The 72,089-nt window shown below is 38.4% G+C and overlaps 1 pseudogene; it reads left to right on the top strand.

Annotated features, from left to right (window-relative positions):
- Positions 1 to 25,907: 25,907 nt before the first annotated feature.
- On the top strand, positions 25,908 to 45,665 carry LOC129413443 (taste receptor type 1 member 2-like; annotated as a pseudogene).
- Positions 45,666 to 72,089: the final 26,424 nt, after the last annotated feature.

The raw sequence follows: 72,089 nt of genomic DNA on the forward strand, positions 1-72,089 counted from the left end.
AAATAATTATCAAAAAAAAATTTAAATTTACATTCAATCACGCAAGGAGTGGCCAAAAACCGAACTGGGCGGAGCTTAAAACATTTAAACGGCCATAACTCGAGAGTCGTTTGAGATATCATCTCGGGGCTTGAATCATATTTGTAGGCCATCGGTCTTAGGCCGTGACATAAAAAGCTCGCCGACCGGACACTAGATGGTGCTATAACGGGGAAAATGGCACTAAATACTGTGCTTATGCAATGGTTACAACTTTCACGCCTATAATTTTATCTGTGGTCAAGAGATTTTCATGGGAGTTGTTTTTTTTATCATCCTGAATTGTTTCCAAGTCCTACGATACCAAACATACCAGGTTTTGCCTTACGGTTAGTTCTGCACTGCAAAAACTGTGCTTACAAAACATGCGTGAATAACTCCGCGAGGGTTATTCCAATCGACTCGAAAACACCATAGGAAGAAACTTACTTTACCTTCTGAACAAAAAACTCTATTGGCGTTATGTTAAAATTTCCATCAGAAATGGCCGAAAATTGCAAAAAACGAAAAATTACATTCATTTTTTGTGTTTTCTACACATAAATGGTTATAACTCCGCTATGAAATTACATTTTTTTACCAGATTTGTTATGCTGATGTCTGAGCAGAGTCTGAGGCAATACAAAAAAATTGTTTGCCTACACCACTAGTTGGCCTCATAATTGAACAAAACCTTTGACGGGGAGTAAGCCCAATGGTCATACAATTGTTTCTTCACTAAACTAAAGTGAATAGCCGTGATACTAGCTACATGTAACACAGTCATGACCCGAGGTTGCATGCACGAGTTTGACATAGCGCCACCTAGTGGTTATTTGTTATTTTCACTTAAAAATACTGCAACCTTACATCTAAAATCATGAGTCATCATAGATTGTGCCTTTCATGGCTTTGAGTATAATCATTGGTGAATTGCAGTTCACTCCCTAGCAACCAATGAGAATACCCTAGCAACCATTTAGCAAGAGCTGTATCTCTGTATCAGAACATCTTAGAGACATGGGGTTTGGCTATTTTGACTCATTAACACTATTTTAACATTTTGTGACCCAAGTTTTGCCATTGCAAGCACCACAAACATTTCCTTCAGTGTTCTGTTTGTCAATGTTCCGTGAGAAGAGAGGGAGACATTTCACTGAATGATAGCACCTTTTTTGCTGACAACTATGAACAAGTGTGTCTGGTAGCTTACTTTTCATCATTTATTTTGTACAATGCAGCAAATCTACTCAGGCATGCCCTTAAAGGTCATAAGGTCCCAAATCGCTTGAACCCAAGCAAATGACTTCACATTAAGCAAGTGACATGTTTGTCCTATAGGTGCACATGTGTTTAAGCATACATAGTCTGTATGAACTGTTTCTGACCATCTCTTTCGTTTTAGTGGATGCTGGATCAGCCTTGTCGACGATGTCTGACATCTTTAATGTGCTGTCCACTGTAGGTCTTTGCGGTCTCCTGCGCTGCTGTTTGTGTCGTATATGCACGCCCGCAGCCTGTTTGAACCATTGATGACCATACTACCACTCAATGGCCTTTTAGTTAGCCATTTCTGAATTGTATGTTTCCGTATAAATCTGAATAACTAATTCTCGTTAACAAATTATCCTCATAACTTCACATTAAGGACATTACGTGTTTGTCTTATATGTGCACATGTGTGTAAGCATAAATAGTCTGTATGATCCGTTTTTGACCATCTCTTTCGTTTTTCTGGAGCGAGGTGGTCTATCATTCATTGTGTCTGTATTCGGGTGCAACTCCTCAGCCTGGTAATCGACGTCTGACGTTTTTGACGTGCTTTAATGCTCGAAACCCGGCAATTGCTGCTTGCAGCTATATTTTTAACTTGTTTTTGTTTGTCTTTTTAAAATCTCTAGTCATCTTAGTTCTTGCCTAAGTAGTCGAGCTTAATTAGCTTTGTTTACAAAGTTGCCGCTGGTACTATTAACTTTCTGAAATAGTCACTTAGTTTCTTCCAGGCGTTGAGTTTTTTTTCTTCCAAGATATGTAAGTTATGTTTGTGTGTTTTCAGTTAGTTTCCTTTTTTTACACCATGAGTTCAAGCATGTTCTACATGCATCTAACTACAGTAGCCAAAGCTTTACTAAGTTTAACTTAAAAAATAAACAATATATGAAGAGTTTGGTTCCAAAACGCAATAAACGCCATTTTTGAAAAATTATATCAGGTCAGTATTAAAAAGTAAATTCTTAATTTTACGCGTTGTGTTATTCTGTCATCTTTTCTCCTTTTTTTCCCAAAATGCAATAAACGCCACTCCCCCTTTTCTACAGAATGCCATAAATCCACTCCACAGATTGCAGCGCACCATTCACGCAATGTAAACAAACAATGGCGGCGCGTTGAGTACACGGAATAGTTATCCTCATCTACTTTGTGATCAACAAACAAACAAAAACAAAATAATACTTTAATAGCATTTATAAACCTGTGATGGGAAAGAAACGTAAGCCATCAACATCTAATAATTTACGCAAGTGACACTCAGGAGACGGGTGCTTGTTTGCCCAGGCCGACAGCATCAAGTTTCTGTCATGATAACACATTGACCCCAGGGGATCTTATGAAAAACTTTTTATTATTTTACTCAGTCAACGAAAATCGAGCAGGACCAAAACATTTTACAGCGAATCGCTGTGAAAAATGTTAAGTGATGACGTCAAGTATAACCGCAGCAATGACAGTGTTCTTAATATGACAAAGTAAGTGTTTTTATTAATGACATTAATGTTTATTTTTTAATTAGTGTGTACAACTAGTCAACTAAATGAATATAACATGGCAAAGATGAATGCACATTTATATAGGCTATTGAATCAATAGATTTATAGCATTTTGAATTGGAATTTTTTATGTTTTTATAACCTAAAGATGCTATGTGAAAGTTTGTAACAGAAATTTGTGGTTTTCATCTTGTCACTTTCTTGGTATAGAAAACACGTTTTTACCAAAATTTGTCAAAATGGATTTATTGCCTTTTGGAACCAAACTCTTCATATACAGGTTGTTTAAATTATTTTGTTTGTCTGAACAAGTATGCTGCTAATCCACTAGCTAAAGTGGCTAGCAAGTGTTAGCGAACAAATGCTGTTTTGCCTTTGTTACAATACACACTGAGGTTAAGCAATGTTGTTAGTGAGACTAAAGTACTATTCGGACGGGATTAGTTTTACATAGGGAGGTGTGGTAAAGCAACTTTTATCCGAGCTTCTCAGTGATTTTAGTCCTGTCCGAATGCTCCATGTCAGTAATCATTACGGACAATGTCAGTAAAGATTACAGCGACTTTTACCTTCTGTAAAAAGGTACGGAGAAAGTACCTTAGCTAATACTAATCCAGTGCGAATAGACCAGCTGCAAATATACACGTAAATCACGTCATTTCCTTGTAATATGCGAGTTTCTTTTAAATATAAAAGCGCTTAAAGAAGCATTTACTTGTGTTCTAGGCGGAAAAACAAGTCAGTGGCAAGTCAGTTCCTGAATAACACGACACAAACTTTTTAAACAAAAAGTCAAATTTACTTCTCAGAGGCGCAGAACTGTTTCTGAAACTGACGTTCTCCCCAAGCTGAAATTAAACACAGTTTTCGAGTTTGCCTTGCCTGTTTCATGTTGTTTGCACATGTGATATCCGGAAGCAAGGTAACGTGTACGTGAAGACGAGAGGTGACGCGCTGCCCAAACGAGTGACCCCTCCCACTTCTGAATGTTTTACTGAGATTTCTAATCCCGTCCGAATTGACCATTAATATTACAGACGTCCTGTGGTAAAATTACATTACGCCATCCAGCCCTGTAAAACTAATCCCGTCCGAATAGGGCTTAAAGGGATACTTCACCGATTTAGCATTCAGCTTTGTATCTGTAGAAACCCGGCAGTATTACTGAATGACCATGTTTCCCTCCATCATTTCCCCCTGAGAGGAGAGATATCTGCATTTTGGTTCTGCAAAAAAGTCCTCCGATGATGCAAAAATCGTCATATTACATCATCGGAGGACTTTTTTGCAGAACCAAAATGCAGATATCTCTCCTCTCAGGGGGAAATGAGGGAGGGAAACATGGTCATTCAGTAATACTGCCGGGTTTCTACAGATACAAAGCTGAATGCTAAATCGGTGAAGTATCCCTTTAAGTTTGCTGTATGCTGCTAATCCAGTAGCTAAAGTGGCATCAACAATGTGGTTTTGTTCATATTTTCTTGCAGATAACTTGCCCAGAGCACATCATCTGGTGTACAGCATGAAGTTTCCTGCTTTGTACCTAACATAATCTTTCTTTCTTTCTTTTGGAGAAAAATCATTTTGGATGTGATTACATGCGCACAAATGGCAAGCTGTTCCTGAACCTCATTGTTTTGAAACCATTAACTGGTAGGAAAATTCCAATCTTTTTAATGGTTTCCCGCATGAAAGACTCTGGCCATACCAACAGTAAAATATGGTGGTGGTAGGGTGATGGTCTGGGGCTGTTTTGCTGCTTCATGACCTGGAAGATTTGCTGTGATAAATGGTTCCATAAATTCTACTGTCTACCAAAACATCCTGAAGTACAATGTCTGGCCATTTGTTCGTGACCTCAAGCTGAAGCAAACTTGGGTTGTGCAGAAAGACAATGATTCAAAACACACCAGCAAGTCCATCTCTTAATGGCTGAAGAAAAATAAAATTAAGACTTTGCAGTGGCCTAGTCAAAGTCCTGACCTCAATCCTATTGAGATGCAGTGGCATGACCTTAAAAAAACACAGTTAATGCTTGAAAACCCTCAAATGTGGCAGAATTACAACAATTCTGCAAAGATGAGTGGGCCAAAATCCCTCCACAGCACTGTAACAGACTCATTGCAAGTAATCACAAACGCTTGATTGCAGTTGTTGCTGCTAAGGGTGACCCAACCAGTTATTAGGTTTAGGGGGCAAGCAGTTTTTCACACAGGGCCATTTGGGTTTGGTTTGGTTTTTGTTTTCTCTTTATAATAAAAATCTATATTTAAAAACTGCATGTTGTATTTACTCGCGTTATCTTTGATTAATATTTACATTTGTTTTATGATCTGTAAACATTAAAGTGTGACAAACATGCATAAACATAAAAAATCTGGAAGGAGTCAATACTTTTTCACACGACTGTACGTGTTGCATACTTGATAAGCATGTCACTTTCATACTTCCTGCATCCTGTCAGCGACTTGCTTCGGCCTCGAAGCTAATGTTGTACTAACTGGATGCTTTTAATGCTTCCTGGTTCCTAACAAAGTAATCACAAATCAGCCAAAAAGTAGTTCATAAAACAAAAATAAATGATCATCTTCCATAAAGCACTTGCTATTTACATTTCATACATCTGTAAAATCTTGTGTTACCAAGGCAATGACTGACATGTTCGTAATACATTTTAAAATATTCTTTTATAAGCTCCAATGAAAGCATAACTGTACCGGCTCACAGGAGTGGGTAGTAACGAATGTTACTTCGCTACTTTTACTTGAGTAAAATTTTTGGGTAACTAGTACTTTCAGAGTAAACTTAAGGATGGGTACTTTTTACTCTTACTCCAACCTGAAACAACACTTAGCGGTTAGTGTCAGTGTCCGAGTAGTCTCAGCCTCAGACGTCACGCCCACAAACTGTTGGCTGAACGTCTGATGTTTTTCGTACGCTTTTCTGGAAACCCTGTGAGAATGTCTAAAGTCGTCTTTTGATTGGTTGAAATAAACCGGATTTCCAGGAGACGTGAGTGTCGCGATTAGTTTCTGTCCCTGGAAAACCAAGCTCTGACGTTCCATTGAGGAAGAGAATCAGTCGTGTTCACGTGGATAATAATGATCAGTTATCATGATCAGCTAAACATTGGATTCTAAAGAATATGCAAAGTTCGCAGCATAGACTCTCTAAAAGACGTCCAAGAGTTTTGCTTGAGGCAGTTAGTGGAGTCAATAAGTTCGGTTCTCCTGAATTGCTTGTATGTGTTAAAAAGTGGAGATATATGCTTCAAACAGACATTTAACGGGAACGTCTCATTGGTGTGACTGTTGATGAAGTGCACAAGTTGTTCTATGGTGAGTAATGTTGTTTATTTAGATGATATTCGATTGCGGCTGGTTATTTCAATAGCTGACTTGTTGCCAGCCGGCTCATTATTGTGAGGAGTCCGAAACGTGACGCTAGACGAAACAAACTGTGATTGGTTGTTTGACATGTCGGTCAAACAGCTTGTGGGCAGGCTTTGTCCAGAAAAAGCAGCGAAAAATACCAGACCTTCAGTATTGAAGGTCTGGCTACGCGAGACTAGTGTCCGAGTGTTTTTGTCATATGTGCAAGCAATGACAAATCCTGTAAAGCTTAAAAAACAACACACGTTCGCATCTGCACATTTCCATATCCTTTCCTCACAAAACTAAACAAACTGAACAGCTTAATGTGACATCTAGCATTAATACATAAATACACCAAAATACACCTCATTAAAGTGTAGAAAATACATACAAATAAAAACAGGATTGTATTTTATTTAAATACTTTCTAAATAATTTATATACTTATAAAAATAAAAGAATAAAGTATGGTATAAACATGTATTATATATTATAATAAATGTAGAGTTGATTTGCAAAAACAGATAAGTTCCATATGAAATTCTAAAAATAGCATTTTTATTTAGCTCCTGTTTATGTTCAGTAATTGCAGTTTAAAGACAATGAAAATAGCCCATTCATATAAGCGCATGTCAACTAGGGATGTGCATCGATGCATCGCTTTCCCATTAAAAAGACCTGTCTAAAATCGATTCTGAATCATAAGGCTCCGATTCAGTGTTTCATGCATAGCTTGTGCATGTACTACGGCTCCGTGATCAGTAGGAAGTCCTTTTCAATCTAAAATCACTACGAGTTTGACTCATTTATAACGTGCATTTAAAAAAGCAACACTCATCAAACACAATCATTTGAAATATTCTTTATTATCATGAAAATACCTGAAACAATCTGAAGAACAGCGATATAAATATGCCTCTAGATATTTCCTGGAATAGTGTTAGTTATGATACTTCTTCTGTGGCACAAATTGAATTTCTGGACGAAAGCACCATCTGGGTTTTGGATGCGGCAGCATTTCACCGTAATTCATTCAAATTCATTAATTGAGAAAACGCGCATTTGCCCGATTAATTGTCACAACCCTAATGACAACAAACAGACACACTTTAAACACACATTCTTTTTTGTTTACAGCTTGTTTAAAGGCAGATGCTTTTGTGTTGTGAACGTAAAAATAAAAGACACAGTTAACTGTCAGAAAACAGTCAGTGTGTGTTTGAGATTTTTCTCAAATGACACGTTATGTGATGTTAATGTACCCATTGCAGGACTGAGATAGGCTGCTTTACTTTAACCTAGGTTTTACGTGTATAAGCAGAACATTGAGACTTTGAGAGAGGTTTGTGAAAGTCCTCCAAGTAATCTGAAATTCAGTGTTTTTACGCTTCTCAGATTGGAAGTAACTAGTAATTAATTACTTGAGTAGTTTTTTCATCAAATACTTTTTTACTCTTACTTGTAATTTTTTGTATAAGTAATTGTATTTTTACCTGAGTACAGATTTTGGGTACTCTATCCACCTCTGCCATCTCATTCGTATTGGCATGGCATGGTTACACAACAAGAATGGTTTTGCAAAGATGTTGGAAAATGGATAAAAGACTTGTGGATACTCCACATGCATGAACTGAGGAGATGATTGGCAGGTGTATTGTATGTTTATTTAATGTTGAAAGCCTGAAACCACAAAAGCCTCCTACATAATAAAATCAAAGTTTAACCTCTTGTCTAACATCAGTGTCATTGTATGTTACAACCATAGACTGTAAAAAAAAGATGGACGACGCCCGTTCCCTTTCTTCCATTGGTGAAAAGTGAAGCCGTCAGTGTCCCGATACGGCGCTGACATCTTGGGTCTTGAGTCCTGCGCAGTAGCGATTTCGGGACCAGTCCTGCGCAGTAGTGAGCAGGAAGTAAAGCTGCGAAAGCAAGGCTCCGCCCTTTCTCTCGCAGAATGCGCATAGCACAGCTGTCAATCATGACGTGACACCACCGTTTTTATATCATTAAATAACTAACTAAAAACAAACTCATTTTAAAAACAAACACTTGAATTTACATCAGCCTGACAAAAACTACAGTTTCCAGCTTCAGAGAAAAGATAATTGAAGTGTTAATTGTTTAGTTGGTCTCAAGTCCCATTGAACAACATTGGGAGGCGGTGTTTATGACCTATACTAGGTCCAGTCACTGGGGGGCGATCGAGACGTTTTGGCTTCACTTTTCAGGGCTTGTGCGGCACACTTGGTTACAACTCATAATGTTGTTACATTGTTGTTGGCATTTTGAATATTGTGGCACAGTAAAAAACCACAAAGTTTGTAAGTGAAACATAGTTTATGAAAACTAATATTTATTACAATAATAACATTACTGTGATATGAGTGAAGTCCAGGGGCCTGTTTCACCAGCTGGATGTATAAAAGTTGGGCGCAAGTGCTATGTTGGGCTTAGCCACGTCTGGCTGTGTGAAAAATATTTACACCTGTTGCACCACTAGGTGCAGCTATGCTCCGTGCTAGACCATGCGCATCCCTGTGTATTGGCGCTTAACCGCAGTATTAGCTGAGACTCCTATCATGTTTCAAACTATTATTTCTATTTATTCTATAGAAACTTTATAAAAGACTTAATACTTTACCTCTAGTTTTGATTAGATGTAAGATTTAGTCTCAGATAAGTGATACGCCTAGATGGTGCAACAGGTTCTATGTAGAACTGAAAGTGCAATTTACATTACAACCATGTGTATGCCCAGCTGGTGCAACCAACCCTTGAAATGTAAATAAACAAAGTGGTTTAAGCAAATTGAATATTGAATGTTAAATGACACCTCATTTGAAAGTCACTTTGGATAAAATATTCAGTTTTACCCCAAAAAAGCATCTACTAAACCATGAGGAAAAACTCAACAGCCATTAGTTGTAAGTCACTGTTTTAACAGGACCATATGGAAAATACAAAACTATTATTGTTGTTCAGTTTATGACAATGTACCTCATAGGAATGGTAAATCATATTTTTTAGATTGATTCAGAAACAATAACATATACATTTCATAACCTTAATTAAGGACTACCAAATTCCACGATTTTGACCCAGAGACACATTAAGGTACTTTCTTGCTTAAACTCTCAAAGTATGTTGTATCTAATATATGAAGCATCTGACATGTTTTCTGACCACAAATCAACAGGCTAAAATCATGCTCATTAAAGGTAATTTTAAATATTTTTAGTAGAACAAATCTGAACATTGGTGCATCACTAATAGGCAGTGGTTAAATTGGCTTTTGTAGGGAGGGGAAGCCCTTATTTGCGGTAAATGGTCATCATTCAAAATCGCGCTGTAAAATTACATAATGTGTTTTACACCAAAGGGGCTCTTTTTCCAGTATTAATGTATAAGGTAAGGTTGAGTAGTATTCAAACAAAGATAAATACTTTACAATTCACTTACACGTTTCAGCTTTAAAGCTGTGCCAGAGGTTGACCCAAACTTTTAAACCTGAACTTTAAATTATGCAAATCTAGAGTCTGACACCCTATATGCATTTGTTGCACATGTCATTATGCACAATTGATCAAACTTTGAAGGAAGTTTTAAGACTCAACTTCCTTGACTAATTCTAAGCATAAGATACCCCAAAAGATTCAATTAACAAGAAAAACGACATTCTGAATCAGCATCAATATGTCTTATAAATTAGCCATAGAGATTCCCTAAGCTGGTCAGCAGTTAGTAAAATAATCACTATAGTTAGGTTGTAATTTATTTGTATAATCAAAATACATTATTTTATTAATAACTTTTTACAGAGGTTGCAGAGAAAAAAAACACAGACATGGCCGATTCGGACGGAGCTGAGCTCCAGCAGGGTCTGTTTGCATGTTTGCATTTGTGAACGTAGAAACAACAAACAAGCACTAATCTGCACTTCTCAAATCTCGCGTTTGGATCATCATTTGGAAATGCATTAAAATACAGGCTCTGCTCAAAACTCGTCTTTGAATCGTCAGTGAGGAAATGTATTAAATATGAAAACATCGGCTACTTACAGGATGTCAGTGTTGTTGCAAAGTTACAATTGCTCCGCTTTTTAGACGAAGCCTTTGTGTACATCCAGCGGTTGTACTCCGCGATGTTTAGAAATTAATCCTTAAGAAATTAAGGTGTTTTTAATTGCAGGAAGCTGGTGTCTTGTACCATATTAACACTCTGGGGTCGGCTGTGGCGCGGGCTCCGCAAACTCTTCATTTTTCCATCACTCCGCAAACTCTGCTGATTTTTGACATACGGATATGATTTATACATCATTTAAAACGTTAAAGTGTCTAGTTTTTTTTCTGTCCACTCCCAATAAAAACAGAATGTTGTGCTTTTCGCAAAAGTAAGAAAATAAACATGATGTGCGTTTTGTTCTCTCTCCCTCAGGGAAGTCCTTTCTCAAACGCGTCAGAAAAAATAACTGTAACTTAACGAATACATGTCATAGAAACAAAAAATAAATGTCTACATAATGCTTGGAATGTCCGCTTTTTAATGATGTAAGTGAGATGGAAAACATATATTGCCATTCGGTGTAAACTGTATGAGAAGTAGGAGAGAGACCGTCTCTCTAATGTTACCTGATTATCTATAATGAGATGAGATCGCCACACCCCCGCGCCATTGAAGTGAATGAGCAGAGACATCCATATGCATAACTTGTGCCTCCTGCAGTCAATGGATACGCAATCCACAATCCAGTCTCTCCATTCGTTGTTGTTTCATCCGAATGCACCAAAACATGACATCTAAATCCTTATTTACTTGCGTATGTGTGTCAATATCTCCAGACGCGAGTGTTTCTTTGTTGTTCTGTCAAACATTTCACGCGAGGGGAAACGCACATACACAAACACACGAGTCAGGAAACTCGACGCGCTTTTTGGTATTCGTATAAAATACGCGATTGCAAACAGTACAATCCTTATTTACTTGCGTCTAAGGATATATCTCCGCACAGCAAGTTTATAAAACACAGGATCACTCGCATTACTGCTTTCATGATCAACACGTGAGGGAGTAATGGCGGCGGCACGCTTGTCCCTTGTTGTGTTTCTACTATAATGATAACTAAAACACAAATAAGAGTCCAGACAACCATAGGCAGTTCTTCTTTAGAGTTGTTTACTGCACAAAAGTAAACCTCTCGCTGGCCAACCAAATACTAACCTTGTGTTAATTTTTACGATGGACAAACAGTACCTTTACTCTGATTACTATGGTTTTTAAATGTATACTTGTGAAATTAATAGAAAATATTTCTATATATTTTTATATATACTCACATTATATATATATGATTTTTTGGTTATAAATTCCCAAGTAAACCTTATCATGGTAACAGTACCTTTACTATGATTACTATGGTTTTTCAAGGTATACTTGTGAAATTAATAGAAAATATTTCTATATATACACACATTATATATATATATATATATATATATATATATATATATATATATATATATATATATAATTTTTTTGTTATAAATTCCCAAGTAAACCTTATCATGGTTTTACTACAGAGAAAGTTACATTCCTGTTGAACATTCCTACAAGGCTCATTATGTGGCTCATTTTGCGACTGTTTTGTTCCTCAGCTGTCAATCACTCATTATTTAGGAGCTTTCACACCTCCACGCATACAGCCTTTCCCAAGCAAATGTGTCTTAGAAATTGTAAATCAATATATAATAGGCCAGATGATTTTCACATCATTTTGAAGAAAAAACTCTAGACTACTAGATCCTGTTTTGGAAAGTCTTGGGAAAACATGTTTAGAATGAGTTTTGTGGACTTGTATCAGTGACTTAAAATTTAGCTTTTTCAAAAACCACGCATAAACATTTTTCTCTCAAAAATACAAACATGTACATACATGTTGATCATATAATATTGTAGCCCAGTTTGTGCTGAACGCAGTGTTATGAGACTTTTGCCATTTATATGTTTTTAAGCAACTGAAAAAAGCACAAATGTCAGTGCATGTCAAAACTTCCCCAGGGCCCTAAAAACCCCTTAGACCCCAGAGGGTTAACAGTGATGGACAGAAATCATTTAAGTCATGTACTTTAATGAAAGTAAAGACAGGCTACTACACATGTAAGATGTTGCTCCACTAAAAGTCCACCTTACAAGAGGAAGAGTATTTTCCTTCAAGTGTACATCAAATAACAAATGTAAAGTAATAAATGACTAACATAGTCAGATGCATAGACACAACCTTTTATTGTCTTCATGTTAAACAAATGTAGTAAGTAGAGTAAAAATTAAGATAATTGATCATGTGTAACTATATTAGCCTATCACGACTAACAACAATGTTATTTTTGTGTATTTTGTTTAAAAGATTCCATTCTTATGACCACCTGATGGCATTCTGGAGGCTCATCGAACCAGCATCATCAAGGATGATCCGTGTGACAAGTGTGGCTAGAGAAGCATTAGCCTCTGTGGCAGAGAAGACATCAGCAAACAGATCAACTAAGTTTCTGCCCATAGATGAGTTATTTCTTTTTCTAAATTATCTATCAACCGGATGCACACAGAGAGAGCTTGGGCACAGATTTAACATCCATCGGACAACAGCCAGCAGGATCATCACAACCTGGGCCAACTTTCTTTAATGTGTACTGGGAGCTGTGTGTATCTGGATGACACCTACAGCAATCACAGCTAACCTACCTCCTGAGTTCAAGGACTATGCAGACAGGCTTGTGCACAATTCAGAATTGAATTGAGAATGAATCTTTAATTCCAATTCAATTCCTGAATTTGAATTGAATTTGAATTGATGTCAAAAACAGGATCTAGAATTACAATTTGAATTTGAATTAAAGGAAGCAGAATTGGAATTCAATAGAAATTCAAAGAAATTCATATACATATTATACAGTAAATGAAGTGTTAAAAAATAAGCTTTCAGTATATGTCAGATATGATTGCATTACATATTCTATAAATTATGTTAGTTTGAACTACTTGTACAGATTACATTAACAGGAGATGTTATCCCCCAGCAATTAATGTTAAAAACTCTAGTCACATAACAAATAATTAAGTTTGATTTTTTAGTATTTGTAATTTTGTGGAACAAGATGGAACATGACTTCATTTCCCAGAATGCTTTACTTTTAACAAGTATTGAAAATGGTTGCCAAACAATTTTCCAAAGTAACTTTCCTAACACTGAATGTATGTGAGATTCTTTCTGTTGTGTAACTGTGGAATTTCTTTGAATTGCCACGAATTTAATTCCACTTCCTGTCATTCGATTTCCAATTCAAATTCAACTTCCTGTAGGGCGGAGTCAATTCAATTCAAATTCTAATTCATGAATTGAATGGAGGCCAATTCTGAAATTCTGAATTGTGCACAAGCCTGTATGCAGACACTCAGGTAATTGTTGACTGCACAGAACTGTGGTGCCAAACTCCATCCTCACTTGTGCTACAGAGTGAGGTGTACTCGCACTACAAATCACACTGTACCTTCAGGGCCATGATTGGAATGGCACCATATGGTCCTCTGACATTTGTTTCTGCACTCTATGGGGGCTCTATTAGTGACCGTGATTGTCGGTCAGATTGTCGGGCATCATACCTCTCCTGTCCCCTGACATGGCTGTGATGGTGGACAAGGGCTTTAGGGTGGAAAACCTAGTGCCAGGACAACTTCACAGGCCTGCCTTCCGCTCCAACAACGATCAAATGGCAGCACAGGACGTCCTGGAGACCCAATCAATTGCACAGCTGCGAGTTCATGTTGAAAGACTAATCAGGCATGTTAAGGAGAACAAACTTTTTGACACCTTTGTCTATTTCGGGGAGCATAAGCCAGCTTTTCACTGTAGCTTGCATCTTGTCCAACTACCAAAATGGACCTCTGGTCAAAGACCGGAGAGAACGTAAGAGCCAGGTAGATATCTGACTGTTTGCTTCATAACTGGCTGCTCCTCTTCCTCATTTTCCTTTTTTTACAAACAATATACTGATTCACAACACAAATTAGTTTTGCCTTCTATTTACTGACTTTTTAAATTAATAAATTATTTATTTGAAATCTATATTACCTTGGTCTCCTTTTGTGTTCTTTAATTTCCCCTCAAGTCGGCCTGACTTATTGAATATTAGTTTAAAGGGATAGTCCACAAATGGTTTGGTTACAAACATTACAACAAACACAGAGAGTGTGTATATGATGACAGAATTTTCATTATTGGATGAACTAATCTTTTAACATCTAGCAATACATTGGTGTGTGTTCACCTTTGCTGTGTACACTTTAAGTCAAGTGGTCAATCCTTAAAGTATTACAACTCTGTTTAGCACATACTTTCTAATCAGTTACATGACAAATTTAAATAACTTGAAACAACTCACTTGAAGGCCTCACATTATAATGAGATATCAACAAGAACAAGACAGTTCTACTGATAATTCATTTTATTACAGCAAATATTTATATAGGTATGTGTAGAAAAAGAAGTCTGCTCTCTCTCTTATTTTTTGCATCACATCACTGTCCCGGTATATTCTTTGAATCAGGGTGTCTTCCTCCGCAAACACCACACAATCGCACCACTCCATCCCTGATTGGAGCAGCTGACCCTGCACCTGTCAGTAGTAGCCATGACCCTGCTTCAATTCAAGGTCGGCGTCTTTCATTTTCAGTTGAGGATAATCCACATAGCTCTTAATATTTGGACATTTTATTTCCACAAGGCCGAAGTCAGTACTTTCTGTAGGGTCAAAGACAACCCCATCTGGGGATATACCAGAGTCGGGGTGTATAATGAAGCCACAAGGGTAGTAGTTCGCCCTCTTGAGCTTACAGTACTCTTCAATGGCATCAGCTTCCATTTTGAGACCCATCTTCATTGCTGCTGTCTGACAGTGGTTGCTAGTCTTCCTGGAGTCCACTAAAATCACAATACAAAAATACAAAATTCAATTAATCAATAGGGCTGGGTAAAAATATCGATTCATCAATGCATTGCAATTATTTGTTTCTCAATTCAATATCGATTCATCAAATCCTATGAATCGATTCAGCCCCCCGGCCAGTGGCGGCGCTGTGGGCAACACTCTAGTGAGAGCGTTCAGCGTTGTACAAGACGTGCTATATACAGAAAGATCAAAGAAGGCAAACAGCAGCACTTCTTTCAAGCCTGTACCATCAACGTGATCAAACATTAGCAGAGGTGGAAAGTAACGATTTACATTTACTCATGTTACTGTAAATGAGTAGTTTTTTGTGTACTTTTACTTTTTTGAGTAGTTTTTAAAAAATTTACTTTTACTTAAGTATGTTTTGTTTGAAGTATTGTACTTCGCTACATTTTAAATCATATCCATTACTGAGTAAACATTTTTTTTAAAAAGCAAGGTGATAAAGACGCGCAATGGATGATTGATGGGCGGGGGAACACGCAAAAAGAACCATGGAGAGAGAGAGAGAGAATAAAGGTCTGACATCAGGTACACAGGTCAGGGAAGCTAGAAGACAATAAACATGTCAAAAGTATGACATGGCACTCATCTCATTATATGCTCATTTAAACTAGATATATAGTTTAATAAAATAATGTATGTTACCAGCAATACATCAATTACAACCTTACTATAGTGATTGTATTTACAAGCTGCTGACCACCTTCAAAAGTGCATAACTCACATGTAAAATCATTAAATGATTCCATAAATGTTTCTTAGTTTAAAAAAGCTTTTTATTTTATTAACTTTTTGTTATTGAACTTTAATTGTAAAGATGTTCCTACAATTAAAAATAACTAGTTTGAGATTTATATTCCCTTGTCATTTTTGAACTATACTAAAATCCTCCACCTCTCCCCGCTTTAAAAAAAAAGTAACTTTTACTCTGAGTAAAGTTAAAATGATTTACTTTTTACTTTTACTTGAGTAGATTTTTAGACCAGTAACTTTACTTTTACTTAAGTAAAATATTAAAGTAACTTTACTTTTACTTGAGTACAATATTTTAGTACTTTTCCCACCTCTGAACATTAGTAATACTACACACATTATTTAAAAATATACTCAGGTACTTAATTGCTTGTGTATTTACTTATTATCGAATCGATATCAAAGGAAGTAAATCAATATTTAATTGAATCAAAGCCGCAAGAATCGAAATCGAATTGTGAAATTCCTAACAATACCCAGCCCTATTAATCAATATATCAATAAGATCTATAAAAACTTTACAATATATTAGCTATCATGACACACATTTAAGGATTACAAATTATGCAGTTATGCAAAAGACAACATCTATTCAACATACAATTCAAAACAATTTAAAACAAACATACAAAAATAAGATAGGTAGTACATTCACACCTGTAATCTCTGTTTTATTGTTTTCTTAAAAGAAAATTTACTTTTGAGTTCCCTGATGCTGGATGGATCTTGGACTAGGAGTAATCATTATCTTGTTACTGACTGAACGTGTCACATGCTCATGACCATATCCACTAAGCAATATTTTTTCTTTTATAAAGTTGTATGCTTCATTAGTTATGACCTTGTGCATGAGCAACAAAAGATTATATTTTACTTTTGCCTCTACAATTAACCAAGATAATTTAATATGCATCTCACGCACGCTAGTGCGAAAAGAGCAGTGCAGAGCTACTCTGGCTGCTCTATTCTGTGCAATTTGAAGTTTTCTTAGATGTTTTTGAGCCGCACTACTCCAAACTACTGGACAGTAATATAAGTGAGACAGAACAAGACTTTGGACGACGTTTTTCAATGTAGAATTTGGACAATATACAGAGCATTTTCTGGACATAGCAATGCCCCTGCCCATCTTACTGACAATGTGGTCAATCTGGTCTGACCAGCAGTGTAAATCTGGTAGCCTGTTCAACCACATTGCTCCCTATATGCAGATTAAGTGAGGTGATTCTTGGTAACATGTATCTATTGCAAAATATCATACATTTAGTTTTGGAAATATGCAATACCAATTTATTCTTTTTCACCCAGTCCACTACTGTTTTTAACTCATGCTGAAGATTCTCATTAAGTTCAGGTAATGTCGATGCTGCATTGAACAAAGTAGCATCATCAGCATACATAACAACACTAGCCTTTCTAAAAACGTATGGAAAATCGTTTATAAATATTGAAAATAAAAGTGGACCCAGGCAGCTTCCTTGTGCTATGCCGCATGATGTTGTAAAGCAATTGGAAAGACTACCGTTAAAATAAACCTGTTGCGTCCTATTGGAAAGATAACTATGCACCCAAGTTAATGCTGAGTGAGAAAAACCATATGCTTTGAGTTTGGCTATGAGAAGACTATGATCTATTACATCAAAAGCTGCTGTAAAGTCCAAAAACACAGCTCCTACTAGTTTCCCTTCATCCAAACATGCTAGCCACTCTTCTGTCATTTGTGCTAAAGCAGTGTTTGTGGAAAATCCTTGTGTATATGCCTGCTGGAACTTTGTCATCAATTTATTTGTACTGAAATAATCCATTATTTGATTAAAGATTATCTTCTCCAAAACTTTGCTTAACACTGGAAGTAAACTGATTGGTCTACTATTCGATCCAGTAAGCCCATTTTTGCATCTTTAAAAAGAGGTATAATGTTTGAGTGTTTCCAAAGCTTAGGAAAAGTACCAATCAAAATGGACCTATTAAAAATGTGACTTATAGGTTTTGAAAGCTGAGTCGCAGCTACTTTAAGTATTCTTCCTTCCAAATTATCTATACCTGCAGATGTTTCAGTAGATAGACCCTGTAGCATCTTCTCTACGGCATTCTGTGTTACAGTATTGAATTGGAAATTGCAATTTTTGCCCTGCATTATGTTATCAACCAATTTCCGGCATGCATCACTATCAGTTTCATTCATGTCAGATCTTAAATTATCTACTTTTCTTGTAAAAAAAAATATTAAAATGATTTGCAATATCATGTGGCTTCGTAATGAACTGCCCCTCACATTCAACAAATTTTGGGGATGACTTTAATACACATTAATACATTTAGTATTTTCCACCGTTTTTTCCCATCATTCACAGAGTTATAAATTGTCTGTTTAAAATAACCTTTCTTTTTACTATGATTTAGTTTTGTAACTTTATTTCTTAATGTGCAGAATGTCTTTCTATCTTCAGGTTTCCCTGTTTTTTGAGCAACTGCTTTAGCTTTATCCCTTTGAAGCATCAATGATCTCAATTCATTGTCCAGCCATGGAGCACTGTTACTTCTTATTGACTTTTTCCTAAGTGAAGCATGCATATTAACCAATTTCATTAATTTATCCATAAACTTATTTAAAGCAGTATTGACATTTTGTTCTTCAAGAACATATGACCATTGCATATTGTTTATGTCTAATATAAATGAATCAGGGTTAAACCTTTTAAAAGAGATACAAGATACAAGATGGCGCCGCTGGTGGCATGCCGTCTGATGCTCCTGTGTTTGGTTTGTTTACTTGGTATACTCCGGCTTTCGCCCTGTCTTGCGTTACTTACCTACGATCGCCAATCATTGTTGGACTTTCGTACTACGCTTTCTGATGCCTACAATGCTGTGTATGCTAAATTTACTTTTGAGTCGTGTGGGTCATTGCCTCCAGAGATACGGAACTGTACCTGTTGCTGGCACTTGGATCCAAATTGAAGGAAACGGAAAGGACGGCGGGGCAAACGTGCTGGACTTTCAGTCAGATGGAAACTTTACGCTAGGGCCAGCTGCGCTTCTGATGCGCTCTCCTCTGTCTGGACGCCGGCCCATCGGACTATCTACGCGGGGTCCTCGCTGGTTTCGCGTCCCCGCTGGCTCCTTCCCATCCTCCCCGACCATCTACGAGATCTGCGTCCCGTGCCGTCTTCGATCGGCATTGGCAGACGACAAACCGGGGTTAACCGCGGCAATCTCCGCTCTGTTCGCCGGGTCCCGGCGACTCTCGGTGATATGATCCCTCCCCCGATGATGGCTGTGATAAACGCCCGTTCAGTGACTAATAAGACCTTTCTGCTGAACGACTTTTTCCTCACTCACAAACTGGATTTTCTAATTTATTACCGAATTGGGGACTCAGGTAGGAGATCTTACTCCTTTCTCAGAACTGGTGCCTAGTGAGTGCTCGTTTTTTAATTCCCCCCGAGTACATGGAAGAGGGGGTGGCTTAGTGACTATTTTTAAAAAATCATTTCTCTCTCGCTGCCATAAAATTGCTATAAGAGAGTTTCATAGCTTCGAAGCTCAGTTATTTTGCCTTGAGTGGAATGGCCCTATTATGTTAGCAGTGATTTACCGCCCTCCTCATATGTATAAAAATTGTATTCTAGAACAAACAGACCTATTAGGGTACCTCTCAACAAACTGTCACCGTTTTATTTTATTAGGTGATTTCAACGTCCACGTTTGTTGCCCCCAAGGCTCCCTTTCCAAGGAGTTTTTAACATTGATTGACTCTTTTAACCTCCAACAATGGACTAACGAGCCCACCCACCTCCAGGGCACACACTGGACCTCGTGCTCACCTATGGGCTAGCGGTCTCTGAGCTTGCTGTTGTGGACACCTTGATCTCCGATCATAAGCCAATAACTTTCTCTCCCTCCTTACAAAATTTAACTCTGGCTTGTGAAGGCGTCAAACTTTCACGTGTGTACTCCTCTCGCTTCCATCTGGCTTTTAATGCTCTCTTTAATGAATTGTCATCTCACTGGCATCTGGATAAGTTTGACTCTGACCTAAATGCAGACCAACAATATGAATTGTTAACAAATTCCTGGGTTACTATTTTAAACAAAACTGCACCTTTAAAGGTTTTTAACCTAAACAAACTTCAGTGAAGTGGATAACATCTGAAACCCGTGCGCTTAGGCAAGCATGCAGAATAAAGGAAAGAAAATGGAAAAAGGACAAATTGCAGTATTCATTTGAGTTGTATAAATATGCTCTGCTTGAATATCAGTCTGCATCAAAATCCACTAAAGCGGAGTACTTCTCAAATTTAATTCTGGGCAATAACAATAAGCCCAAAACCCTTTTTTCTGTGATAAACTCTATGTTAAATCCACCTGTCAACTGCATTCCAAACCCTTCTGATAAACTTTGTGAACACTTTTTGAGATTATTTTCTGATAAAATCTTAAATTTAAGGTCTCAGGTAACAATTAAAAATTCTGTGTTTGTGTCGGAAGAAATTCCACAACCTTCATCTGTTTGGGACTCTTTTGAACCTGTGTCATTAAAACAACTTTCTGAAGTTATCAGCCTGTATGATGAAATACACCCTCGTTACCTTAAATTGATCACAGAGTCAGTTTGTCCCACACTTCTTATTTTCATCAATAAGTGCTTAGCTACTGGGATGGTACCTGCGGCTCTAAAACAGGCAGTTGTCACCCCTCTGCTCAAAAAACCCTCCCTAGATACATCGGTGCTGAATAACTTTCAACCTATTTCAGTGCTCCAATTCATTTCTAAGGTACTTGAGAAGTTGGTCCTATTTCAATTACAGTCATTTCTTTGTACAAATCACATCTCCGAGCACTTTCAGTCTGGCTTTAAACCTCTCCACAGTACTGAGTCTGCCCTATTAAGAGTGTCTAACGATATTTTAGTCACCACAGACTCTGGGAATTCCATGATTCTAGTTCTAGATTTAACTGCTGCTTTCGACACCATTGACCACCAGGTGCTTCTCTCCAGACTAAAATCTCTAGTTGGGTTAAATGGTAATGTTCTGGAGTGGTTTAAATCTTATCTAACAGATCGTTTTTATTCAGTAAAAATTGGAAATTACTCCTCCTCTGCGGCTCGTCTTGATTTTGGCCTTCCTCAGGGTTCCATCCTCTCTCCCCTGCTTTTCTCTCGTTATATGTTGCCACTAGGCTCAATTATAAGAAAGCATGGGGTTCAGTACCATATTTATGCAGATGACAGCCAGATCTATCTGCCTATAAAAAGAGGTAATTCTCCCTCTGTCACATCACTGTTTACCTGCCTGGATGAGATTAAAAACTGGCTGGCAAAAAATTTCTTATTCCTAAATAATTCAAAGACCGAGGTTATCGTGTTTAATTCTTCAAACACTTGTAAGACTGAAAACTCTATTCTAGGTGATCTGGCAGTCCATCAAACAAAATATGTGAAAAACCTCGGCGTTTGGCTGGACAGCCAGCTCACTCTTGACAAACACATTTCCTCTGTAGTTTCTTCTAGTTTTTTCCAGCTCCGTCTGTTGTCTAAAATCAAAAATATATTGCCTGTAAAATCTCTCAAGACAGTAGTCCACGCCTTCATTGTTTCACGGTTGAACTACTGGAATTCTTTATATAGCGGCATTTCAAAATCCCAACTAGCTCGGCTACAACTAAAAAATGCTGCAGCAAAATTTCTAAAAAATGGCCGCAAATATGACCACTCCACTCCGTTACTTCGTGCCCTCCACTGGCTACCGATCCAGTACCGCGTACATTTTAAAATAATCTTATTTGTGTATAAATGTCTACACTGTCTTGCGCCCAGCTATTTATCTGAACTCATTTCTCCTCACAACCCCACCCGAGTACTCCGATCTGGAAGCCAAAACTTACTAATGATTCCCTCATCCAGATTAAAACGTAGAGGTGACAGAGCTTTTTCCATCACGGGCCCAAGGCTGTGGAACAGCCTACCTTTACATATTAGAACTGCTCCCTCTTTAGGGATTTTTAAATCGCTCTTAAAAACCCATCTTTTTTCCCTCGCCTTTCCTGATGATCAGGTTTAGTTTTTAAGTTTTGTTTACTGCCTTGCTTGTTGTAGTTATCCTGTGTGCATAGGAATTGTACCTATTATTGTTGGAAGCCACGCACTATAATTGTGTGTTTCCACTGTTGTTTTACTTAAATAACTTTATTCCTTTTTATTTTAATAGTGTTTATTTTTACTATGATCTACTCTGCATTGTACAGCACTTTGGGCAGTCGTCTGACTGTGTGAAATTGTGCTCTATAAATAAACAAACCTGAACTTGAACTAAAAGACCTACGGTGAACAATTCTGACTCCAGATTTAGGCAATTTAGTTTTTCTTGATAAAGCAATCAAATTGTGGTCACTACATCCCACAGCTTTGGAAACTGTTTGTGAACAAAGCTCTGGTATAGCTGGTTTAAGGTGGTTTACGCTGATCCTCCCAGCCTGACAAAGCTGGTCATGCTGGTGGGCCAGCTGGTATTCCAGCCTGACCAGCTAAGTCCAGCTTAAAATGTGACCAAAACACAGCTACACCAGCTTGCTCTACCATCAAAACCAGCTTCCTACATCAGCAAAACCAGCTAAAACCAAGCTGGAGACCAGCTAAAACCAGCTCACCAGCTTATGCTGGTCTTAGCTGGATTTTTCAGTAGGGATGAGCGCTTGGGGGACGATAACAGCATCCAACTAATAAAGGCTTAGAGTGAGGGATGTGGATCTGTATCCATAATATTTCAACATCAACACACATTATATCATTTCTTGGCAGGACTACAGTACTATCTTTAATATACAGTGCTACACATCCACCATGTTTATCCCGGTCTCTTCTGTACAGATTATAGCCATCAACTGCAACAACAGAGTTATCAAAACTGTCATCCAAATGGGTTTCTGTCAATGCTAAGATATGAATATTCTCCGATTGACAAAGTGTTATTATTTCTTCAACTTTGTTTCCGAGGCTACATATGTTTAAGTGGGCCAGGACTAGACCCTTTTTAGAAAACTTTAACAAAGATGATTGTATTTTCTTTCTACCTAAATTCATAGCTAAAGATGTAAAAATGTACAGATCATTTGAAATACCATACTTCAAGTTCTAAAATGCACTTTGAATTATACATTTTCTGTATGTCCATCTTTTGGCCCAACGACTAACTTCATACCTCAGCCATGCTCTCTCACCCCTTTCCCTCGCAGCCTTCAGCTTTGGCCAGAGTTCTTTTCTTTTCTGTTGCACTGCCCCAGAGAAATCATTTTTATAGATGTTGGTCCCTTTCAGCTTTTTGACAGAAGAGAGGATATGCTGTTTGTCTTTTAGCCGCAGTAAATTCACCATAATTTTTCTTGGCCTTCCCCCTTCTTGGTACTGACCAATCCTCTGTACCCGCTCCATCTCAATCTTAGTACAATCGAGCTCTAAATTACTAGAGAACATATGTTGAACTTTAAGCTGCAATTCATTCCATTTTTCTCCTCCAACATCAGGTATCCCATCAATAATGATATTTTTCCTTTTGTGTTGATTATCAATGTAATCCAACTTTGTAAGCACTTCATCAATGTCCTTTTTGACTTCATAATATTGCTTTCAAAGGATTTTATTTTAGTAACAATTTCCTTATGCCCTGACATCTCCTCCTCCATTTTGATTTGTGTGAACTCCAAACCTGTCTTCAGCTCCTGGATGTCTTTTATAACGCCGTCCAGCCTCTTATTAGTTCCATCTATCATCACTTGAATGAATACTTTGAAGTTCTCTTGCTGCAGGTTTAGCATTTCCTTGTAAAATTATTTTTGATGCTCCAACAATTGTGTGACCATGGTGACAGCAGATTCATCCTCACATGATGTATTTTTCTTGGGAGGCATGATATTCTTACCATGATGTATCCCAATGATGGTCTAACACTAATATTGTCTTTACCTCAATTTCCCAATAGTAGATGATGCAGGACGGCAATGCTAAAATGTATTAATGCTCTCAATCCTGTTGAGGCCTGGTGGGAACTTTGTTTGCAGCAAAAAAGTCCTATCAATTGTAATATAATCCACAAATTAACAAAGGAGAATCTGCCAAAGTATAGTTTGATTTGAAAAGTAGTTCACTTTCAAATTTAACTGAGAGATTACAAAGATATTTATTGGATTCTGAAAAGGGTGGCCATTCGTGCCTTTTCCGCCGGACACGTCCCGAACATGTTTTCGGGTTCGTTCACCGGATGTCGCGTTGGTCGACCGCATACGTCATCAAGGTTTAATATTTGGGGTTTAATTTCAAAAAAGCAACCGTTACATTTCAAGGTAAGAATGAAACTACAATGATTGTATGTCTTAAAATAAATAAATCTTAATTTTCTAATGTATTTTAACTGAAATGTGAGAACCTCGATGACGTATATGCGGTCGAGCACGTGACTTCCGGAGAACAAACCCGAAAACATGTTCGGGACGTGTCCGGCGGAACTGGCACGAATGGCCACCCTAATTCCGAACAAGAGTATGCCCCAGTCTCTGATTGCTGGATGGTGGAGCATCATTGTGAGCAAAAGGGCGACTTCTTGCCTTGGGTTGTTGGTATGACTGCCTGCTTGTACCAAACCGAGTGCAGAGTCCACTAGTGGGACCTCACAGGTGATACCCATTGTACAGACGGTTGGTGCAGAAACAGCGGTGAACTCTTTGTTGGTCTCTGACATACTGAGAATGGACAAGTCCAGCAACTGTCCACTGATGGCTTTGTACAATGTGGACCTATTTGAAACAAATTGAGAAACACAAATAAATATTAGATATTTTAAAGAATGTCGGTAACTAGACAGTTGAAAGTCGCCATTGACTTCCATAGTATTTTTTTTCAACTATAGCCTATAAAATTCCCACAAAAACCTCAAACCAACAAAATGTTTATTATTTAATTATATGTTGGTATATTTTTGTACACCTACAAAAAGTACACCTGTTTTGACCTGACGTCCATTGAAATGGACAAAAAAATACAATTAAAGCCAAACATTTTATTTTTATTTGGTCTGATTTATAGAAAGATTAAATCACATCCAAAATAAAAGTTTGTGTTTACATAACGTGTCTGTACTGTGTGTAACTATTATGTATATATAGACACACACAATCATGTATATATTTAAGAAAAATTGGTTATATTTATATATAAAATATTTAGATAAAATATAAATTATATAAATGTATAAACAGTATATAAATGCAAATATTTCTTAAATATATACATGAATGTATGTGTATTTATATATACATAATATTTACACAACGTACACACACATGTTATAGTGATATTTCACCCAGAAATGAAAATTCTGTCATCATTTACTCACTGTCATGTTGTTACAAACCCGCATACATTTCTTTGTTCTGGTGAACACAAAGGAAGATATTTTGAGGAATGTTTATAAATAAACCGTTCCTGGACCCCATTTACTTCTATCGTATTATTTTTTCTACTATGGAAGTGAATGGGGTCCACAAACATTTCTCAAAATATCTTCCCTTTAGTGTGTGTTTCATCAGAACAAAGAGATTTATACAGATTTGTAACAACATGAGAGTGAGTAAATGATGACAGAATTTCATTTTTGGGTGAACTATCTGTCACGGAGTGACTTTATACCAGCGGAACCAAAATGGCGGAACTAGTTTCGCCCGGACCAATTTCACTGAAACACCTGGGCAAACAAATCAGGGATTATCGGGCTCAGGTGTGCCAAGCAAGCGTGGCGATGAGTGATTGGGCTCAGGTGTGCCAAGCAAGCGTGGCGATGAGTGATTGGACACTGAAGGTAAGGAGAGGCCCATAAATACGGTGCCCAGAATACCAGAGGAGGAAGTGGAGAGCCCGGGGTCAGATTTCTTGGCTGTGGAAGGCGACACCGACAGCTTTGCTGGGAGAGACAGTGGTTCCGCACGGTCGCGGCGGTATGGCTGAGTTTGGAGGATTGAGGTGTGATCCGGGAGGTGCAGGAAGTGAGGTGGACGAAGGAAGTGAGATTGAGGTAGACACGGGTAACGAGGGAAATTCAAACAACGAAGAATGGAGGTTAGTGAATCGAAAGAAAATGAAAAGAAAGCAGAGAGAATCTGATGGAGAAAAGGGAGAGGAAGAACAAAGGTCTGAAGTTAAGGTTATTTAAATCCCTTGAAGGTTAGTGAAGGTATTCACAAGTTGGTGGGTGAAGTACGGTTGGTTAAAACCTTACGAGATGGGAATCTACTAATTATATGTAGAGATAAAGTACAGCAGCAAGCATTGATGAAATGTAAATCATTGCTTGGGAAAGAGGTTAAGCCACAAGTATGGGAAGATAAAGGCAAGGTTATGGGTGTAATATCTGGAGTGTTTACTGAGATAACTGAAGAAGAAATCAAAGTTAATGTCAGAGGAGTGCGAGTAACGAGAGTTAAACGTTTACCTTTCACAAGAGATGGAGTTAAGGGGCCTAGCCTATCTGTATTGTTGACTTTAGAGGAAGATAAAATCCCTGAAAGAATCAGAATTGGGTATGTCAGCTATATTATAAGACCATACATCCCTCCCCCAATGAGATGCTTTAAATGCCAGTGGTTTGGACATATTGCAGCAGCCTGTAAGAGTAAACTTCGTTGCGCTAAATGCGGAGGGGAACATGAATACGGGAAGTGTGAGAGGGGAGTTAAAACCAAATGCTGTAATTGTGGAGGAGAGCATAGTGCGGCCTACAAAGGATGTGATGCACATAAAAAAGCGGTCCAAATTCAGAATGTAAAGGTTAAAGAAAAGCTTACTTACGTTGAGGCAATCAAAAAGGTAAAAACTTATGATAATAATAGTAGTAGAATAGCACCTGTGATTCAACACCCAGTTCAAAGCACTTATAGATGCTGCAATGTTACCAAGGATACACTTATAGTGGAAAAGAAAAGGTTTGTAGCATTTATGGTAGAAATCATTAACTGTTCTGCTCAAGCATGTAGCCGAACAGAGAGAACTAAGATAATTGCAAAAGCGGCAGAAAAGTATTTGGATATGGAAGAGATGTCTGTAGAGATCATTAATGCAACAGTTTTAACGGGGATATCAGATTCACAATCAACATGTGGTGGTGGAGATTAATGATGCTAACCATTTTACAATGGAATGCGAGGAGTCTAATAGCAAACGGACAAGAATTAAAACAGCATATTCAGGAGCAATCAGGTAAACCTAACATTATTTGCATTCAGGAATCCTGGCTAAAACCTTCACTGGAATTTACATTGTATGGCTATACAGCAGTGCGTAAGGATAGAATTCATGCTATAGGGGGCGGTGTAGTCACTTTTATACAACATGGTGTTAACTATAGAGTTGTCAACGGTTGTGAAGAATTTGAGATAATCATAATAGAGGCATGGGTTAACAAAACAAAAATCAGAATAATAAACTTTTATAATCCTTGTCAGAAAATAACTAGGGAAATGTTGGAGAGTGTATGTGATAGGGAAAACTCCAAAGTTATAGTATGTGGTGATTTTAATGCATATAATACCTTGTGGGGATGTGCCAGAACAGACAGAGATGGGTATACCATTGAGGAGTTTATGGATGATAATTTGTTAGTATGTCTGAATGATGGAAGAGGTACTAGGTATGACATAGTTCATGGCGTAGAATCTGCAATTGATCTTACTATTGTGTCGCAACAATTAGCAGGTACCTGTACATGGGATGTGAGCAGTGAAATGCAATGGGTAGTGATCATTATCCTATCTGGATTAAAATAAGGAATCAAAATATTAGTTTTGAAGAAAATTGGAGTTCAAGATGGAGAATGAAAAATGCCAACTGAGGGCTGTATAATTTTATAACAAGTAGCAAACTAATTGAAGTCAGGTCAAATTTGAGTGACGACGTTGAGGAGTTGAATGATATGATTATTAAAATAATACATGAGTCAGCAGAAGAAACAATAGGGAAAACATCTGGTTTAAAGAAGAAGAAAATGGTACCATGGTGGTCTGATGAGTGTAGAGAGGCTGTTAAAAACAGGAATAAAGCCTTTAAAATTGTTAAATCTAATCATACATTTTTTAATTCTAGTGAAGTATAAAAGAGCACAGGCTAAAGCTAAAAGAATCATAAGAGAAGCTAAAAGGAAATATTGGAGAGACTTCTGTAGGTATATTGGGACAGGAATCAAAATTAATGACATATGGGGAATGATCAGAAAGATGGGTGGCATAAGAAGGGATTTTTCATTACCAGTATTAAGAGATGGTGATACTGAGGCAGTAACCAGTAAAGAAAAAGCTGAGATGCTTGCAAAATCGTTCGTAAGGATACATAGTTCACAGAATCTCTCCAGTGAAGAGCTAGATATAAGAAAGAGGATGTTAAAGAAAATAAAAACAAGCTAGGGATTAAAGAGGTGGGGGAGAGCTCACTAGATGCAAAGTTCACACTGTTTGAACTAAAAAGAGCATTGATAGGTGTTAAAAATACCTCACCAGGAAGAGATGGGATATGCTATAAAATGATTGAAGAAATATCTGATGTGGCAAAAAATGTGATACTGGTTTTGTATAATAAAATTTGGGAGCAAGGAAAATTGCCTACTGGGTGGAAACACTCCATAATAGTTCCTATAGGGAAACCAGGAAAGGATAAAATGAATGTCAAAAGCTACAGACCAATAGCATTAACATCTAATCTATGTAAACTCATGGAGAAGATGATAACTAAAAGGTGTATAATTTAGAAAGCAGAGGGCTGATCTCACCATATCAGAGTGGATTCCGTTGTGGAAGAACAACTATGGATCCTGTAGTCTGCCTGGAGAATGAGATACGTAAAGCGCAAGTTAACAAAGAATCTGTTTTGGCAACCTTTTTTGATATAGAGAAGGCCTACTACATGCTGTGGAAGGAGGGACTTTTAATTAAGTTGAATAAATTGGAAATAGGAGGAAAGATGTTCAACTGGATCAAAGATTTTTTAAAGGATAGAACTATAGAGGTCAGGATAGGGTCAGAGTCATCAAGTACATACACAATAGAATATGGCACCCCACAGGGTAGTGTATGCAGTCCAATTTTGTTTAATATAATGATTAATGATGTGTTTGATGGAGTGAACCAAAGGATAAACAGGGCATTATATGCAGATGATGGAGCGTTGTGGGTAAGGGGTCGTAATATTGACAATTTACAGCAAAGGATGCAAATAGCAATTAGTCAGGTTGGGAGATGGTCACTTGACTAGGGGTTCCACCTCTCAGTGGAAAAAACGCAAGTCATCTGTTTTTCTAAGAAAAGGGTAAAACCCACAATAGATCTTAAGATAAATGGACAATCTCTCAAACAAGTAAATGAATTAAGATATCTTGGTGTGTGGTTTGACAGTAAACTTACTTTTAAAAATCATGTTCAGAAAATGGTGGACAAATGTAAGAAAGCAATTAATCTTTTGAAGTGTCTTTCAGGGTACAGCTGGGGGGCATCAGGTTCTTCTTTGAAAAGAATCTATATTGCAATAATCCGATCAGTGTTTGATTATGGATGTACAGTATACAAAACAGCAGCAAAATCTACATTAGCTGAGCTGGACAAGGTGCAGGCCAAAGCTCTCCGGTTGTGTAGTGGAGCCTTCCGAACATCACCTATCCCAGCACTGCAAGTAGTAGTAGGGGAGATGCCTTTAAATCTTAGGAGATTACAACTTTCGCTAGCATATTGGGTAAACTTACAAGGGCATGAAATTACACATCCTACAAAACTGGTGTTAGAAGAATGCTGGGAATATGGTCGCACTCTGAATAGCAGTTTTGGATGGAATAGCAATAAAGAAGCAGATGATATGGGAATCAGTACTATACCGTGCAGCAAATATATTAACTTGAGTCCAATTCCACCGTGGTTTTTCTACTATCCTGTAGTTGATCTGGAAGCTAAGAATAGAGTCAAGATGGGATTGTATCAAAGTGTAGAGCAGTATATAGAAGTAATGTATAATGACACAGTACAAATATATACAGATGCATCTAAAGAAACAGCAGGTAAAACGGGGGGTGGCGGTATACATTCCTAAATATAATGTTATAGTACAAAAAAGAACATCAAACCACTTATCAATATTTTCTGCAGAGATGATAGCCATAATAATGGCACTTCAGTGGGTGGAAGAAGTGAAACCATATAAATCTGTTATTTTCTCAGACTCTATGTCTTCTCTAACTAGCATCCAGAGTGGGAAATCTGCATGCAGACAGGATCTTTTAGATGAAGTTCATCAGATGATTTTCAGGATAAATCAACAGAAACTAATGTTACAGTTCACTTGGGTTCCAGCACACACAGGTATTGAGGGTAATGGGAGGGCAGACAAGTTGGCAAAAGAAGCACTTAAAGCAAAACAAGTAGAAGTACAGGTTCGACTTGGCAAATCAGAACTGAAAATAATAATTAAAGATGGTGTTCATAAACTTTGGCAAGATAAATGGGATAAAGGGAAAAAAGGTAGGCATTTATATAGGTTTCAACCAAATGTAACTGTTAAAATGAACAGTTCACTTTCACGACAGGAAGAAACCTGGCTAACAAGGCTAAGGTTAAGACATACAGGACTGAACAGTGGGTTTCATATAATAGGGAAACATGAGACAGGAATGTGCCCATATTGTACAGAAATAGAAACAGTGAAGCATGTACTTCTGATATGTAGGCAGTATTCTGACGAGAGAGAAAAACTGAAGAGAGTATCAAAGAACTCTTTGACTTTGAGCAACCTGTTGAGTCTATCTGGAACACAGTTTATAAGCAAAGCAGTGATAGAATATCTGAAAGAAACACAACTAGCAAGAAGACTTTAGCCCAATTTTTTTTTTTTATTATATACATTTATTTTTGACTTCCCAATGTGATCACACCTCAATCCAGTAGATGGCGGTAATGCACAAAGATTGCAAACTGCCAATAAAATTCACTGAAGAAGAAGAACAGAGGAGGATTATTAGAATGCTGGGAGTATGGGCGCCCATCAGGCAGTTTTGGGTGGCATGGGAATAGGCAGGCAAAGAATATGGAAATTGACAAAATTGCATGTAGTAAACTATTAACATACCAACAATCCCACCCTGGATGTTTTGTTTTCCTAGGGTGGATTTGGAGGCTAATAACATTATTAAATCAGGGATGTATCAAAACGTTCAGCAATATATTGATATAATGTATGATGATGATACAGTTCAGATTTTCACAGATGCATCAAAAAATCAGACCGGGAAAACAGGGGTTGCAGTACACATTCCAAAGTATAATGTTAATATTAAAAAAAGGGCAACTGATCATCTGGCCATTTTTACAGCAGAAATGTTAGCAATAATTCTGGCTCTACAATGGGTGGAAGAAGTAAAACCCAATAAGGTGATTATCTGTTCAGATTCAATGTCCTCACTAGCATGCATTCAGAGCGGAAAGTCTACATGTAGACAGGATCTATTAGATGAAATTAATCAACTCATTTTCAAAATAAATCAACAGAGCACAAGAGTAGAATATGGGTTCCTGCACATAGGGGAGTGGAGGGGAACGAGAAGGCAGACATGCTGGCCAAGGAAGCTGTTACATCAGAACTGGTTGAAATAAATATCACGTTAAGCAGATCAGAAATTAAAAGTATTATTAAGGACAAAATTAACAGAATATGGCAGGAGAGATGGGATAAGGAGGGAAAAGGTAGACACTTGTATAACATACACAAAGAGGTTACAACTAGTAAAATAAGTGGATTGGAAAGACAGGAAGAAACATGGTTTACAAGACATAGGACATACAAGTTTAAATAGTGGATTACATATTATAGGAAAACATCAGACTGGAATATGCACAAACTGTGGAGTAACAGAAAATGTAAAACACATACTTCTAGAATGCACACAATACACCAGGGAAAGGGAAAACATGAAGAAAGCGGTAAATAAAGAATTAACAATGGAAAACTTATTGAGTGTAACCAGCACACAGTCCTCAGTTAGGGCGGTTATAGCTTTCCTTAAAGAAACCCAACTAGCAAGTAGAATTTTCTTTTTTTTTTATATATATAATTATTATTATTCCATCCCAATGTGATCACACCTCAGTCCAGTAGATGGCGGTAATGCACATTGATTGCAAACTGCCAATAAAACTCATCGAAGAAGAAGAAGAAGAACAGAGGAGGAAGTTGTTATTCCGGCGATTGCTGTGAGTGAGGCGGAGGTTGACGGTGTGTTTGGAGAGACGCCTTCGTGTGAATTTACAGGCTGGGCGAAGTTAGGACGGAGGATTGGGCTGAAACAGAGGCGGAGATAAGTGTTGAAACCATTTATACACTGCAAAAAATGACTTTCTCACTTAGTATTTTTGTCTTGTTTTCAGTAGAAATATCTAAAAATTCTTAAAATAAGATGTTTTTTCTTGATGAGCAAAATTATCTAAGTAAATAAGTCTAGTTTTAAGACAAATAATATACAATTTAAGTGAAATTGTCCTTAAAACAAGCAAAATTAATAAGATTTCTTTTTTCTTAAACACTTAAAGGTAGGGTAACACATTTTGAAAAATGCTAACGGTAGCCGCCTAGCAATGAAATCCCGATCCCACCCTCAAGTCAAATCGCCATCCAAAGTCACGCCTCTTTCAAAACACATGAACACGCACAGATCAGACGGTCACATCTCATGTCTCACTCTCATTCAGCAGTGAGAAAACTTTGCAGTACAAAGTCGAATAACACTTCCAAAATAACCAAACAACTGGTTTACATCAGAATTAGTTTAAGCACACGTTCGGTTGTGTAGACGTAGTAACTAACTTCGTTACGCTAATCCGTAATTGAACACAAATTTCATAAGCAACACAATGTTTCATCAAAGTAGAATATCTGAATCCATCTCAATACAAACATATCGCGTACCTACCTTACCAAAATAAACAGTGCAACGACTCTTTCAGACCCTTTGCAGCTCCTGCAGCTGTTTCATCTCGTGGTAAAGCAGTAAAGTTACCGATGTTCATTTGGGGTTTTGCTCTTGCTGATCCAGGCAGTTTTTGCTGTTGTTGTTATAAAATATGCCTTTAGTTTTGTGCCTCCTGTGTAGGTTGTCAATTTAGCAGAAAAGTTTGCTGTTCTCACTGTTTACAGGCAGGAGGTGAGCGCACGTGAACGCGCCGATGACGTATGGTGTCTGCGTGGACTTGCTGCGCGGTTGGCATTCAAATTACGCTTACGTATGAGGGACAAAAATGGAAACGTCCGTTCGGACCGAAATCTATGATTTGTTGAACATTTTTTGGTCCTACGCCTTTCACAGATAACATAAATTTCTACAAATACATTTAAACAACTTAACACAGTGATTGCTATCAGGATGTAAGGAGACTTTTAACCAGCATAACAAAAAATGTTTCAGGATCAAATTTGTTACCCTACCTTTAATTCAAGTAAAATTTTCTCACCCCATTGGCAGATAATTTTGCTTGTTTTAAGCACGAATTCACTTAAATTGTATATTTTTTTGTCTTAAAACTAGTATTATTTTCTTAGGTCATTTTGCTCATTAAGAAAATACATCTTGATTTAAGAATTTTTATATATTTCTACTGAAAACAAGACAAAAATACTAAGTAAAGTCATTTTTTGCAGTGTAATAATGGTGCCCACGTCGAGGAAACTTAATAGAAGACTAGAAACGTGTTAAGGACTAAAGTATGTATGTCACTCATCTAATTACAGTATGTTTACTGGATAACACTGGATATAACTCATTGTATAGTTTAATACATTTATGTATGTTGATTACACAAATGAAAACTTACTATATGATTGTTTTACGTAGCTGCTAACCAGCATAGGGAATCTCTTTTGCTAATTTCTAAGACATGTTGATGATACAGTACTGTGTGTTGTACCTTTTCTTGTTAATTGAGTCTTTTTGGGTAGCCTATCTTATGCATATAGAATTATTCAAGGAGGTTGATTCTTTTTATTTCATTTAAAGTTTGATCAATTGTGCATAATGACATGTGCAACAAATGGATATAGGGTGTCAAACTCATAGATTTGCATCAATTAAAATTCAGACGCTCTTTATAAAATATTTGGGGTCAACCTCTGGCACAGATTTAAAGTTGAAACTTATCAAATCCTATCAGAGGTCCAGAATGTCATTGAAACACACCAGTGGCTTTGCTGTCATCAGTATTAAACATGTTACCCCTCAAAGTACCCTCCCCGCAGAGCCCCCCCACATAACAAATCCCAATTTAACCCCTGGGTACACTCAGAATCCCCACTTAAAAAGTACCAAGATTGCAGTAAACCTTCTTAGACTTAGCAGGTTTGCATAAACTTCTATACCTATCTTATGTGTTTCACCTTTCCCCTGGGATGTTCAGTATACCTGGAAAAACAAACTATACTACACCACTGATTGCTGTTAGTGACAACATAACATAGTAATGTAGGACTAAGCATACACTGTCTGTTTTTAACGTGTATAGGGAACATGGTCAACCAAATAAACGTGGTTAACCTAGAGCAAAGAACAAAAGAACACGATAAGCCCAGGAGCATGGGTAACGCAAAGAAACAAAAGAACAGAATTAGCCCAGGAACATGGGTAACCATCTTAACACTACACTCATCCCACTCTTAAACTGTGAGGTGGTTTAGATCTGTCCATTGACAGATGACATAATGCCCTCACACACACCCCTCCTGTCACTGGATCTTTCTTGGACACTGAGAGGAAATACAAATCCCAAATAGAAAATACGCACAACCAGTTGATAATCTGATAAACGTAAGGTATTTCATAACACTAATAAAGTATGTCGTAATATTGAAATGATTTAATAAGAGTTAAAATACTTGGCTGCTAGCTAGTCAATGTGTAACGTAACAGCTGAGGTATTGCTACTCACCTTCAAAGTTGTGGATGTAACTTGATATGTACAATCGAAATCCTTTTTCAAGCTTGCAACCGGGTGCAGGTGAACAGTGGTCGACAATCCTGTAGACGTCGTTCATGTCAATTTTCGGGAGACCTTGTAGACAACGGGGGAAATATGCCATCTTTCGCAATCAAAATCTGCCATCTTGCTGCTATAGAAGTCGCAAACTCGAAATGGTCGACCTCACCCTCAAGGTGGTGGAAGTATGACTCCTTAGTTACGTGCACAGAGCCTATTGTATCCTTAAGTCAGTACTGTTATTAAAATATTGTTTAGTTTTGATTTTATGCTATTATTTAAGCACTACCTATTGCAATACAATATATTCACATTAGCAATGCTCTCCCACATATTTTGCTATTATATCTGCTTATTTCCATCATCAGTATAAGTGGCAGAAGAATAGAAATTGACAAGAAATACTGTACACAGTTTTACACAATCTTACTGTTGTCATTTCGGCAGCTTGAACCACTGTAGTGAATAAACTCTCATATCAGAAATATTGGTGTTTGTAAAGAGTTTAACATTTATGTCATCATGATTTTCACTATGTCACAATATGCAAAAAATCATACAGCAGCCAAAGCAAACAACATAAAGTTTGGATTGCAAGTCAAATATGGTCCATAATTCAGCAGCTTCTAAAAATGCCAGGAAGTGAAAACTGGAACAATTATCATTTACCCAGTTTTAATAAATTAATCTATAAAACCCAAAGAACAAAACATTTAACATAAACACATTTAAAACAATAACATTAAGACTGATGTACAGACCTGTGAAAAAACAATGTGGTTTAGGCAAATTAAATGTGTGTTAAGCAAATTAAACTATAGCATAAGAAACACCACACATCCCTGTTTCAGGAGAAACAATACATTTTAGATCATGTTTCTAAGTCGCATTTACACTTTCCTTGTGGCCTTTACTAACTGCATCTTTTTTAAAGTTTCTAGTTCATCATCTGAGTTCAGTTTAGATGCAGATTACTTATTGGGTGGACTTTTTCCAGTACATGAAGCTGATCATGCAGCACCCCTGTTCTCCCCGGAGGCCATTGAATGTTCCAGGTGAGCAAGAATATTTATTTCATTTATTAGGTTATAAGCTTATTATCTGGACGAATGTTACACCTTCAAAGCCACATTACCCAAGTATTTGTTTAAAACTAATGCTTCTGAGTCAACATTTAACTGCAGTTATCTACCTTACAAATATTTTCTGCTATAGGCATACTTTCTCAGACCCAGGCTATCAGATGTTTCAAGTAATGAGGTTTGCTGTTGAGGAGATTAATAACTCAAGCACCCTGCTGCCCAATGTCTCTCTGGGTTATGAAGTTTTTGATTATTGTTCAGACACTAAGAATTTCCCTTCAGTCTTCAGTTTTATCTCACAGAACGGATCAATAAATCTTCAAGAAAAACTCAACAGCCATCAGACTAAATTCATTGCTTTAACAGGACCTTCAACTGTTTAACAATTATATCAGAAATACTGGCATTTGTTTGGCTTATCAAGAGATTCTCAGTCAAAGTGCAAACTACAGTCTAACTCTTCAAAAGATTGATAGGCTCAACATTAATGTCATTGTGGTTTTCACTGTGTCACAATATGCAAAAAATATAATCAAAGCAGCCATAACAAAGAACATCCGAGACAAAGTTTGGATTGCAAGTGAAACATGGTCCATGAATCAGCAGCTTCTAAAAGAGCCAGGAATTGAGAAAATTGGAACAATTATTGGTATTACAGAGAGATTTTTGTCATTGCCGGGATTTAATGACTTCATTTATAAAACCAAAGAGACAACTGAGGTTTATGATAACGCTGGGAGTGAAATCCACACAAAGACATGTAATCAAGATTGTGACAGAGGAAATTATAAATAAAGATCCCACATTTTCATTTGCCATCTACGCTGCCATATACACCATAGCTCATGCATTACATAAAGTTCTGCACTGCAACATGAACCAATGTATCAAAAATACAACAGTCAAACCATATGTGGTGGGTAAATGCATTGACATATGTATTGGAATATGCAACTTTTTTGTTGTTTATTTTAGTTATAATTTAATATTAACATTGTGTTGTTTTTATCTTTATCTGCATCATCCAACTCAGAACTCTTTATTCACACTAAAGCCTTTTCAGAACTCTGCATTACCCTCTTAGAAAAGCATCACTTTGGACAGAGTCTTTACAATAGCCCCAGAGATCAGATCTCTCATCCTGCAGTCAGGTTTTTCTTGTTGAAAATTTTATTCACAGACCTGTTTAGACTGCATCCTCTCACATCCTCACATGCAAGTTCTGATATTAACTAGTCCTGTTTGAGTCGTGACTCACTCGGATCTTTCACCCGGATCTTTAAATTAACTCACGAGTCGCGAGTCTCTAGTATTATTAACCCGGATCAGTTGAGTCCTACTACAATTCAATGTTAAACCATAAACAACGCCACCACACACACAAACCTCTTGCAACATTATTGATGAGACTTCACTCGCTCTACAGATCCACTCGTAACCGGCCAATATGCGCGAGAACTGACCCGAGATTCTCACTCAGAGCTGGAAACCTTGCAAACTCGAGAGACCTGCTGATCCGCGTGAGCCGCGAACTGACCCAAGATTCTCACATTGCGGACTCGAGAGACATGCGAATCTGCAATGTTTCCGGCTCTGACTCGAGAATCTCTCAAGTCTCAGCTCGTAACCGGCTGATCCACGCGAACCGTCTCTCGAGTCAGAGCCGGAAACACTGCAGATTCGCAGATCTGCAGAAACATTGCAGACTCGAGACTCTCCGGCTCTGACCCATTGTCTTGAACCATAACATAGTAGGAAGACTCACCATTTTAGATGTGGTATCTGTCATAGGCTTGCCAGATCTTTTGTGCTAGATCCATGTCTGAGTACATCTGGCAAGACCATGACAGTACTATGTTCTGTGTGGGGACATGTGGAGTCATATAGTATGTGTGGGTTCCACGTGTTCCCAGTGTTTGGTGGCTGTCTTGTTGTTGCCTGACTTGGTTATTATCCAGGTTGTATGTTAGAGGGCAAGGCCATGGCAGCATTGTGTTTACGTGGGAACACGTGTGTTTCACATCATGTATGTGTGACACGTGTTCCCAGTGTCTTGTCACTTTCACCCTACTCCCTTATGTACTCGTGTCTTACGTGATTAATTATGTTCACCTGTTCCCCATTGATGTGCTGTCTTTAAAATGCCCTCGCGTTCTCTGTGTTGTGCGCGTGCGTTGTTGAATGTTCAGAGTTCCATGTCCTCCGTGTGCTCTGTTTCCAGTTCCTGTTTTGTTCCCGTGTTTTGGTTTGTGTTTTATCACAGTGTTTTGGTTATTCTCTGTTTTACCCCCTCGTGGGTTTTTCTGTTATAAATAAATTCATAGTTATATTTTTGTATCCTTGCGTTTGGGTTCTTCCTTTAGTTTTCCTTATTCGGTGTTTCCCACCGTGACAGTATCGAAGTTTATGAAAAATAAACCCCTTTTCAATGTTTTTAAACTTGACTTAAACATTTTTATAGATTGTATTTCTGGATTAAGGGTAAATCAGCATCAAAATGTATGCAATACTTAACTGATTTAACGTAATTAATTTAACTGATAAATAAAAATAAGAAATATATTTCGGATGTGTTATTTTTTAGCCTGCCATGTTACCGGCTTTACTATGACAGCAGTTTTCTGCAGTATTTCAGTTCCGTGGTCTGCGAGTGTGCAATGTTTCCGTCTCTGAAAATCTTGAGTCGAGAATCTGAGAATCTGAGTTTCCTTGGCGATTTAGCAATACTGACTCAAGTGACTTACACCAGTGGTTCTCAATCCTGTTCCTGGGGACCCCCTGCTCTGCACATTTTGTATGTCTCTCTAACCTGCCACACTTTGCTTAGTTCATGGAGCTCTTATCTAATGAGCTGATGATTAGAGTCAGGTGTGTTAGATAAGGAATACATACAAAATATGCAGAGCAGGGGGTCCCCAGGAACAGGATTGAGAACCACTGACTTACACAACCCGGATCACTTTAGTGAGTGACTCACAATAACCCGGATCCTTAAAAGGAGTCGAGTTTGCCAGGCCTAATATTAACTAAATCTAGAGTCACACTCACATTTGGCAATCCTCTGTGATTATCTGAATTCACCACGACTTATTTAATTTTCATCATGTCCATTCATTCATTGTAGCACATCCTATTAAAATTATTATCTGAGAATGTCCATTTTGTTGTTAAAAGACTAGACATAAGCAAGCATATAACTGGGCAGATTAGATAAAGCATTACATGAAAAAAAGTGAGTTTTAAGTGACTATTTAAGTGTCACACTGTCATACGTGATCAATATAAATGTTATCTGTGCAAAAGAAGAAATTATTTGGTAAATAAAATCACACTGTGAGGGGCGCGACCAAAGCATCATCTGAACACAGCAGCGCCTTCTTGGAACTGCATATAATAATTTAATTAATATAAGGGGTTTGCCCAAAGCCATATGTGTTATTTGGAAAGGCAAATAACACATTTAATATTTAATATTATAAAATAATAGGAAAAAGACAGGCACTCCTTGATTTTGACCTTATACTTCTCTGTATGTTTTTTGCACAAGTAAGCTTTTAAGAGACAGCTGTACTGACAATGTTGATACAATAACACCAATGGACCAGAGAAGTTGATACAACTCGCCATCAACTTGGCTTACTGTGTAAAGAACTGTATGGAATACGTATTGATTACATATGTAACCTCCATTCCCTGAGGAGGGAACACGATGTTATGTCGATGACATGACACTAGGGGTTCGACCTTGGGAAACCAATCACTCTGATACTATCTGAAAATGGCCAATAAATTACCAATGACATTGAAGAATGAAATTTGCATACTTGACTCATTTCCAGAGATCTGTGTGTAAAAGGAAGCCAGTGTGCTGAGGAGCCGAAATAGGGATGGCCGAGCAGCGGTCAGTCAGTAATGTGTCAGAAGGACACAACTCAATGTTGTGTCAATGACATGACACTAGGGGTCTCTCTGAAAAACTCCACAGATACTGATTGTGTTAAAAACCTTTATCTAGGTGAGACCCTATAAGCAGGTGTACAGTGGAACCTACCAAGGTCAGCAACATTCCAGCGCACCAGAGAAGTCACCATATTACTAGCCAGGCACTGGAAAGTCTCTAAGAGACAGGCGGAGACCACAACCTACCAAGAAGAGGTATTAGTGGAATGTCCATATGAACAGAGAAAACTATATCCCAAGAGCAGGAAACTTTGAAACAGAGCTTGACTGGACTCAAGGGAAAAGCGAAAAAGGCCCTTCCGGGGAAGACCCATGGTTTACCTAAGGGAAACGTAGAGGAAATAAAAAACAAACAACCCAAAGGGTTATTCAACTCGTATGGACACAGCAGTGACAGGGCTGGATCGCCATCATCAGGTAGGGCCCAAAATAGTTGCCACATAGACCTTTAGGGTCGAGGGGGTAAATGTCTGACAAATGTCTTTCTAACCTTTTCTGTAGAAAGATAAACACTGTCAACCGAACATATTTGCGGGTCCTTGCTCATGTGGAATCCATCAAAGGGAAAAGGATGCGGGAAGCACCAGTTCCGAGAAACAAGTATGGTTGGCCCAATAAGGCACAACCAGGAGGACTCTCCTGCATCTCTCCCTGGTCTCTGGCTCTGCCCTGGTCTCTGGCTCTGCCCAGCTGCTCCCTGGCCCTGCCTGCTCCTCCATGGTGGTCTTCGGTTTTGCCTGCCCCACCCATGCCACCCCATGGTCCTGGCCCTCTGTCCTGCCCCCTTTTCGCCTCCGCTCCACCACCCATCTGGTCTTTTTTGTCCCCTGGAAAGCCACTACTTAAGCTTTTATTCCTAACCCCCAATCATGAAAATGACATGCCCACACTAAAACGTTTGCAGCCCCTAAACAGCTGACCTACAGATTTTGATATATTTTGAAAGAAGACAGTTGAAACTTTCTTTTCAGAATTTAGGAGATTAAAGAATAAATTAAAAAGAAAACAAGTTATAAATGTTTAAGTATAGTGGAATAGTTGTGCACAAAACATTTTTCTATTTCATAAAAAATATATGATATATATATCTTGATTAGCCTGTTCAGGTGTGTTTGATTAGAGCTGGAGCTAAACTCTGCTGGACTGTGGCTCTCCAGGACCGACGTTCGCCACCCCTGATATATATGATAGATGTCCCATAGCAGCCTTGAAAAACAATGGTCCTAAATCCACAAGTCTAACAAAGTTATTTTTAAAATTTGAGATATAATATAAAATGTGGCTTTTGTAAGCTTTTATCTTGATCATGGCACATTTCCAAAAATGGCCAATGGGCTGCTCCAAATCGTCACCTGCTATAATGATGTAGAATAAAGTAGAAAAAGTTTTAGAAATTATTTATTTACATGTGGTTATTACCTAGAATATGTATCTACAAAACTTTATTAATTTAATTGTATACACCTTTGACAAAAATGCGTTTTTACTTCAATATTGAAATAAACTACAGTAGTAACCGTAAACTACATATTGCATAGTCATTATGAAGCCTTATAATTGTTGTAAAGTGATGAAAGCAAGTACTCATATTAATGGCGGTGACATATGTCTATCGCAAGTAAATGGCATCACCATTCATTCAGTGATGGGTGATACACGTATCCATTGCCTGCAGGAGGCACGAGTTATGCATATGGATGTCTCCGCTCGTTCACTTCAATGGCGCGGGGGCGTGGCGATCTCATCTCAATACAGTTAAACAGGTAACAGGAGAAATACGGTCCCTCTCCTCATTCTCATACAGTTTACACCGAAGGACAATATCTGTTTTCGATTTCACTTACATCATTTAAAAGCAGACATTCCAAGCATTATGTAGACATTTATCTTTTGTTTCTATGAGAAGTATTCGTTAAGTTACAGTTAATTTTTCTGATGCGTTTCTGAAAGGACTTAGGGAGACAGAACAAAATGCGCATCATGTTTATTTTCTTAATTTTGCGAAAAGCACAACATTCTGTTTTTATTGGGAGTGGACAGAACAAAACAAGACACTTTAACGTTTTAAATGATGTATTAATCATATCTGCATGTCCAAAATCAGCAGAGTTATCTAGGTCTCTTTACGGAGTGATTGAAAAATAAAGAGTTTGCTGCGCCCTGAGTGTTTACTGACAAAAACACGTCGGGACCAATCAGGGGGACTGGTTCGCTTTAACAGGTTAAGGGGGGGTCTATGTCAAACCTAGCAGATAGGGTGTCCCCACCCCCTTCGCTATTTAAATTTATGTCAACTTTCACTTTTACTTCACTACATTTTCTAGATAAAATGTATACTTTTACTCCGATATATTTCCACTAAGCATATTCTTTACTCGTTACTACAAAATAAAATCAGAAGAAATGTGTGCGACCTCAATAAAGGAGGTTTTGGCGAATCAGTGCTTCTAGATTGCATTACGCTCCGCACACTCTATTTTAGCGTAGTGTTGCCAAAGGATGAGGAAGCACAACTGAAACTGCAATGACCTACTGGAGGACCTCCCGTTATCGTAATCGACCACCCCGACGCTGAACAGGGTGAGAAAGCTAACGTTATACATCCGTGGCCGTATTTGGAAGTAATGTTTTTGTACATTGGAATTAAAGATTCCCGATTACCGAATAAAGTGCCTCTTATGCCTACCGAAAATCACTTACATTTTGTCATTTAAAAACTCCCCGTCCAACCTGAAGAATCACATCAAGGTGCGTTAAAATAATAGTAATTAAGTAAAGCCACAATGTCAATGTGATTAAACATTAGTTATCATAAGCCATATTAGATAATTATCTGTCTAATGTGATAACATCTAAACGTCAACGTTAACGTTACACCGATGATTTTCCCATGGATTTATTTAATTCACAGAGAACTCTCAACTGAAACACGCTTAACCGTTTATGGTAAGATTATAGCATAACTTCCGGCCGAATATTCCCTCTGGTAGGCTAATGTTAGATTGAAAAATATTTTTTAAAAACTGCTATGTTAATCAGTGGCAGGTTATAAAGAAAGTGTTAAGGACTGTATTCACGTCTTCAAAAGCATTATACGTTTTGTCAAACTTCAGATTTCCTTTTATGTTAATTAACTCAAAACTCAGTGATTATAGGATAATGTTGTGCTAATGTTATACATTGTGAATGTACGCAAAGTCACAGTGCTTTCATTGCCACACAACGAGTTGGCATTTTTTTCTTAGTAGAGCAGCTAACTTAAAGGGATACTCCACTTTTTTCAAAAATATGCTCATGTTTTGAAAGAAATAAGTTATTATGTATTTTTCATTTTTACCTGAAGTTCATACAAAAGTGAAATTTCTGCTTTTTTATTTGATGTCAGCTCTAAAAATATGCTGTTTGCTCTTTGAACTTAAGAGAATTGTGCCTGAAAAGTCCTGGAAAAGTAGGATTTTTATTTTGATGATTGAGATTAAGAAGATAATGGGAACCCTGAATATGCTTTACTATAAGAAAGCCACAATAAAGTTCACAATCAAAGTTCTAACCGCTTGCTTTAAAAAAAATTGTTTACCTTTACTTCAAATACTTAAGTACATTAAATATCAGAAAATTACTTTTGATACTTAAGTACAGTATATATCAGATACTTTAAGACTTTTACTTGAGTAATATTTTAAAAGACAACTTTCACTTCTACTAAAGTATTTTTCTAGTACAATACTTGTACTTTTACTCAAGTATTGCTTTCTAGTACTTTATACAACACTGCATACCCTAATACCAAAAAGAATAGCTTTTTTCCTCAAAAATATTTTTATTTAACTTTATGTATGCAAAGCAGAGGAAAAAAATGAAAATAGGCCTAATACAGACAAACACCCAGGAGGCAAATTGTTAAAGCCAACTTAGAAGGCCAGATATCCTTATAATGCCAAGCTATCATAAAATGTCAATTTTCATTCATTAATAGGGAATTTTTCAATCATTAATGGTAAATAAATATAAAGTTTTTAAGACGTTTATTATGTGCTATTTATTTGGTGGGGGTGCCCTTTTTCAGTTTCAGCACATGCCCCTCAAAAGGTCTGTGCACGGCCCTGCTCACACCTGTGCTTTGTTAACCTCATTACCACTGCCTTTGTAAACCCTGGTTTTACATATGTCTAGCCCTGTTCCTAGTGCCATTGCCCTTGCTTTTGTTGTTTTCCTTGTGGTTTTCATTTGTTTTGTTTTTGCCTTGAGAGAGCAGCCCAAGATTAAAAAACAAGACAAATCTGAAAAAGTAATCAACTATCAATAGTTCAACCTGCTCACTCTCCGAACTTGGAACCACCCTGTAGCCAATGATGGCTTAACCAAGATCACCATAAAATAAGCAAATACGTTTCATTTTGTTTTGAACTCTACTGGTTTGACCCTTTGAAAAGTGAGGCACTGTGTATCTAGAGTGAAAGTGGCTGAGAAACAACAGAAGGGCAGAATTTATATTAAAACTTTCTTTGGCATGACTTGGCCTGCCGTCTGCTCTGTCTTTTCTCTTCAGATGGTACAGAACTGAAGAAGGCATGGGGGGCTTTAATGCCTCATTTTCTCAAAACCATATGTAAAAGTTCATTATGTAGACAATCACTATTACAAGACCATTATTATCACAAGACCAGACCCTATGTATAGACAATGATCCATTCTTACAGGCTTAGACTAAACAGCTAATATATGCACAGGAAAACTCATACATACATAATGGTAAAATAATTTGTACATATAAATAGTTATATTCACATAGATTCTACTTGATTCCACTATATTTTTTAATTAAAGTTTCTCTAAGCGAATTCACGCGTTTTAGACCATAAAACATTTTTGTTACATACAGCAAACATCTCCTCACTATCTGCTTGCTTCCTATCTGCTGATCAAACTGTGAAAAAAACGCGATCTCTGTAGACAGCCCAGCCTCCACAAACTGCAATAATAACAAACTGGCCAAACCTACACCAGAAACCATAACAAAGTGTTCTAACCAATAAACGCCAAGAAGGATTTGGGGGTTGGGTTTGGGCGCGTTCATGAAAGCACGGAAGGGAGGGGGAGGGGTTAACTACGCTCAGTTTGTTTGAAAACACATTTCAAAAATCAACACACAGATTCACTTAGAGAACCTTTAAATCTTCTTTATAATTTGTTCTTTTTTTCACCACACTTCACAAAAGCTTCTGAGAGAAATTAGGAAGTTGAATTTCACACTCAATAACCATCAGGTAAAATATGATGTTATTGGTGATATGTTATGCAATCAGTTATGCAGTCGTGGTCTGGCACACTAAAACACATTCTCCATGGATTGAGATGGTGGGCACTTATGACACATATCCAGAAATGTATTTTACCATCAACAACTCACTCATGCCCTGGCATAACAATACTTCTGTAAGTAACTAATGATAGTCTCTATATGCTTTATCTGTCCTTTATTATGAATATGTCTAGATAAACTTCAATGACATAATTTTTTATTCTACGAAGGTTCCTTTCTCAAACTGCTCTGTTGAGTGTAAGGATGGATTTTCAAGAGAACACGTGGGATATCATGATTGCTGCTTTCTGTGTAAAAAATGCCTGATAAACAGCTATGTGAATTATTCTCGTAAGTACCTTAAGTAGCGAGTCATTGATATTTAAGCTTTATAAATCCAGGACACCACTATAATATTTTACTGTATAGGCAGCATTTGAACTGTTTAACTTTAGTCATCACAAGATTCAGATTTTTCCTGTATTACCAAACATATCTTTTTTTCCAGGGGATCCCTATACCTGTTTTTTATGTGCTGAGAATGAATGGTCTGATGGCAGTGCGACATGTCAGACACGTTCTGTTATCTATCTAAAGGTCACAGAAATCCCCTCCATTGTACTTTTATTTTCTAATGTATGCTTGATTACTCTTCTCATTATCACGGTATTCATTTTCGCTTACAATTACAACACACCAGTAGTGAGGTCCGCTGGTGGCAACATGTATTTTCTAATGTTAGTGTGTATGATTATCTCTTGCCTAAGTGCATTCTTTTTTCTTGGTGAACCCACATTAGGAAAATGTGCTTTTAGAAATGCCTTATATGCTTTTTTCAATGCTGTATGTCTCTCCTGTTTGTTTGTTCGTGCCTTTCAAATAGTTTGTGTCTTCAAAATGAATGAGTTCCCTAATGTGCACAGGTTGTGGGTAAAGTACAATGGTCATTGGCTGTTTGTTACCTCTTTTATTGTCTTTTATTTAATTTTTTGTGTTATATGGTTGACTACTGGACCTGCCACCAACCTTTCTGGGACTTTGTGTCTTTTAAAGAGCAAACTTTTTTCACCTGTGGAAGGGGCAATGTTATATTTGTTAGCACATCAACTTTTGTCAACATGTTTTTTGGTGCTTTGTGTATCTGGTTTTCTTACATGGCACGAGATCTTCCTAAAAATTACAATGAGGCCAAATCAATAACCTTCAGTATAGTGTTTTTAATTGTGATCTGGATTTTATACTTCACAGTTTACTTTTTCATCCACAGCAAAGACATCCTGTTTGTTAATGCACTGGCCCAAATGTCCAGTACTTATGGAATTCTTTTTAGCTATTTCATACCAAAATCTTACATCATGTTATTTCAACCGAAGAAGAACACTGCTGCATACTTTCAAACATCTATTCAAAATTACACACAAACTATTAGTAGAAGTTAAAACAGGATGCTGGACAGATGCAGATACAATCCTTTACATCAGTGGTCTCAAACTCAAACTGGCTTGGCGCCATTTCTAAGACAGACATTTCATCGGGGGGCCGCAGAGCTATTTTAACATTCAAAAAAGTACAATATTTCTGTAATTGTCATGTTTAATTTCTATTATTTAATGTATAATAATACTTGAAAATATATAAGCAGTGGTTTTATCTTTTTAATATACATTACTTTATAAAAGTAAGTAAATCTTTTCTTAACCTTATCTGAATCAAGACCTATTATAACCTTGCACTAAACTAACAAATTAAATTCCTTTATACGTTTATAAACTATTATAAAAAATTACCACCAGAAAGTGTTTCTGTTTTTATTATTTTGGATTCATTATGTTCTTTGTTATTTCAGTTTTAATGAATTTTTTATTAAAGCCTATGTGGGAAAATATTAATAAGTGAAAGTGATCCCATAACTTTTGAATGGGTAATCCATGTTATATAAGCTAGTTGGACAGAAAAAATAATACTAATTGAATAGTAAGCTACATAATAATATATTATACTTCATTATACATCAGTATACATACTTTAATCTTCTGTACATTTCTCCTCATCTTTTCTCTTTTCTTAACCTGGGCACTTTGATGGTTCTTTTCTTATCTGTAGTTTAAAATGTGTTGCATTACATCTACCGCTCTGCCTCCCTCGTTATGCGGTGTCTCCATTTGAAGCTGTGACTTGTTGATGTGAACTAACCCCACCGCAGCTCAATCTTCTCTGAGTAACAGCTGATATCCACCCGGAAGTAACAAATCTTCTCTGGCCAAACACTACAAAGTCCCGACCAGATTAACTGATCGCATGGTGACAGTGATATGAGTGATATGATGATCCTCGACATACGGAGCGCGCGGTTCATGGCTGCGTAGCAACGGGTGACACGACCCACGCCACGGAGCACAACTTCCGCTCCCGAGCACTTTGGAAAGTAATGCTTTGACTTGTTTTAATAATAATAATAATACATTTTATTTATAACGCACCTTTCTCAAACTCAAAGCGCTACAACATATATACAAAATAATCAAACAATAAAGCATTACAGTAAAAAGAATAAAACAAATACATAAGTTTATACATTAAAGCCCCAATGTGTAGGATCTACTCCCATCTAGCGGTAAAATTCTATATGACAACCAACTGAATATTACTTTCTAGCCCCCCCCATTCGGAACGCTTTTTAACTAGTACAGTGGCCCTGTCATGCCAAGGTTAACATGGCTTCCAGTAGCTAAAGCAAAAGCAATAAAAAAATGAACAATTTGCAATGTACTTTGCCTGTGATCCGTCAAAGTACACAGATGTATGTTAAACGTGTAAAAAGTCAGATTTTCATGATATGTCCGCTTTAAAACACATACAAAAAACAACCATAAACATAGCTTAGGCACTCCTTTTTCATCGACGCAAGGAAAAATATCCTAGGGGCTGTTACACTTGGTATTTAGATGTGTTTTCGTTGATCAGATCACAAGTGGACGAGAGAGACACATCACGTTTACACTTGGTGTTTAAATCCGACTCTTTTTGTCCATATTCACCGCTTCTCTTCAGATTACGGAGGAGATGGTCTTTGGACGAGTCCCTCTCCTGTCATTTAATCATGAGCAGGAGTAATGACGGGTTTAAATGGACACGAAACTAATATTATGTCAGAGTCCAATGCTTATGTTTTAAGTAAATGTTACATGTCCGTGAATATGTAAGAGCTTTCTCTGATATTGGTGAAATAAGATCACACAACTTTCACACGCTTGTAAAATGAAACGAAAGACGGGCAGATCAGACGCTTTTATCAATGAAAGGCTAAAAATAGCGCTGTACACCATGTGTTTGTGCTAGAGGTCAGAAAAGATGAAAAACATTTATCTCAGTACCTCAGATTACATAAATGGGCGGAGAGACAGCGTGTGGCTGTTCGAACACATTAAACCACATGCCTGTTTACACTAACTGCATAACCATGGTATAATTAGCCATGGAACACTAAAACTTCAAGTTTACAACATAGACTGTATAGATGTAAACGAATATGCTGAATTACCTGTGGTGAAGATAGAAAGTAGCAACTTCAGTGTCCATTGAGCCCCATCTTGGAAAACTAACTCCAATATTGACTTTGGTCTTGATGTTTTTCCTGTCGCGTTGTCGTTTAAAATCCCTGTTTCGATTCCTTGGCAACTCGTTTTAATGTCCTCGAGAATATGTCTTCAACAGGCTTTCAAATCAAAGCATTAGATCGCAGGTTTATCACGGCGTGTGGCTGTTGTAAAATCCGAAGGATTCAGTCTACGCAGGTCGCATATCCGGGCTGCATACGTCATCAAGCCTGGTTTATTTAAATTAACTGAGCATTACATTCGCAAGTCATAAGCATATTACATCAAATTACAATTAACTAAGAATAATTGTCAACTTTATAATTGTTAATATTCTGAAATAAGACTGTCTTGATGACGTATACCGCCTACACATGCAACCTCCGGAGGCTTCAGCTAGCGGCCAGCGTGAGTGTAGTCTGAAAGCCGAAAGGCGGAGCTTGAATTTCAGGAATGTCCCTCGTCGGCGAATGTATTTCAAAGATGGAGGCACAACATGGATTCAGCCAGAGAGCAATTCGACGGTATGCATTTTAAATAGCAAATTCTACACTTACGAGAATACTTTGATTAGTGGGGTGGAAGTAATTACACATGAATGAGCACATACTTTTGAAAGAAAACATGGGTGGGTTTTTGCTAAGAATTAACTAAAAAAAGTACACAGTGGAGCTTTAAAAGCATGACTAAAAAGATGTGTCTTAAGAAGTTTCTTAAAACAGTCCATAAAAGTAGCATCCCTGATAGACGCAGGTAATGCATTCCATAGCTTTGGTGCCTTATAGGAGAAGGCCCTTCCCCCCATGGTTTTTAATTTACAACGAGGAGAGAGCGAGCAGGAATGGATGGAGTAACCAACTCACAGATGTAATCTGGAGCCAACCCATGTACTGCTTTATAGGTTAAAATCAAAATTTTAAAATCAATACGGGACTGAACTGGAAGCACATGATGTGTGGGTCAAAACACGTGCAGCAGAGTTCTGTATATATTGCAACTTCTTAATGGAGTTAGCTGGTAAACCAGCAAAAAGAGAATTACAATAATCAAGCCTTGACGTGATGAAAGCATGAATTAGCCTCTCTGCGTCAGGCCTAGAGAGAAACGGTCTGATGCGCGCAATATTCCTCAGAGAGAAAAAAATCAACCTTTGTTATATTTTTAAAATGTGAATTAAAAGTTAGCTGGGCATCAAAAATCACGCCCAAGTTGCGAACCTGGCCAGAACGGGACAATTTGGGTATTGTCTACTGTAATCTTTAAATCCTCACATTTACTAACATTCAAAGGAGTGCCAATAAATAATACTTCAGTTTTGGAGCAATTAAGGCCAAGTCCACACGGACACGGGTATATTTATAACCGGAGTTTTCCCTAAAAAAAAATCCCGTCCACACATGCTCAGTTTAAATTAAATATTCATCCACACGATAAGGCAAAAGCACGCTATCAAGCGCTGTCAAGAGCATGCCACACCAGCAGGCGGGGATATAATCCAAATCGTGTTCCGCAATATAGTGAGATAACTGAGCATCTATCTGTATACATGTTAGAAGCCCTGTTAGCACAGTTATAATTAGCAAGATACGTCCGCCATTGCACAGAATCATCAACAAAGCAGTCAGCGGCACACAATCTTGACGTCAAACACAGTGGATAACGGCGCACACTCTGACGTCGCAAGCAAAACCCCCGGTTTGACTCTCTACACGACACCACTGTAACCGGGGTTTCTTGAAAAGCTCACCCTGGCCGGGGTTTTCAAATATGCTCGGTTTCAGTGCCCTGATACTGCGGTTTCGTGTGGATGAACGGCTGAACCGCGTGAAAAAACTGACGGTTATAAAAATACCCGTGTCCGTGTGGACTAGGCCTAAGTCTTAGGAAATTGAGTTTCATCCACCCTTTAATTTCCAGCAAACAGTCAGACAGTTTAGAGGAGGAAGAATTTAAAATCAGGCTGAGAGCTGATATAAATCTGGGTGTCGTCTGCATAGCAGTGATAGCTCAGGCCATACTTCCGAATAATCTGCCCAAGGGGCAAAATATAAACACTAAATAAAATAGGACCCCAAACTGACCCCTGAGGGACACCCTGACACAGAGGAGCAGTCTGAGATCTATTCGAACCCAGATAGACAAATTGGGAGCGTTCTGATAGGTAACATTTAAACCAATTTAACATAGTTCCAGACAGACCGGTCCACTTATGCAATCTATCCAATAATATACTGTGACAGATGGTATCAAATACAGCAGTAAGGTCTAACGAGCCCCCGAGTCAGCAATAACGAGGAGATCATTGAGAACTCTGACCAAGGTGGTCTCTGTACTGTGTCCAGATCTAAACCTGGATTGAAATCTTTCAAATAGGCTATTAGTACGGAGGTGAGTATGAAGTTGGCCAACAAACACACACTCAAGCACTTTTGCCAGGAAAGATAGATTAGAAATGGGTAGATAATTTGACAGATCAGTTAAATCGCTCCCAGTTTTTTTGAGAACTGGCGTAACTGCGGCCATTTTTAAAGCAGAAAAGACATTCCCTGAATTGAGTGAAGCATTTACAATAGTAGTAATGTGAGGTAAAATAACCTAGGGAGTGGATCCAGTATGCAAGTAGTAGAGTTCATGGACTAAACAAGTTTAGAAATAAGATTAGAGTCAACAGCACTAAAACTTGAAAAAGCAATCCCAGAGAGATTGGGAAGATGCACCTCAACAAGCTCAGGAGCATCTTCACAAGCAATCACATTATAAATATTCTCAATTTTTGTTGAAAAATGATTGAGAAATGCATTACACTGCTCAGTGGTAGAGCAGTTCAAGTCACTGGGAGGTTTAATTAAATTGTTAACGGTTCTAAACAAAACACGCGTTCTTAGAGTCGACATGTGAACGAACACTTGAGCGTTTAAATCATAAATTAAACGAATATAAAACAAAGTGAATGAAAATCTTTCTGCGGGCCAGATTATGTTATATTTTTGGAAGGTGACGCGGGCCGCAGAGAGGGGGAGGGCGGGCCGCAAATGGCCCGCGGGCCGGGAGTTTGAGACCACTGCTTTACATGGATATGTTGATTGCTTTTAATTTCTGATAGTTGTTCAAAATAACAGCAGATATATTACAGATACATCTGCTATTGGACATATTAGCAAGCACTTTTTCCTTTCTCTAATTTATGAAAGACTGAAATAAAGATGACAGAGGAAAGTTACTCATAAAATGTCCATAAATGTCTGTAACTTAGTAAATAAGGTTAAAAAAAAGGCAAATGGGAATGGGTGAGTGAATCGCAATTGCCTGTGCCATTTCTGTCTTCTGTCTCAGTTAGAGTGGCAACCGCAGCTCAGGGTCCACATGTGTGCGTGTGTGCACACACATAAACACAGGGATACAGAGAGAGCAAAGTGACTGCACGTAATTGCGCATACATATGCGAACAGTGAAGTTCCGTTATCCCCTACATCTCATCCCAGTAGCACTTGAACAGTTACAAGGCAGTACCATATTCTCCAAGCTGGACCTGAGGAGCACCTATAACCACATCCATATACGTCATGGAGATGAGTGGAAGACTGCATTTGTGACCCCCTACTGGCCACTATTAGTATTTGGTAATGCTTTACGGTTTGGTCAACACCCCCTCAGTTTTCCAGGGCTTTATGCATCAGGTATTTTAAGAATATCTGAATAGGTTTGTTATCATCTACATAGATTACTGTCAGGATCCTGCCAAGGAGTCTTGTTTTGTATTTGTATTTAGTCATGGTGGCAGGGTTCTGGCAGTCCCATGCTCTATGTGGAGGCTCATGCCTTGCTTATTGGGTCATGTGCCTCCGGTCTTGTCTCTTGACCCCGCCCCCTCGTTCTCCTGCTTATTAGTAATCATTGATTTTCTTCCGTCACCTGACCCCCCCCCCCATTATCTTGTTTGGTTTCTTCTATATAATGTCATTGTGTCCTTCGTTCTGTGCAGGTTCATTTTGTATTGTTCCCGTGTTCATGTTGCTATCCAGCTGAGTATCTTGTCTAGTTGAGTGTAATCTGTCTGCTTACTGTGTTTTATGTCATGCACCCCCTCGTGGATTTTGTTTTATGTTTATAAAATAAAGTGTTTTCTGTTCTCCCCGACATCATCTGCGATTGGGTTCATCCGTCCTCTGATCCTGACAGATAACATTTTAATTTACTCAAAATCCCAGTTTGAACATGTCCAACACATCTCTGCAGTCCTCCAAAAACTCTGTCAGCACCAGTTATATTTAAATGCTGAAAAATGTAAATTCCAAAAATCCAACATCCATTTCCATTTGGAATTGTGACAAAATAAAAAACACATAAACACGTAAAAGTCAATTAAATAAATGAAACATCTTTTTTATGAGCTCAAACATTTTAATGTAAAGTGTTATTGCTAAAAATGTTCATCTCTTCATAAGTACACAATCATCTTTAAAGGGCGAAGTTTACATTCCTTTGAGTGGTAGCAAAGGCAGCCAATCAGCTTCAAGTGTTTGCATTTCATAATGATTTGTAAAAACAACTTTTTCATAAAAAGTTGTAAAAACATTTTGGGGTTAGTGTTAGCTTGGCATGTCACATTACTCGAATTAAAGTAATGTTCTAAGATTAGATCATACTCGCACAAGACTGGCAGAAGACTTACAAAGAAGACTTGAAATACACTCAAATAATGGTCCACCCATGGCCTACTATCAAACCTTCTAGTCGGTCACGAAATGGCCAATTTTTTACACTTGGCCTTTCCTAGAGTACATTCATTTTCCAACCGTTTTTGTATGCATGGTAGCAAGCACCAATAAATTCTCCTTCAGAATTCCCGCATAAAAGCTGGCATCTCCTTCCATTGATTATGCAATGCTTACAATGACCAATCAACAGAATCATGGATTCCGGAATTCTCTGCACATTTCCATGAGCCATTGTCTCCATCTGAGTCTTCTGGAAAATTGGGGGCAGGAGTTGCGACCCTTCTTTGTGTGGTGCACTCATCAATGTTTTGGTCTATGAAATGAAATACTACACCAAATTTAACGCAAAAATTTAGCACAAGGTAATCATCATATTCTTTAATCAATTGCTTGTGGGCATCAATGTCATAATACAGGTCCTTGACCTGGAATATTTTGAGTATATTTCTGTACTCCTAAAATACCAAAGCACTGACGCTTTTCATTGCTCTTAAGCAGTATGCTATCTCTTTATCTTCATTAAACCAAACCATATCTTTAACAGACTTGATGCAATCTCGACAAAAGTCTACCATAGTGAATCTATTTTTTTGCATCCCAAAAGCCCTGTGAAAAAATCCTGGCAAACTGTAACCCAATAGGTTTCACTTCTGGATAATAATTGACCATCCAGTGTTCTTCTAAGGTCCCAAAATTTTAGATATAGTATAATTCAGTTTTAATCATTTTTTATTCTATACATATCATATTGTTGTATAACATAATAGTGAAGTTGGTTTTAACAGTATCTATAGCCCTATTCGCATGGGATTAGTATTACATAGTGACCTTTAGTGATTTGTAATAATTGCGGAGGTTGTCTGTTATCTTAATCCCGTGCGAATCGGCCATGTCTGTAATTTGTAAAGTAAAAATTCCTCCGCAAATCACCTTCCATATTTCGCCGAACACCGAGGTCCTATGATCATTTTAGTCCCGTGCGAATTGGCATCTCTGTAATTTGGCCAGCATTTGTTACCTGTGCGCCTTTTTTATTTATTTTTTCTCAGTTTCTGCGCCTCTGACACTGCAGCTATGAAGCGCACATACAGAGACACATTTTTATTTTGCTTTCATGGTGAAACTTGAGGGCTTTATTAGTACCTATATTTCAGATTTTAAAGTCCTCTCGTCTATCTTGATGATTGATATTAAAAATATGCAGAACTGTCAATATTTGCAATCTCTTAAGTTAGGTGAAGCTATGGCTTTCGTGGTAAAGGAATTTCCCTTGTGGTGATTTTGCGTGGCTCACTAGCGCTTTACCTAACCCTTGTTTATTAAAATAAATAAAATGATTATTTAAATCCAGAACGAGGTGCACTGAGGTAGAACGCAGGGTGCTACATGTCTTTCCCCTATGAGAAAAAGATTAATAAAAGCTATACTACATCTAAATATTGATTTAGTAATAATATTATTATTATAAATAATAATAATAATAATAAATCGAAGAACATTGTTTAGGCTTGTTAAGTGCAAATTTAAAAAGCACATGTCAATAAAGAGCAGTGTCTTAAAGAAATGAAAATTATGCAGTATTTGTGCACGTATGTACAAAACTAATGCAATACACAAGGCAATACATATTAATGTAAGACATTTTCAATAATATATCAGTAGATAAATTAAATTGTATCTATAAAGTGTGAAATTAAGTTGGAGAGATCATTTTTAGTCATTTGGCTTTTTTCATCATTTCAGAACAAGCTTAACTGCTATCCGTAATAACTTATATTATATTCTGTGTGTTCCTTGGTCGAAAATATGTAGGCTATATGCAAAAAGTGACAGAACAAAAGCTCGCGCGGAGCGAACGAAAAGCCGTTATTAAAGCAGACTCTCCGTAGAGGACGTGCTGAAACAGTCAAGTCGGCAGATGATCATTGTGTTTAGGTTTCACGCAGATTTGTTAATGAAACACTTGCATATCTAAATGCCCAGGCGAGAGTCAAATGTCCAGTCGGTTAACAATCAACCCAGCCATCGTCGTCAGGCTGCAGCTCCCTCGTCCATGGAGCGGACAATGTTGATACACAAAGAAAAAACCTTTAAAGGTTTTTATTTAATGCTGGTAAACAATCTGTTATATTTTAATGCCTTGTATTTGTGTTGATCAGTTAGATTAAAGTAATTTTAAATCTTTAAAACTGCATCTAGAAGCAGAGGACGTTAATTCTGTCATATCAGTTTCACTTTTTTCCCCACACGTTCACTCACTGTATGATTTAACTAAATATGATTTGGTTAGGTACATTTTACAGCGTGTCGCGGTGTGGCGTTAATAGTGTTATGCAAAGCCTCAACAATATATAAGTCAGTAAATTTAAGTGAAATCACAGGCTTTGCTTATCCCGTGCAAACCGGCCACACAAAACTCAGATGTAGGGATGTAATTTCTAAATCACACAGGTCCCCTGATAATACTTATCCCGTGCGAATAGTAGCCTTATTCACAGCTCCTGCCCATTCCTGATTTTCTACTGAGCGTTGTGCCATGATTGGGTTTCCTTGGTCATTTAGCTGTATTTTAAATGTTTAGTTTTAACATAAATAACAGTGCGTGCCTTAATCACACCCACTTGTCTGTGTTTGGATCTTCTGTGTCCTTTGGCCAGTGGTAGACAGTAACAAAGTAAATGTAATTTGTTATTGTACTAAAGTAGTTTTTTTGTGTATCTGTACTCAAGTACTTTTAGTTTACTTCATTTTTAAGTTTAACATCTTACTTTATACTCTACTACATTTTGAAAAATCGGTCATTCCTTTTTATTTATCAGTGGGTAAAAAACTTCACTGGGAAAACTAAAATGCACGCGTGACGCGTCAAGTCACTTTTTTGGGTACAGCACGCACTTGTTTTGGTTGCCCCGGTAAAATTATACTTTAGTGTGAATTAGAAAGCACTTCTGCCGAGTACGAGTATTATACGAGTAATACGAGTCAATGTCACAAGGTGACGATCTTTTAGGGGCGGAACCAAAATTTGGGAAGTTTGGTTCCGCCCGGAAGTGTTCCACCCGGACCGGAAAGAGAGAACACCGGAACTTCCGGTAGCGCCGCAAGGAGGAAAATCGGCGAATTGGGTACAGCTGTGCCTGGTTAACGACAGCGGCCGGTGATTGGAGGATACACCGGACAAGATGGTATTTAAGATCAACTTAAATCACAGTTGGGGTGCTTTTTGTGACTGTTGTCATTGTGTGGGTTCACTCGACGCGCTATCGGTGGCGGTCGGACTCTCTCTCTCCAGCTGAAGTTATACATTTGAAGTAAGTGGAAGCCTTAAGGGCTGGAAGACGAACGGAAATTATGTATATGAAGACACACTAAGAGGAGAACAAACGGAGTTGTGTGAGTACCAACTGTGACGAAACTGTGGAAACACTTGAAAGAGACATACTGTTGCAGAGCTGACGTTGCCGGTCGAGTAGATCAGAGCAGAGGGGGAGAAATAAACCCTTTAAAGTATCGAGTGAGTAACAGTATTGTTGTACAGACACTGTGTATTACTAACCTGTCTTCTAGCGAATACCTCCGGGAAAAGGAGAGCGGCCCTACCCCTAGGGAAGCGTGGTGAGTGAGCCGAGGAGATTTTGGGTTGAAGCCAGCCACAGTGACGAGACCACCACTAAGGCCGCGAGATCCATCGCCAATCGGACTCGGGCAAGGTGGGCGAAGACGGGCGTCCTGTGTGTGCACACGATTGTGGTGGGTGAGTCTTTGTGCCGTGGAAAATTTCACTTTAGCGTGGTGCTGTGTATGTTTGCTGTGTATTGCTGTGTCAGACAAACCCCCGCCTTCATACATTTTGTCTGGGAGAACGAAGAGGCTGTCGGGCCTGTTGGAAAATTATTATACTGTACGTTGTGAGTGTGCTTCTAGCTACGAGTGACGCAGTGGTGCCCTGAAACGAGTCCTGTTTAGACATCTGGGGGTTGCTGAAGAGCGGCGGTGAAGAGCTGGGAAACTAGTGGATATGTGAGTACGACTAGGGAATGTTATTGTGGATATTTTGATCGACGAAATACTTACTGTTGCAGAGAACGTGGTGTAGGGAATTCCGCCCGTCCCGAGGTCCCTACAAAAGGGCGCCCCTGTCCGGTGGAAGATCGCCTAACGGTGACGTGAGAGGGCAGCGCTCGGCCTTGGTGTGACGGTGCGACGTGTACACCCCTCTGTGACTAACGCGCCCGTCGAGAGGGTTCGCCCCCGACGTTACATGGAAAACTACATGTCCCATCTGGCCCATTGAGAGAAATCAAGTACCGTAAGTCCGCCAAGCTTACCTGATTCAACTAAATAACCCCCGGGTCTGTGATCCATTTTGAACAGGAGGGCACCGCACCCAGCTGTTGTCTGTGGAGAGAGAAAGTTAACGCCAGAGAAAACGAACAGAACAAACCTCATACTTACCGTAGGCTGTATGCAGCGAAGAGGTGAGAAAGCCAAGTTGAACTAACTGTGTCTTGTGTCCCAGCTGCTGTCTGTGGAGAGAGAAAGAGAGAAAGTGAACGCCAGAGAAAACGAACAGAACAAACCTCATACTTACCATAGGCTGTATGCAGCGAAGAGGTGAGAAAGTCAAGTTGAACTAACTGTGTCTTGTGTCCCAGCCGCTGTCTGTGGAGAGAGAAAGAGAGAAAGTGAACGCCAGAGAAAACAAACAGAACAAACCTCGTACTTACCGTAGGCTGTATGCAGCGAAGAGGTGAGAAAGCCAAGTTGAACTAACTGTGTCTTGTGTCCCAGCTGCTGTCTGTGGAGAGAGAAAGGGAGAGAGTGAACACCAGAGAAAACGAACAGAGAAAGGTACGAAAGCAGCGAAGAGTCCATTCACCAATCACACTAATATTTATTCTGCCTCCAGGAAGGAAGAAGGAGGGCGCCACGGATAGCAGGGACCAGGCCGGAGCCTGACGTTCCCTTCCCCCGGCTTACGGTGGTTTACACCCCCGTTGCCCCTTGCCCCTGCCTGGCCGAGTACTACAGACTCCCTGGTGGGAGAAGCCAGAGAAACATTTAGTTTTAAATTGCCCTTTCCCAAATCCCCCATTCCTTTTAAATATTTAATAAATAAAGATTGTTTTAAATTTTACTTGCTCTCGTTGTTGTCTGGTCATTGGGTTGGCTTTGGGGACCTCCTCGAGGTGGAAATTGAGAAGGGGCGTGGCTTAGTCAAAATACAGCCAGCCCCTGGGCGTGACATCAATATCTGTGCTCGGATTAAATTAAAATCATCATTGGGTAGCTGATTGTGTCAGCGTTCTGTGATAGGCTAGTAGTAAAAGCGCCCCTCCCCTACACACATACAGATGTATTGTGTTGCTGTGTCCCACTCTGCTCACTCACACACAGAACAGCTCTCTGTTTCTCTCCCTCAGTCACTCGGGTTCGCAGTTCTTTTCCATTAACGCTTAGGGCAGTGGTCTCAAACTCCCTCTCTCTCTGCAGCCCGCGTCACCTTTCAAAAATATAACATAATCTGGCCCGCAGAAAGATTTTTATTCACTTTGTTTTATATTCGTTTGATTTTTGATTTAAACGTTCATGTGTTTGTTCACATGTCGCGTCTAACAACGCGTTAAAACGAGTCAAAGCATTACTTTCCAAAGTGCTCGGGAGCGGAAGTTGCGCTCTGTGTCATGGGTCGCGTCACCCGTTGCTACGCAGCCATTAACCGCACGCTCCGTGAGGTCGAGGATAATGGAATGTGTGATCGGATTTTAATTCCTCAACTGAACCTCGCGTCAATCATATCATTGTAACCATGCGATCAGTTAATCTGGTTGGGACTTTGTAGTGTTTGTCCAGAGAAGGTTACTTCCGGGTGGATACTCAGCTGTTTCTCAGAGAAGATTTAGCTGCGGTGGGGTTAGTTCACATCAAGTTACAGCATCTAATGGAGACACCGCATATGGAGGTAGTAATGCAACCAGTGGCGGTTCTAGACAAATTTCACTAGGGGGGCCAAGGAGGGACCAGTGTTTTACCAGAGGGGCACATAAAAAAATTGCAAGAAATTATATTTAAAGATAATAGGGGTGGTTACAGGAATTAGTTTAAAACAGGACTAGGCCTTATAGTTTAATTAGGAAATATAACTAGTTTTAACAAACATGCCTTACTAAATACATTACTTGTGTGCATTTTGAAGCAAAACAAAAGGCACTGGTGTATTTTAAGATATGGCATTGCAAGTTGTTTTCAGTTTGGACAGCTCTTACATTTATTTTAGTGTAGGACTAGTCTAATCCCAGTGTTTCCTCTAGGATTTTTTCCAGCTGTGGCGGCAGGGGGCGCCCATGATGATTATAAATGTACATTATTTTTTTTAATGTAGAATATAGGCTACAGTAAACTAACATGCTTTTTTTATCATTTTCATGCTGTCATTTACTTTTCCTTATATTTATAGCATATTGCTTTTCTATGTTTAATCTAAACTGTATTTTCTTAAAAAATACGTAAGTTTTTTAGCTTCATACGTATCTTTCATTGTAGTTTTAATGTAGTGTGCAAGTTCTTGCTCATGTTTAGCGTTACAGAGCTGTTGCAAAGTCACCCACAGTCCTGTTTGATAATCCGCACCGCTGTGATTTGACAGAAAACCTGACCAGTTATCCGACATCAGCAGCAATTTTTCCAGCATTCCACACCCGGCCTGTTTGACATAAAGAGCCCGACCCGGTCACACCGCAAATCGCGCAGTTAAACCTTATAAAGTATAAACCTTTAACGTTCTTCAGACAGAGCTTAAACACAAAGCACGGGGCCATTTAAAAACTGCTACCTATCGGAATCGAGTCGAATTTTGGTCTTGGATGTTAGACCTGCAGTTTAGCCTACTCTTGCTTATTGAGTCCCGACCTGCATCTACAACGCAAATGACAAGTTAATATTATTACACCCGTTACATCAAATATTATGCGGTTCACCCGCGGGTACCCCTGTTGTGTCGAACTCAGTTCCCCCTATGTTTCCCTTTAGTGTAGTGCTTTTATAGCGTTTTCATCACGTTACATTTAGAAAGATTAAAGATTTGAATTGGTTATACTAAAAAGGCATAATATCATGTATTTTATAATACAATTTATTAAATATTTCATACATTTGACAGTTTTCTATTAGGGTATTTCTTTTAAAATATAGCCTGTCTTTTTCTTTTTTTTCCTTTACTGGTTGTTTTAAAAATGTAATGTTTGCATACATAATTAAATAAATATTATACATATAATATGATTCATACTGTAAAAATAATTGACTTACCATTAAGAACAATACAGATAAATTACAGAAATGCACACATATAGGGGAGAGTGGGGTAAAGTGAGACATTTTTTACATTTGCTCCCCTCTAAGCGAGCTAAAATGATATATCAGTCAAATTTACACATTTCCCATTAATTCAGGATGTTTCCTTGCTATGGAAATTACCAGAATGTATTCAGGACAAAGAGCAGTGAAAATATGATTGTTTTAAAAAAAGTGGTCTTGTGTCTCACTTTACCCCAGCTTAGGGGTAAACTGAGACAGACCAGAAAAATCAAGGGGGTAAAGTGAACCAGCTCGGGGTAAACTGATCCACTTACTTTTTCCACTCTGAAACTACCATAACAGCACATATTGTAACAGATAAAATCCTGACGGCTAGCTTGACAACCACACATTCCAGAACTAATGTTGGACTAGTAAAAGAATCAAGGGTATTGGTCAATTAAGAACATTATTTTTCTAAACACTTGAAAGTACAGTAACTCTGAACCAAAATCAAATACAACATAATATAATTCAAAAGTTATATTTTTTGGCCAGTTTTTGCCTTTATTTAACAGTGAGTTTTGGAGAGGACAGGAAAGGAGAGGGAGGAGAGAAGGGTATTGGATCGGCAAATGACCACGAGCCGGGAATCGAACTCGGGTCCCAGAAAGTGTGAAAGCACCACATGTCGGAGCGCTGCCCACTATACATCATTGGCTCCGACAATTCAATTTTTTTTTATTAACATTCAAATGACATATAGAACCAGTTAGATTAGAACGCAGTCTGGGGGTCAGAACAAAGGACCCTTATAGCCAGCTAGTGTCTGTGGGTCAGCGCAAAAGACAATCAGAACCATCTATCAATATTTCTATCCCTTGCAGCTGCTCTTACTGTGGGTTCACACCAGACGTGAGTTCAACGATTTGTGCAAGTATATTACATTCAAAGTTAATGCAAAGACACGATTAGACGCATCCTCGCCTGGGGCGATGCGAATGACGCCATATGAGCGGAGCATTTGCCGCAAAAACACGCACTATTCACCTCAAACATGTCTTCGCCCAAGTTGAAAATATTTATCACGAGCGAAAAATTTGCATGACACAATGTTAAATCCTGTGAGTAATCTAGAGTGAGTAATGCTACGTACACACCAAATGTGGGGCATCGCGTTACTTGATCTAGATTACTCGCAGGATTTAACATTGTGTAATGCAAATTTTTCGCTCGTGATAAATATTTTCAAATTGGGCGAAGACGTGTTTGCGGCGAATAGCGCGTGTCTGATCGCGTCTTTGCATTGACTTATATATGTAATCTACTTGAGCAAATTGTTGAACTTGTGTCTGGTGTGAACCCACAGTACCATGATGCCTCGCGTTTGGTGTGTACGTAGCATTAGAGACTTCTTTCCTTCCTTGACCTAAGCAGCTACACTCTCCATCTCCTCAAGGGGTGTTTTTTCCCCAGGCTGTCTTCCTGGTGTATTGACTAGGCATAATGGTTTTTTGCAATGTTTATAACATTAAAAATAAAACATATGTAATGTAATATTACATTAAAATATGTTTTAGACTAAACTGAACTTGTGCCTCATGTCTCACTTTACCCCACAGCATTTGTCTCACTTTACCCCACCGCCACATTTTGGAAAAAAACTTTCTCTCTTGGAAATTCAGGCTAATCTTCAGCTAGCATCAACACAAGGTTTTATATGTTGGTAGTTCATAAACATGTGTGATATAAGTTTTTCTACCTGAATCAATTTGCTTTGGCACAACAGCTGATTAAGTTGACAGCAAGAAAATTTACTTTTACAAGCAAAAAATATATTTTTGTGAAAAAAACATGCTAACCACATCAGCATGAGGTCCTGTCCTTCATGGCCAAGGGGAAATTTGAGGGGCTTAAAAACATAATAGTCATAGGACCACAAATGTGTTCCGTTGCCTAGATACAGGGGGTGTCTCACTTTACCCGATGTCTCACTTTACCCCTCTCCCCTACATCTCAGTAGCCATTAAAACTTTAAATATATAAATAATAAAACCTATAACGTGATAAAAACGCCATAAAAACACTACACTGAAGGGGAAAAATAGGGGGAACATAGGGGGAACAGACTTCGACACAACACCTCGATCCTGTTGTCTGAAAACCGTCAAATATATGAAACCGTCTCACCGTCTGCCTCAAGTTTTTATTACCAACATCCGTCTCTTCCACGGGAATAATGTAAGTTTCCTTCCAAACAGATTTGACTGTTAATGTCTTGCAGTCCCATATAAGTAGTATTCAGTGTTTAGCCTTTTGTTTTTGGACAAACATCTTATCATTTAATGTGAAACTTTGTGAGGGTCGATCTGAAGCACAGAAGATTGACTGACAGCTGAGCGGTCAGCAGCGCTCTGCGCTGATAGTCTATATTCTGATTCTGAATAACTAATGGCGTGATAAGTTGATAATATGAGTACAGTGATTACAAATGAATGTCCAAAAAACTTGTAATATGTTAAATCGAAAGTTTAATTATGTCTTTTCTCACAGCCCAGCGCTGCGTCCGTGTATATGCGCCGGTGAACATCAAATGCGTGATGACCTTGCAACTTAAATTACCCTTAATTTATTGCCATACAGATAAAAGTAAAATAACATTCGAAACTGAAAATTGTTTTTTTTATTTGTGTAAACTCACAAAAAGGAGAAAACCTTGTGCTTATTTAAAAATCATTAAAAACATGACGTGCTTTCTGCTGCTTTGGTTTAACAGCGCCTCACAAAAAAGAACAGCAACTCAAATACTTTTTATTCGTTTTGTCAATCTGATAATTATAACATATTTCGTGTAGGTTTATTTATTTTATTATATTTCTCAAAACAGAGACGTAGCCTATTCATCATCTGTTGATTTAAATCTATTTGTGCATGAAACTAAACCCATGGGGGAAATGATGATATTTTAGGAGATTTATTAATTATAAATGAGTGAACAACACGAATCCAGAAAGGAATTTATATCTTTAAAACAGCCAGTCTGGCAGGGCGGACATTTCGGTAGCTTTATTTATTTTGCGAGCTGCCGCCGTGGGTTTTGTCTAGAAGGGATACAGAAAATGCCGAAAAGTTTAGGATCAGATTTTGAGGTAGGATTTTTAGGATGAAAACAGCGGCTCTGGTTAAATGAGAGACAAATACATCCTACAATCCTGTGAAATTTTGTGTTTAGAGTTGGGTTTGGGTGAAGGATTAGGATAAAACAGTGCTCATCCAGCGAGATTTCGTTTGCTGTATCCCTTCTATTCACAACCGCAGGCGTGGCGGGGATGTTTTAGGCGTGGCGGCCCGCCACGGTTGAATGTATATAGCGGAAACACTGAATCCCTTTCCGGGAAACTGCCCCGTAAACTTTATTTTACTTTACAATCATATGAATATGTATTTAATACAAGAGTGAGTGCAGGTGCAAAAGGGGAGCTTGGCTCTTTTCGAAAGCCCCCCAACCGATAATCATGCGAGCCTACTCAATAAACTTTATGAAATGCAAACTTTTATAAAGACAAACGTTTGTTTTAGTTTACATATAAACACACATTGCTAGACAGTTAGGGACCACAATCTAATCAGTATTTAAAATAATATTTATTTTAAATTGTAAACATTTTTATATGTAACATTTAATTAAATTCCTCCAATTGTATGCACGTATATGTTAGAGCGTAATAACAGGGCTTTTTACAATGTGTAAACAAATGTGTAAATAAGTTAGCGAGATGTTGGTTTTACCGGTTGTTGATGAGTAACAGCTGTGAATGATCACCGCGCTTAAGCAGCCACGTCACAGGAGAAAAAGTGAACAGTGTCCCAATGTCAAGTCAGTGCCCAAACCTGCATACACATTCTCAACATCAGGAGATTGGGAACAAATTCGCCGAGCATCACCCGCAGCCGGCTACAGTGATTGGGAGCGCCGCTCTAATTTGCCGGTGTAGAACGTTGCGTCGCATTAGTTCCGCTTTTGGCGCTCGCGTGTAAAATCTAAATAGATTTATAGTTTTTTATTTGGTCAGCACGGGGTGGCCAGGGACATGTCTACAGAGGCACGGGCCACCCTTGGCCTCCGTGTAGAACCGCCACTGAATGCAACACATTTTAAACTACAGATAAGAAAAGAGCCATCAAAGTGCCCAGGTTAAGAAAAGAGAAAAGATGAGGAGAAATGTACAGAGGATAAAAGTATGTATACTGCTATAATGAAGTATATAATGAAGTATAATATTATGTAGCTTGCTATACAATTACACATAGAGCAGTATTATTATTTTTTTCTGTCCAACTAGCTTATGTAAAATTGACTACCCATTCAAAAGTTATTGGATCACTTTCACTTATTAATATTTTCCCACATAGCCTATAATAGAAAATTCATGTTTGTATCCTGTTCTACGGTTATCTGTTCCTGTGTTTTACTTACCTGCCTTGTTTTGATTCTCGTGTTTTATTTCTGTTTATTTATTAAATGTTATTTATTCAACACAAACTCTGCACTTGCGTCCTCACTCTCGTATCCAGTCATGACAGGTCTGTGCATGTCCTCCGCTAGCAACACAGAAATAGCAAAAAGTGCAATCGGCTAAACGAGCATTAAATATTAATATGACGTTGATTTTATTGTTTTTATTATTTATATTCACAAAACTTATCAACAAAACATTGATTAAAAGTAAGAGACAAATTATATAAACAGACATTATCTATAAGGATACATGTTAAAACAATCTGATATAGTGTTTATAATAGCTGGTTGGTAGATGTTTTTGGCAAAACCTCCGTTGCAAACCTCCATTTACCTGAATAAAAATATTTTTTACTTTGAAAATGATGCGCTGTCACGTTAACATCAGCTGTTAGTTTACATAAGACTCCGTCTAAGTTCATTTACACTGCAAAAAAGTACTTTTGCAAAATTTTAACATTTTTATCATTTTATTATATTGTTATCATATTATCAAATGAATATGTTATTGAATGTTATGTTCCGTGTGTTTTTGTTTCGCTTCCTGCTTTTCCTTTTTCTGTCACTCTGTTACATCTTAGGTTCTGTTCATTGGAGCATCTTTCTGTCAACCATTATCTACGACCAATCTGATGGCTTCTGCCGCTTTAAAAGGAGGCGGGATTTTGTTGTCGGAAGCACGAGAGCACCTGCAGCAAGCCAGCCCGCATGTGGACATCTGTCCACTTGCACGAAAGCCTTTTGTACTTAGCGTGTTCTAGTTTTTGTGTTTGCTTTGTCCTTTCGATTTAGTTTTGGTTATTTGTGTTAATGACTTTTAGCGTGAATTGCTTCTGAGTTTGATCTTAGTCGCTGTACAACTTACCCATGAGTACCTGTTAAAAGGACGAGTAAACACCTGTGTCAAACCATAATTGTCTCCAACTACCAAACCACTTTTTGAGTACTTATACTGGAAGTCGAGCGAGTTTGTACATGGACAGAAAGATTACCTATGTGAAGCTACGTGGATTGTTGTTCATTACCTACTTTGGGAAAAGGCGTAGGTAAGCTTTTGTTATTTTCTAGTATTCTCTGTTAGAATTTAGATAGGAGTGATTGCCGTTTATGTATTTTTGTTATTAATTAGGGAGTTTAGTTTGGGCGTCGCATACGCCGAAGATTTCGGTTTCTTTTCTACATTTTCTTTTGGTAGTGAGTTTAGTTGGGGGTATCAGTTATTTGGGGTTTTGTTTTGATTATTTCCTTTATTTGGCGTCACTCACCGTTTTCCCTTTTCCCGTTTAATTTACCCTGGAGCACGTGTGTGAGTGCTATTAATAAACCCATGATTCTTCTTACAATTTATCCATTGTCTCTGGTTGTTTATTGTTATACTGTGTGGGTAATATCTCCTTTGAATGTTGCGACAGCATCCCCTACTAACTACATCTAGCACGTAACATGAATTATTTTTATTTCTTAATTTAAACTGCTATAACATTTTTTGTGAAAAACCCTAAAGTGTCTTCTTTAAAACAAGACCAGGATTAGGCTTCTAGACCAATAAATGCCAGATTTTTAATAATTTGAAGGTGTACATCACATTTTCACCCCCCACTTAAAAGGGATTTGTGCCACTTGTAATTTTAGCCATAAATCGTAACTTTGTTTCATTTTTTTTTTATCTGTATTGTGGTCCCGTGATGAGGCAACCATGTACAGTAATTAATGGTTAATACACTAATTGCTACATTTAGCTAAAGATTTGTCGTGTAAAAATGCAAAACTGACATGAGAAGGTTAAAATGCAATGTTTGTAAATTCTTTATTAGATCATTTGTTGTACTAAGAGTAATAAACTTAGCTCTCAGACTTAACTTGCTTTTTTATCAATTTAATTTAATATACAATACAATTTGATAATATAATATTATCCCGGTGGTAGTATAAGACAAGAAATTTTCCACAAAATACATGTAATTTTGAAGCAAAACAAAGGGCACTGATGTATTTTAAGATATGGCAGTGCAAGTTGTTTTCAGTTTGGACAGCTCTTTCATTTATTTACTGATTAGGGAGTCTGCCATTACGCCAAATGTTAGTTACCTAAAAATTCCATGCAACGCAAAAACCAGTAAGCATCGATTGTCCCTATGTTCCCTTACCGAAAATAATGTGACCTTTTCTAAAGCACTCCAACCGAAAATCACGCGAGCCTACTCAATAAACTTTATGAAATGCAAATGTTTGTTTTAGTTTAAATATAAACACACATTGCTAGACAGTTAGGGACCACAATATACTCAATATATAAAATAATATTTATTTTAAATTGTAAAGATTTTTATAAGTAACATTTAATTATATTCCTCCAATTTTATGCACATATATGTAAGAGCATAATTACAGTGCTTTTTACAATGTACTATTTAAAAAGTTAGCGTTGATGAGTAACAGCTGTGAATGATCACAACGCGATTAAGCAGCCACGTCACAGGAGAGAATAAGTGAACAGTGTCCCATTGTCAAGTGAGCTAGAGTCGTTACCAGTGCCCGAATCTGCATACACATTCACAACCTCAGGAGCTTGGAAACGAATTGAGACACTCGCCGAGCAGCATCCGCAGGCAGCTACAGTGATTGGGTGCACCACTCTAATTTGCCGGTGTAGAATGTTGCGTCACAATAGTTTCGCTTTTGACGCTCGCGTGTAAAATCAAAATAAATGTATACTTTTTTATTTGGTCAGCACGGGGTGGCCACAGGGGTGGCCAGGGACATGTTTACAGAGGCACGGGCCCCCCTTGGCCTCCGTGTAAAATCGCCACTGAAACAGCCATCCACGTTAACATCTTCTGCCTATCAGGCCTGCAGAGAGGCGGCCTCCGCAATTCACGCCATGGTGTTGCTGCAGGTGCAACATGCAGTCGTGCGATGTCCACCCTGGTGGTCCAGAAAGCCATCTCTGGTTGTGTCTGGTGGACATAAAGGAGGTTGACATAAAACATCTCAGGAATGGTCCGATCTTCCAGACCAGCCTACATTGGCGCCTCTGCCTGCTGCTCGCCAAGGGCGTCCTGCTGCGACCGCCTCCGTTCCTCCACCACATACTCTATCCAGGCAATGTCAAGGAACAGGTCATCAGCAGGCCGCCCCACCCGCTCAGCTCGCTACATCGGCAGGAAAAATCAAGTGTAAGCGGCCCTGAGACATGCGACCTCTGGTGGAGGGCCGTGGGGCGAATCCTTGGTTTTGTTTCTGTTTTGTCTGCACCCACATATCCACAAAAAGAGCAATTTCGCCTTTCTTCTCCAGGTCTTCAGAGGAACTTCGGAGCTATGAGCAGCCACAAAACCGCCCGTCCTCTTCTTCTTTTATCACCAGCGGGTGTGCCAGGGAGCTTGGGTACCCCACATTAGAGTCCCACCTACCCAGCCGCCATCAGCGGAGACAGGTGTTACACCACAAAACCCCTTCACTCATGTAGCGACAGCGCACACACCGGTGATCACCTCCCCTCGGCTGCCCCACTTTGGGTACACTGGTAGTGCTATTAATTCTCCTTGATTGGTACCTGGGAGCCTGGCAAGAGCTTCCCAGCTTGTCGCATTGGCTTTTACGCACGATCTGGCTTGGCTACAAGATAAGTTCACTCAGCGTCCCCCAAAATCTTTGTGCATCCAAAAATGCCAATGCACACATACTGCGTGCAGAGATTGTGGCCCTACTGATGAAGGACGTGATTGAGCCTGTCCCTCTAGCCGAGATCTAACCGATCTTGGATTTGCACTCACTGAACTGTGTATTTCACAAAATTTCTGATGCAGAAAAACATTTTTCAATGCAATCGTCCCCAATATTGGTTTGCAGCCATAGACCTGTAGGACACTTACTTTCATGTCTCGATTCTTTCTTGACACAGGCCATTTCTCCACTTTGCATTTGAGGGGTGAGCATATTAGTACAAAGTCATAAGGCCGGGGTATACTTTTTTCCGCATAGCTTTCAAAGTATACTCATCGCGGTTGTAGTGCGGATGGCCGAATTTTCCACATGCGCAGTACAAATGTTTCGTTATACTCCTCCTGGCCGTCAGAGGGCAGAACATAGTTGCTTTCTTTTACAGGACATGCATAAAACCAGGATGGAAGAAGACGTGCTACCGCATTGCAAACAACAAACAGTAGATAGTAAATGCAAAAAAATAACAGTAGAATAATGGATGAAGAAATGCTTCTATGCCTCCTTATTTTGGAAGAAGAGGAAAAGAAAAAAAGAGGGACAGGCAATGGTGTGTGCGACCATTGAATCAGGGAAGGCCAGCAGATGGGGTTGCAAGAGATGTAGAGTATTTACCCCGAGAAGCATTATCAGTATTTCCGAATGTCTGCGTTAAAGTTTGACGATTTGTTAAGTAGCGTCGCTCCCTACATTCAGCACAAGCCGACACATCGTGCTCCAGTTGGTGCGGCGGAAAGGTTAGCCGTAACATTGTGATTCTTGGCAACAGGAGCTTCCCTTAGTAGCATAGCCGCAAGCTACAGATTGGGCAGCTGGACTGTTTTGAAATTGATCCCTGAGGTGTGCCAAGCAATTTGAAATTGTCTGCAGCCAGACTATCAAACATAAAGGCAGTTCAAATAAATCGTCAAATCATATTAACTTCCGTTTTTGATAAATTGGCGGTTTGGCGCCATCTGGTGGATAAAAGCGGTATTACACTTTCACTTTGAAATTCATCCAGAAAGGCACATCTGTTAGTTAAATAGAAAGAAAAAAAGAGCGAGTTTGGCTCCAAGATCCTTGATGGAACCCTGGGTCTGCCCAACCTGATCTCACGAATTTCCGTGGCATAGTCACAGAATTTTTTTCCTAATTTTTCCGTGGCATTCTCAGGTATTGGTTACTCAACTGTTTTGTCCTATTTTCTTACCATTGTCGCTTCGGTTCAGGGTTAGATTTACATAAAATGACATCCCTACCCAAACCCAACTCTTACCCCAACGCCAGGCGACAATTGAATAAAGTTTAGAAAATATAAAAGAATACATCAGAAAAAACTGTATAAACCAATACTTTAAGTGACATACTAACGCAAACACCAAATCTAACCCTAAACCGAAGCGACAAGCTCTATTACAAGCTCATACACTGTAATAAATCTTAAACAAAAGCACTGTTTTGTGTTGTTTTGCTTTGATGAGTTAAGCAGATAAAAAGGTAGTGTAGGGGAGAGTGGGGTAAAGTGAGACATTTTTAACATTTGCTCCCCTATAAGCGAGCTAAAATGATATATCAGATATAACGCGGGGCATCACGTTACTCACTCTAGATTACTTGCGGGATTTAACTGTGTGTCATGCAAATTTTTGCTCAAGTTGATATATATGTGACCCGTCACAGAAACCAGTGACACAAGTCGGCAGCACAAGTTTCGAGAAAATTAGAAATAATTTTTTTTTTCAAAATTTGTGATTTTCATTTTATTGCAGAATCTGTTAGTTGAGATCACGAAGAAGCCTCTCCATGTTTGAGATAGCAGTTTTTGTATATTTAAAAGCATACATTTTGCGGTTGAAATTGGCTTGTTTTTTCGGAGATTCTAGCGTGCAGCGGGTGGGGTCATTGTCTGTGTGTATATTTACATACTATATAAGCTTGTGTTTGCCTCCGCCCCCAAAGGGAACAGCGTGACAACTAAATAAGAATAGTGTCACAGGTCGGAGCGGACCACTAGTGTCGTGAGTCATGCCCCTCCCTAAGTTCCACCTCGAGGAGGTCCCAAGAACACCCAAATGACCAGGCTCACGAGAGGGAATAAGTAAAATTAAGACAATCTTTATTTAAATTAATTAAAAGTGCTCAGGGAAAGGGGAATCTAAAATGACGTCTTCTCTTTTCTTCAGGAGGGGACTGGGCCTGAGGAAGACTGGACGACAAAGGTAAGTGTACACACAGGGGGAGAGAGGGACGGAGCTCCTTCGTCCTTTCTTCAACTCTCTCTCTCCTGGGAACCCTTGGTCCTATTCCTTTGAGTTGTTGAGTCGTGGGGCCCATCTCTTCTCCTGAAGGCAGAGATAGAGACACATGATGAATGATCGAGAAGACAGAGAGCTACTACCTGTTACTTGGCGAGGGGTTTGTTCCGTGGGTCTGGCTTGTGAATGACTTATTCCTTAAGTCTGGCTTGTGAATGACTTAATCCTTAAATCTGGCTTGTGAATGACATGCTCCTCCACTTTTGCTTTGCAGGGCCCTTGGACGATGTCTCCACTCCTGTGGGCGTCGAGGTGAGCACAGCACACTACACAAGGCTCCTGAAGACACAGGTAAGTGGCAAAAGTAAGTATTTGACAATGCCTAACCTCCACTCTGCCAGACCGGGTTCTTACAAGTATTGCTCTCTGCTCATTGTAGGTAATGGTCTAGATCAGTGGTTTTCAATTCCAGTCCTCGGGCCCCCCCTCCCAGAATGTTTTAGATGTCTCCTTATATGAAACACCTGATTTCACTCATCGGCTCCTTAATTAACACACTAACGAGCTGATGATCTGAATCAGGTGTTTTTATATATGGAGACATCTAAAATCTTCTGGGAGGGGGGCCCGAGGACTGGAATTGAAAACCACTGGTCTAGATCATCACTGAGCCTTTATGTCCGGGATGTACGGGGTTTACAAG

The sequence above is a fragment of the Misgurnus anguillicaudatus genome, chromosome 5 (assembly GCF_027580225.2).
Source record: "Misgurnus anguillicaudatus chromosome 5, ASM2758022v2, whole genome shotgun sequence".
Classification (NCBI taxonomy): domain Eukaryota; kingdom Metazoa; phylum Chordata; class Actinopteri; order Cypriniformes; family Cobitidae; genus Misgurnus; species Misgurnus anguillicaudatus.